This window comes from Sorex araneus, chromosome 1 (assembly GCF_027595985.1).
Source record: "Sorex araneus isolate mSorAra2 chromosome 1, mSorAra2.pri, whole genome shotgun sequence".
NCBI classification, from domain to species: Eukaryota; Metazoa; Chordata; class Mammalia; order Eulipotyphla; family Soricidae; genus Sorex; species Sorex araneus.
This window is the reverse complement of record NC_073302.1, coordinates 219,023,422-219,095,510: the sequence shown is the minus strand read 5'-3', so window position 1 is coordinate 219,095,510 and position 72,089 is coordinate 219,023,422. Positions and strand designations below refer to the sequence as shown.

Sequence of the window (72,089 nt, the reverse complement as noted above, 5' to 3'; positions counted from 1 at the left end):
CTCTCTGATAAAGAATTAAGAGATGAAATGTTGAAGATGTTCAATGAACTCAAAGAATGGTGGAACAGGTATCCAGTAAATTAAAGGAGGACATGAAAGAAACAGCGGAACAGACAGCGGAGAAAATACAGAAGGAAATAAGAGCAGAAATAAGAAAGCTACAGGTATAAGTGTCACTAATAAAGGATTTGGTAAATGAAATAAAAAACTCAGTGGGCGCCCTCAACAGTAGAATGACTACAGACAAAGACATAATTAGTGAGCTTGAAAATGAGTTGCATAAAACACACAGGCAACAACATACAATGGGAAAAAACCTCAAAATAGCTCTAGGGCATGTCAGAGACCTAGGGGATGAAGTCAAGAGAAAAACATAAGAATCATCGGAGTACCAGAAGGACAGGGAGGCCACCCCAATGAAGTAGCAACAGTTAAAGATATCATTGCTGAGAAGTCCCCAGAGCTGGAGAATGCAGGAATCCAAATCAAAGGAGCCCAAAGGGTGCCATCTAAAAGAGACCCTAATAAAATGATTCCAAGACATATCATAATCAGAATGATGGATACCACAGATAGAGACACAATACTGCAAGCAGCAAGGTCAAAGAAGGAAATCACATACAAAGGAGCAACCCTCAGAGGAAACCTTCCAAGCCCAAAGTCAATGCTAGAATACAGTGAAAAAACTCAATGAAATGAATCCTCACCAATATGGCTAAACCCTCACTTAAACTCAAAGGAACAATACACTGTTTCATGGATAAACAACAGCTCAGGAACTTCATAGATTCAAAAATCAACCTTAAAAGAAGGACTAAAGGAGCTATTGTAAGACAAGAAAATTCCCCAGAGGCACAACAAACCTCTACAAAAATATGGCACAAAACCCATGACAATAATGTCTCTTAATGTCAATGGTCTAAATGCACCAATTAAAGAAACAGAGTGGCAAAATGGATTAGAAAACTGAACCCAACATTCTGCTGCCTACAAGAAATACATCTGAACAGTCAAAGTAAACATAGACTGAAAGTCAAAGGATGAAAAACAAATAAATATTGCAAACAAATAACTCCCCCCAAAAAGCTGGGGTGGCCATACTAGTATCCGACAACATAGATTTCAGGCTGAAAAAGATTAGAATGGACAGTTAAGGCCATTTTTTAATAATCAAGGGATATGTACAATCACACTCCTAAACATATAAGCACTTAATGAGGGTCTATCTAAATACTTAAAACAACTGTTCATAAACTTTAAGGAGGAAATTGGTAGCAACACAATAGTAGTTGGAGACTTCAACACTGCCTTATCATGTCTGGATAGATCAACAAGATTAAAACTCAGCAAAGAAACACTGGCTTTGAAGGAAGAAATAGAAGAGAGAGGGCTATCGCTTATCGGCCTTTTGGCTAAGATCAAGTGTAGAAGAGAAAGGGCTAATAGATGTATACAGGGCTTTCCATCTCCCAAAAACCAAATACACATTCTTTTCCAGTGCTCACAGAACATTTTCCAAGATAGACCCTGTGCTGGGTTGAAAAAGATACCTCAACTGAATAAAGAAGATAGAAATGGTACCAATTATCTTTTCAGACCACAATGCACTGAAGATAGAATTTAATCATACGCAGGCATGGAGAACCAAATCAAACAACTGGAAATTAAACAACCCAATGTTTAACAATGAGTGAGTCAGGAGGAAAATCAAGGAAGAAATTAAAAGATACCTGTAAACAAATGAGGATGAAGACACGACCTACCAGAACCTGTGGGACGCAGCTAAAGCTGTGTTAAGGAGAAATTTATTTCTCCTGCAAGCATTCCTCAGGAAGGAAGAAAGGGCCCACATAAATAACTTGACTTCACATCTCAATACCTTAGAAAAGGACCAACAAAAGGAGCCCAAACCAGGCAGAAGGAAAGAAATAATAAAACTTAGAGCAGAAATTAATGACATGGAACCCCAAAAATAATCTGAAAAATCAATGAAACCAAAAGCTGGTTCTTTGAGAAAATAAAAAAGATTGTTAGACCACTAGCAATACTCACAGAGAGAAAGAACCCTAATAAACCAAGTCTGCAATGAAAAGAAGAACTTCACAACAGAAACCAAAGAAATTCAAAAGATCATCAGAGATTACTTTGAAAGTCTGTATGCCACGAAACAAGAGAATCTAGAAGAAATAGATAAATTCCTGGATTCCTATAATCTCCCAAGGCTGAAGATTTGTAATAACTGAATAGACCTATTACCATCAAAAAAATTGAAACTGTAATCAAAAGTCTTACCCAAAACAAAAGCCCAGGTCCAGATGGATTCACTAGCAAATTCTTTCAAAGATTTAAAGAGGACCTATTGCCAGTTCTTCTCAAGCTTTCCTAGGAAATTGAAGAAATTTCCTAAGAAATTGAAGAAACAGAAAACATATTAGGGAGATATGTTTCTATGAGGCACATATCTCCCTAATACCAAAATCAAACAGAGATACCACAAAAAATTACAGTCCAATATCCCTGATGAACACGGATGCAAAAATCCTCTACAAAATATTAGCAAATAGAACCCAACAACTCAAGAAGATCATACACCATGACCAAATGGTATTCATCCCAAGGATGCAAGAATTGTTTAACAGTTGCAAGTCACTCAACATAATTCATCATATCAATAAAAGAAAAGAGAACCATATGATCATATCAATAGACACAGAAAGCATTTGACAAGGTATAGCACCCATCTATGATGAAAACTCTCACCAAAATGGGTATTAAAGGAACTTTCCTCAATATAGTCAAAACCATCTACCACAAGCCTCTGGCAAACATCATCCATGATGGAGAAAATCTAAGAGCCTTCCCTCTAAGATTAGGGACAAGACAAGGATGCCTACTATTACTACTACTATTCAATATAGTGCTGGAAGTAGTTGCAATAGCAGTTAGGCAAGAAAGAGATATTAAGTGCATCCAGATAGGAAAGGAAGAAATCAAGCTCTTACTAACTGCAGATGATATAAAAACCCTAAAGCCTCTACCCACAAGCTCCTAAAGACAATAGACTTGTATAATAAAGCCACAGGCTCTAAAATCAGTACCTAAAACCTCCTGGCTTTCCTATATGCAAGTAATGAGAGAGAAGAAAGTGATATAATAAAAGCAATCCTGTTCACAATCATGCCTCAGAAAATTAAGTTACCTCAGAATCAGCTTAACCAAGGAGGTAAAGGACCTGTACAAAGAAAACTACAAAACGATACTTCAATAAATAAGAGGGCATGAAAAAATGGAAACATATGGATGTCTCCCAAGCTCATGGATTGGGAGAATTAACATTGCTAAAATGGCAATACTCCCCAAAGCATTATACAGATTCAACACGATCCCTATAAGGATAACCATGACATTCTTCAAGGAAGTGGACCAAACACTCCTGAAATTAATATGGAACAACAGGCCCCCAAGAATCACTAAAGCAATTCTTGGGGGAAAAAATGTTAGGAGGCATCACCTTCCCCAACTTCAAACTCTACTACAAAGTGGTAGTAATTGAAACAGCATGGTATTGGAACAAAGGCAGATCTACAGATCAATGGAGGAGGGTTGAATATCCTTACACACACCCTCAAATACTCAAATATATGATAATACAATATTTGATAAGGGTGCAAGAAATGTGAAGTGAAGCAAGGAAAGCCTCTTTAACAAATGGTGCTGACAAAACTGGACAACCACATGCAAAACAAATGGGCTCAGACCACTACCTAACACCATGCACAAAAATCAGATAAAAGTGGATTAAAGATATCAACATCACTTCAGAATCCATAAGGTACATTGAAGAAAAAGTCGGCAAAACCCCCCTTGATATCGAAGCTAAAGGTATCTTCAAAGTTGACACTCCACTGACCAAGCAAGTGGAAACAGAGATAAACAAATGGGACTATTTTAAACTAAAAAGCTTTTGTACCAGAGTACAAAGACAGTCTACAAAATAGGAAAGGATGAATATCCATACCCAATACCCATCTAATAAGGGTTAATATCAAGGATATACAAGGTTAATAAACAAGGATATACAGTCTACAAAATAGGAAGGCATGAATATCCATGCCCAATACCCATCTAATAAGGGTTAATATCAAGGGTATACAAGATATACAAGACACTGGTTGAACTCTACAAGAAGAAAACATCCAATCCCATCAGAAAATGGGGTGATAAAATGAGCAAAGGGCACATAAAAAATGCTCTTCATCACTAATCATCAGGGAGACGCAGATCAAGACAACAATGAGATATCATCTCAAACCACAGAGACTGACTCACATGCAAAAGAACCAAAGCAACTGAGGTTGGCAGGGATGTGTGAAGAAGGGGACTCTCCTATACTGTTGGTGGGAATGCCAACTGGTCCAGTCTTTTTGGAAAACAATATGGACATTTCTCAAAAAAAGAGAAATTGAGCTTCCATTTGACCCAGCAATATCACTTTTGGGAATGTATTCTGGAGATACAAAAAAAGTACAGTAGGAATGATACCTGCTCTTGTATGTTCATTGCAGCACTGTTTACAATAGCCAGAATCTGGAAAAAAAAAACCCGAGTGCCCGAGAACAGATGATGGTTAAAGAAACTTTGGTACATCTACAGAATGGAATACTACGCAGCTGTTAGAAAAGATGAAGTCATTGAAAAAAATTTTGCATATAAGTGAATAGACATTGAGAGTATCATGCTAACTGAAATGCGTTAGAAAGAGAGAGAGAGATAGAATGACTGCACTCATTTGTAGAGTGTAAAGTAACATAATGGGAGACTTACACCCAAGGATAGTAGAGATAAGGGCCAGAAGGATTGCTCCACGACTTGGAAGCCAGTTTCATATGCTGGGGAAAAGGCTGCTGAGATAGAGAAGGGAGCTCCAAATAAAGGATGCTTGGAGGGCTCGCTCGGGATGGGAGAGGCATGCCGAAAGTAGACTATAGGCTGAACATGATGGCCACTTACTACCTGCATTGCAAACCATAACACTCAAAAGGAGAGAGAGTAAAAGGGAATGTGCCTGCCACAGTGGCAGAGGGGGAGGGGGTGGGGGTGGGAGGGATACTGGGAACATTGGTGGTGGAGAATGGGCACTGATGGAAGGATGAATACTTGATCTTTGTATGACTGAAACATAAGCAAGAAAGTTTGTAAGTCTGTATCTGTACCTCACAGTGATTCATTAAAATTTTTAAAAAATTTTTATAAATCATTACACTGCCCTCACTCGTTTTTTTTAGTGACTTGAAACTTCTACTTTAGTTGAAACTCTTTGCACACATTTGCTCCACTCATGCTGTTTCTGAATGTGACTGAAGAAAAGAGAATCGTACAGATTGATCTCATAAAAATGTGGTACAAATTTTAGTTTTTAACTTTTGTTAGCAATTTCTTAGTAGTCCAGTCAATTTGTTTTCCAACTTGACTGAACATTATTTTATGATTTTTTCTTCAAATCTCCAAGATTCCTTTTCTATTCTTCTCTCAAGTTAAAACCTTTACTTAACAAAATTCAGATATATTTTTGACATGCCATTGTTCTAAATTCCTAGTTTAACAAAGATAACCAAAAAGGGCATATGCTTTCTTCCTAAACCTTGCATCTTAGAAAATATGATAAATTATGTAGTACCTTAGGGCAAAATATATTAATCTAATCCCATTATTTTAAATAGCATCTTTATATTATGGGAACATAAGGTTCTAATATATTGACATAGGGTCTGGAGCAATAGCACAATGCGTAGCACATTTGCCTTGCACGTGGTCAACCTGGGTTTGATTCCCAGAATCCCATATTCTCTCCTCAGCACAGCCAGGAGTAATTACTGAGTGCATGAGACAGACATATATTCATACCAATATTACCACTTAGATATTCAAATGATGTCTCAAATTTAACTTATATGAAAGGTTTTTGTTTTTTTGGTGTTTTTTTTTTTTTTTTTTTTTTTGCTCATAAGATACTTTAACACAGGATTCAGAGTATAGCACAGGCACTGGGGCTGTGGTTCCATCCTTGGTAACTCATGGCTCCCAGAACTTCTGCATATGATTCGGGGAGTGCCAGAACACTGCCTGGGAATCACTGCATCTTCAGGCTATTGGGAGATAACCCTTTTCTCCAAAATAGATGTTTGCAACATAACCAATGCTGCATAACTTTATACATTTAGAAAAAAATGTTAACACAAAACTTATGCTTCACATTAGGTTCAGGTAATAGAAGATCATCAACAAACAGGTCTACTTTGAAGGGCTTTGTTGTTGGCACATCTGTGATCCTCCACAGTCTCTTGGTTTGATGCTTATCAAGAACCTCAACTTCTTATGATCCTTCACCCCCACTGTCGAAGATCCACTCTGTGTGGGGCCACATGAGGTAGTCACTCCCAGAGCCCCTGGCTACACTTGTCTCCTGTGAGTTGGATGAAATGTTGTATTGTTTTAAGATCTGGAGTCTGAGAAACTAGTGATGTAAACTAGGATTGGCAGAGAGGAAGGGCCAGGAAGACAAATTCTTTGTCCTTCTTCTTGCATGGTTCCTTTTAAGACAGTTTTTGTAGAACTGCCCCATGTAATTGAGCCATTCGTTAAGAACTAAGGAAAGGCTAATATTCTGCTGGGTAAGTACTGTTTCTTTCTAAATCCCTCTGACGAACAGACCAAGAAAGAAACATCACTTTCTATAGTGTCTTGCCTTCTCCACCCTTTTCTCTTCATCCCCTTTCCCTTTGGGATTGAAAACCTTCAAAATAAAGTTTCTGAAATATTGAATGCCCTTTTTACTCAGTATTAAAATACTACATAGTTAAAATAACTGAACCATGTTTTAGAGATGAAATACCTGCTCCTCAAATGAGAAAAACCACAATCTAGAGAAACAGTGATTCAACCAAAGTCAGAGTTTAGTTCTTGGCAAATACCAGCTTTATTTCCTGCTCCTGTAGAAAAAGTAATTTCACTGTAGTATGGATTTGAGAGCACTAAAGTCACAGAAACATCAGCAGTTTGCTTAGTTTGTGTGGGATGGTTTGGTTACTACATTTTTCTATTGACACAGTCTAAGAATTTCTTTGGCTATGCTAAGGCCAACTCCTCATCAGACAATAAGATCTTTACATGTTCAGACATTGTGGTTGTGAAACTGATTCAATAAAAAATAATTTCTTTCAGTAGTTGTCGATGCCTCCGTTCCTCTCGGAGAGCCCAGCAAGCTATATATGCTAACTACTGCCCTGTAGCACTGTCGTTGTCCTGAGCGACAGTGCAGTAGTTAGTATAACTATGTACACATTAATTCAACTGTTAATATAAAGGGTGGCTTTCAAAATGTTTATGCAATTTATTTTCTCCAAATCTTAAGTGGTGGTTAAAAAAGAATAAATGCTGTTGTCCTCTATATCATATTTAATAAAGAATATCATTTATAGGATGATTAAGAATAGTTTATTATCTGGACTTTCCCATCTTAAAGTAAAATATGTCTATAAACAGCATCCTTGCAATCTAAATGACTCTGTTTTACCTGGACCATACATATACTAAGTCAGAAGATAATAAAAATAGCCATAACTGATGATAATATCATTCTAGAGTATGATAAAGGAAGAAGGAAGAATCAAAGACACTGTCTTCTAAATTTATGGCCTTGTCGTAAATAAGAAATATAGAAGTTTTATTAAAAATACAAATATGATAGCAAGTTACTTACCTAGATCTATTGTACACACCTCTACTGCATAATCTCTCTTTTCTCAGCCTTCTGCTAAGCCATATGCACAGAGATGTAAATATCCTCAGGCCAAAATGACATGTGCAAAGTTTTAATTAGGGGCGTAATTTTGTGAGTATTGATCTTTGCAAAGTAGGAAAAGGATTTAAAATTTGAAGATTTTTTTTGAGAAAAAAATGAGAATTTTTAGTTCTTTAAAGAGAACATTAAGTTTGAGAAACACTTTAGTAATCTGCTTTATAACAATGTCCAAAAGTAAGTCGGGAAACTTCATATAACTGAGAGCTTTCTTCACATATCTGCAAAGCTGATTCCAAATTTCAAAATCAACTAATGTATTAGTTGATTTATTAACGAATATAAATATTAGTTATATCATCATATCAATGGGATAAAGAAGAAAAATCAAGTGATTGTTACAAAAATTTAGGCACCTTTATTTACAAGCAAGGTTTAGTTTACACGGCACCTTTGTTAATAAGGTCACATACACAATCCAAAACAATCCAACCCACCCCCACCCCAGGATTTACTTCCTTCCATCATTATATCAGTGTCTAACAACCCATCCTAAGCTTCTTGCCATAATCGAAGACATGTTCTCAGTTTCTGTTGACTTTGGGCATTTGTTAAAGGTCACACTATGCCTTTTTAAAAGTCGTTGGCACATTTATTTTTGCTATTGAATAATAATCCATTGTCAGAATGCAATAGTGTTTATTGACTCACCTACTGAAGGACATCTTAGTTTCTTCCAAGTCTTAGCAACTATGAATAAAGATACTATGGACACCTATAATCAGGTTTTTATGTGAAAATAAGTTTACCAATTCTTTCGATATATGCCAAGGATTGTTATTGCTATAATATATGGTAAAATTCTGTCCAATTTATTTCTATGACTTTTGGTTTTGTTTTGTTTTTCGGCCACATCTGGAGATACTTAGGGCAATATTCCTGGCTCTACACTCAGAAATTACTCCTGGCAATGCTCAGGGGGCCATATGGGATGCTGGGGATTTAAACCTGTGTGGGCCACATGTAAGGCAAGCATCCTACCTGCTGCACTGTCTTTCCAGGTCCAAATTCCTTTTAATTTCTAAGAAACTCAAAATGATTTCCAAAGTGGAAATCACTCCCATTTTTCAATATATGACAGTAGAATTTTTTTATATTAAGCCATATCCTGCTACATTCACTTATTAGTTCTGGGAGATTTTTTGGCTGATTGTTTCTAATTTTCTATGTGGATGATCATGACACTAAGACCAAAAAGAATTTTAATTCTTCCTTTCCAATCTGTATACATTAATGATTACTCAATATTTTTAATATGATAAAGTAAAGGGATGGCAAAGGAAGACATCATCTTTTGCTGGTTTCAGTAAGTAAGAAGGATTTTGGCTTCTCATCATTAGGTATGATTTAGTCCTAGAGTTTTCTTAAATATTTTATTTGTTTAAGAAAATTCACTTCTACACTTAATTTACTGAAAATTTTATAGTGAATGAATGTTTTTTTTTTTTCAGATGTTGCCCCTACTTTGACTCTGTTGGAAGATAATTTGAATGCTGACTGGTACAGCCTTTGAAGAAACAATATGGACAATTCTCAAAAAGCTAGGAATTGAGCTTCCAATATGACCCAGCAATTTCACTTCTTAACATTTATTCTCCCAAACCCCAAAACTCTGTTTAGAAAAGATAGTCGTATGCCTTTGTTCATTGTGTTATTCACAATAGCCCAAATGTGTAAAGGACCTAAGTGTCTGTGTACAGATGCATGGATTAAGAAACCATAGTAAATTAACACAATGGGATAATACTCAGCTGAAAAGATGAAATCATGCAACCTATGCAGATGAATCTGGAGAATATCAAGTGAGTGAAGTTTAGAAAGAGAGCAAAAGATACAGAATGATCTTTCTCGTATGTGAAAATTAAGGAAACACAGCAAGGGTATCATGCACAAAAAAATAATTCTAAATATAAAAGTCAAGAATGCAATAAAATTACAAAAAAACAGAAAAAAGAAAATAAAATTGGTAAGTTAAAGGTAATAAAGAGGCTTAATACTTAATAAAGAGGTTTAAATATTTGCTCCTTAAAAATTAGCTCCTTACAAAAGAGACCTCTTAATACTTAGACTTAATATCTCTAAAGAAAATGAAAAAGTACATTATAAGTTATAAAAAGAACCCATGCAATTTATATTCACACAAAGGAGGTATAATCAGAAGATCTAAAAAAGCCATTTAAATAGCTCGTTGGGAGCCCCAATAGTGCTCTGGGACCTGAGGGGGTCAGTTGTTTAAGCCTAATGGCTCCGACCCAGACCAGTAACTGGGTTCTGATTCTCACTGGACTCAGCAGTGCTAAAGGTCGTCAAGGCCACACTCAGCGTGTTTGTGGGCATCATAAACTCGGGGGGTAGAATTCAGGTCCTGTGTATTCAAGGCACATTCTAGTCCCTCAAATTTTCTCATCAGTCCTTCATTTAAATAACTTTCAGATATCAGTAATATGGAAAAAAGTTACCTAAGAGAAATTTTACCTAATAAACTAGATACCAAATATCTAATAGATGCTTCATAACATAATTTACAAATAACCAAAATGTGCACAGGGGTTATTAAATGATATAAGGGAAAGGTCAACTATAATCATAAAAGTGTATTACTAACCAACTATAATTCTAAAATAAAAAGGACTTAGGCTACTAAGAGGTGGTGAGAACTTGCTGACTGAAATAAAATGATGTCACTTCTTTGAAAAAATAATTTGAGTTTCTTAAATCTGCAATGTATACTGACACAATATTATTTGACTACTTCACATATAGGGTAAATACAACAGATAAGAACACACATATATATATGCAAAATTTGCATATAAATGTCATGTTTGTAATTAGCAAAACTAGGGGACAATGTTTATCAATTGATAAATGCATAAAACAATAACTTATCTAATAAATTATCTATAGTGGAGACTATGAAGCAATAAAAAGCAACACACCACTTATTCATGCAACAGTCTATTACATTGAATGGAAAATATGAGACAAAAAGTGAAGTATTCTATAGCTCCATTTTAAAAAATATGAAACTCTAAAAAATAAAACTAGAGTGGTAGAACATAGATAACAGTAATCTCAAATTAAGAGTGGAAGGAAAAATGAGTCAGAAAGAATCATAGGAAACTTTGCAATGTGATGTAAATCTTTTATATCTTGATTGTGATATATTTAGAGATGTGGAACATATTTCAAGATTCATCACATAGTATATTCCATGTCTAGCTTATTGTATATAATTTTTATTGAATCAAGTTATAAGTGAAAGGAATACTATTTTATGAGAAACCAAGATACAGAGGGTGAAAAAATGGATTCAACATTATGAATACATTAGTATAATCCAGGCAATGCTGTATTTGAAGGTAATTTTTTTTTTTTTTTTTTTTTTTTTTTTTTTTGCTTTTTGGGTCACACCTGGCAATGCAAAGGGTTACTCCTGGCTTTGCACTCAGGAATTACCCCTGGTCGTGCTCAGGGGACCATATGGGATACTGGGATTCGAACCCGGGTCGGCCGCGTGCAAGGCAAACGCCCTACCCGCTGTGCTATCTCTCCAGCCCCCAGAAGGTAATTATTTTTATATTCTAGAAAGTTATATAGTACAATGTTGAAATTCAATTTTAAACACTCATCAGGTAAAGGAATCGATGTATAACTAATATTTTGACATTACTATAAGCCTGTTCATACACACAGATAGACACATGAGAGAAGGTGGGAGAATGATTAGATGCAGGGATATAGAAGTAGTACCTGGAGAACTCATAAGGTCATCAACATATCAAAAAATAAAAAGCAGAAATATCCTCATTAAGATGTAGAAAAAAAAATCTTCTCTTACTACAATTTCTCCTGCAAATATTAGCCAACCAAAAGAAAAAGAAGAAAGTATAAATACCACAGAAGAAATGAAATTCTCTCTATTTGAATAGATGTGGTAGAATTGATATTTATAAAATGCAACAACTAAAATCCTATTGATATGCAACTATTTTTTTTTACCAAAAACAAGTACTGAACCAAGTACTCTTTAAAACAAAGAAACTCCAAAGAACCTTTTGCTGAAAGATACATATTTACATATTATATCTGTTTTGTAAAAAATGAATTCACTTGTATCACTTGTAGACCTGAGTGGGTCCCAGTAACATCTCCATTTGTCCCTGTCACGAGCTAGTGCAGCCCAATGATATCTGCTCGCTCCAGGAACAGGAAGAGCCTCAAATCATTCATTCAGAGATTTGATGAAGAAATCTGACCATCTAGTTGGTGGGCGGCCACGAAGTCTTCTGACATCCCGTGGAATCCAGTCGGTAACAGCTTTAGTCCAGCAGTCGTCTCTGAATCACATTACATGACCAGCCCATCTGATTTTTGATGCCTTGGCAAACAAGACAGCATCCCTGATTTTTGACAGTCGACGGAGATCAGAACTCCGGATTCCTTCTCTCACTTGAGTGAGACATGATACTCCTAGCATAGCTCTTTCGATTCCTCTTTGGGATATCCTAATAGGATTCTCATCCTGTTTGCATAGGGCCCAGGTCTCTGAGGCATATGTTAGTGCAGGAAGAATGGTGGAATCGAAAAGATGTGCCCAGAGTCAGAGGTTCTTCGTTCTCTTAACCACCTCTTCGACGCTATTGAATGCATTCCATGCTGCTCTCTTCCTCCTGCGCAGTTCTGGCACCAAGTCGTTCCTCATGTTGATTTCTCAACCCAGGTACACAAAGCGGCTGCATTCGAAGATGTTCATTCCATTGAGAGCAAATGGAGCTTCAGGGACCAGTTCGTTTTTCGTGAACATCATCGTGTTGAGATTCAGCTGCAATCCGACCTTTCCACACTCATGATTGAAGTCGGCCAGCATTTGTGCCACTTGGCTAATGTTTGGTGTTATGAGAACGATGTCAACAGCAAAGCAGAGGTGGTGTAATTACCAGCCATCTATCTTCACTCCCATTGCTTCCCATTCCAGTTGTCGCATGATGTTCTCAAGGGCGGCACAGAAGAGTTTTGGTGAAATAGTATCACCTTGCCGCACTCTCTCTTTACATCAATGATCACTTCCTTGTAGAATGGTGAGATCCTGGTGGTGAATACACAATAAAGCTCATGGAGGATTTTGATATACTGAGTTTAAATGCTCTATTTGGCTAGGGCTTCCATGACCGCTTCAGTCTCAACAGAATCAAAGGCCTTCTTTAAGTCGATGAATGTTAGACAGAGCGGCATCTTGAACTCTTGAAACTTCAATGAGTTTGGTCACTGTGCGGATATGGTCTATCGTGCTGAATCTCCTTCAGAACCCGGCTTGCTCGCATGGTTGTCCTTCATCTAGTGTTCTGCCTATTCTATTCAGGATGACACAAGTGAACAACTTGTAGATGACAGACAGCAGGCAGATTGGGTGATAGTTGCTGATGTCATGGATGTCTCCCTTCTTGTACAACAGAACGGTCCTACTGGTTTTCCACTGGGATGGAATCTTGCATTCAGACAGGTAGCGTGTGAAGAGTCAGGCCAGTGTATTGATGAGTACTGGCAGCAGATTCTTCAGGTGTTTGGGTCTGACCTTGTCCGGACCAGGTGCTGTTCGAGTCTTTACCAGCGAAATGGCGTGTCGGATTTCAGAAGGGAGAATGTTGGGAATGACATATCCATCCTGCGGAATTTGAAAAATGAATTAACTATCAAAATTATGAAGTGTAACAGATTCCTGCATATTATCTGAGCACATGATTTACACACTGACTTAGTAGCTCTCGTATATAAAAACTAATGATTCAGAAAAGTAGGTCAGAATTAAAAAAAAATCAAACATTCTACAAGATATATTAGATGAAAAAACAAGTGTGCAGAACACTACCAGATGTTACTCTTTATGCTTAACATTTAATAGATTTTTTCATGGTAATTGATCTCTGAAAAAACATGCAGCAACTATTTATTTTATTTGTTTACATCAGACCTGGAGATGCGCTGGTTACTCCTGACTCTGTGCTCAGGATTCACTCTTGGTGAGCTCAGAGGACTGAACAGGATACCAGGAATTGAACCCGGACAGCCACGTGCAATGCAAACACCCTACGCACTGTACTGTAATTCAAGTTCTGTAGGAACTATTTAAAAGAAGTTATATATTATAGACTTGTAATGTGTTATCCTGAGAAAGTTCTTGGAGCTTTTGATCCCCTAAGTCTTGTTCCCTGTGATACTAGTCCCACCTGCAGAAACGAAGACTCTGAAGTATCCCCAGACATATGAAGTGAGAGTTTCCATCTTAATTAGTACTTCCTCACTGATATGAACATCAAATCTTGTGAAGCAGTGCTTAGAATAATCAGTTCATATGTGCTTGGTTGATGGTGAAGAAGAATTTATCTATTAATTTTTTTCTTTTGAGAAAGCAAGAAAGAAAGAAATCCTGTTTGGAATTTAGATTAACTATCAATAGGTCTAGTAGTCTGCTAATGGGAGTAAGCAAACTCTTCCTTTGATTATATATTTCGTTCAATTACTGTATTTTTTGTACAAATCCAGATAGTTCTATTTTTACAGTGTTGTTTTGAAAAGTAACAGGATGTTTTAAAAATAATTGCTTTATCAGTTTGTTTGAAAAGACATTTATTGAGAGCATTTTGCATCCAAATAATTGAACTCACATAAAACAAATATATAGTTTGTTCTGTTTTCCATAGTTTGGAAATATCCAGAATGATTAATTTTAATGATCTCTTACATACTAAAGGACAAATTATTATTTTCAGCTGTATAAGCAATCTTTGTATCTATTTAGCACTGTAGCACTGTCATTCCGTTGCTCATTGATTTGTTTGAGCGGGAAGCAGTAATGTTTCCATTGTGTGACTTGTTACTGTTTTTGGCATATTCAATATGCTACAGGTAGCTTGCCAGGCTCTCTGAGAGGGATGGAAAAATTGAACCCAGGTCGACCTCGTGCAAGACAAATGCCTTACCTGCTGTTCTATCACTCCAGTCCCTGTATGTAATTAAAGATAAATATAGTTATATTAGTAGAAAAATAGTCATTTTGATTATACCAGTCAGATGTCCTAGATTTCCCCACTTTTAAGCTATATTTTCATTTCCTCTAGGAATAATTTTAGAACCAACAGATCGAGTTTTTAAAAATTTGACAGTTTTCATAGTAAGCCAATATGGGAAATATAATGTCCGATCTTTTTTAGGATATAAAACTAGATTTGGCAAATCACTGGTGAGTTAAATATAAGCTATAGAAAAATAATATGTCATAAAATATGACATGGAGTATCTGTGAGGAGAACTTGTATACTTAAAACCACAGAATGCCTGGGAGACATATTTTCTATTTGATAAAGCTAGAGTTTATTGGGGAGTAATAAGGTATAAGAAAGATTTAGTATAAGTATAAGGCATAGAGTAGCACTGTAGCACTATAGCACTGTTGTCCTGCTGTTCATGGATTTGCTCGAGCGGGCACCAGTAACGTCTCCATTGTGAGACTTGTTACTGTTTTTGGCATATTGAATACGCCATGGGAAGCTTACCAGGCTCTGCCGTGCGGGTGGGGTACTCTCGGTAGCTTGCTGGACTCTCCGAGAGGGATGAAGGAATAGAACCCAGTTCGGCCGCGTGCAAGGCAAATGTCCCACCCGCTGTGCTATCACTCCAGTCCAAGGCATAGATTAGATGCCACAGATCAATCTTGCCCCCCCCAGAAACTGATGTAAACCCCAGCAGGATTATCTCACTGCTTTCCATCAATGTCCAGTATTAAACTGGGCACCCTGCTCAGAGGAAACTACTAATGGCCTGGAGAGATGGAACAGCAGGCAGGGTGCTTGCCCTGTGCATAGCAACCTGAGTTCAATCCTTTGTGCTTCACCAGGAGTGATCACTGAGCACAGATCAAGGAGTAACACTGAGTGTGATCCACCAAAGAACAAAAACAAAGAGAAAAAACACAACGTAATCTTATGAATTTTTCAATTTAAGATATAAGTAAAATTTCTGAATAGACATTTGTCCGAAGAAACTATATAAATGAAGAATTAGCATGGGGGAAAAAGACCCGACATAGTTATGATTAAGGAAACAACATTAATAAAACAGTACTAATGATGACAATCATGCTGAGGAGCTGGAGGTCTAGGACAGGAGTTACAGCACTTGTCTGGCATGGGAAGAGCCCAGTTTGATGCTCAGTACCACTTGGACCCCTGAGCACCACTGACAGTGATCCTTAGCATTGTCGGGTGAGGCCCCAAAGTCTATCAGCTCCAAAAAAGTTTACAATGACATAAAACTTCACACTCACTAGGGTCTATATAGACATAAAGTCAGCCAATAACAATTATTCTTTGTGGAGGATTATTTCCGGAAATGTCTTGACAAAAAGCCCTGAAATGTTGGGATAGTCCCTTGGGTTAAACAAGTTTAATTTAGTGTAGACATAAGGGCTGCAAATATGTGCCCAGGCAAGAATAGAAAAGAAAATCATGAGGACTTTAATACCATATTTTAGAGGTGCTTTCTGATTGTGTGTAACCATATGGCCACAGCTTTGTAAATATCTCCACCATTGCTTTTAGTGTAGCTATTAACCATTCTCAACATATCTATTAATGGAGACAATGGCTCATGCTGCCTAGAGCCAGAGAGCCAGGGAGAGGGAGCAGAAACAGTCTTCAGTAAATGGCTAGAGTATGCCCCTGTTTGTGCTATCAAGGCTAGTTTGCAACTTGAACATCCCAAGCATCTGTTTCAGTGACTCATCCTGCTGGACGGACTGGGTCAAAGGTGCCAATTCAATTGTTCTTTATTATGGTTAATTATTACACTCCATGATGATATAGACATATGAGAAATGATACTTTGTTGGTGGAAATGTAGAATAGTTCTGTCACTTTGGAAAATTTACAGAAGTTTATTTTAAAAATTTATCAAAAAGAAAAAAGAGAATGTACAGATGTGAAGGTACTTGACTTGCAAAGGGCTGAAACCCACTTAATCCCTGGCACCGCATGTGGTCCCCAATTATCACTAGGAGTGATCCCTGTGTGCCAGAAGTAAGCCCTGAGCACCACCAGGTGTGTTCCAACTCTCCCACCCTTCTCAAAGTCAAATATAAATTTATTTTAAGTTCTAATAATTCTACTCCCAGGTAATATGCACAAAATAAATGGAAACATAACACACAAAATTTAAAAGAATAGCATCACAATTTTCATAATAGCTATAACATCAAAACAAGCCAACCTACTGGTGCACAGATCAATATAATGTATCTACACAGTAGGATATCATTCAATAACAAAAATGAAGACTTTGTACATGCAAGAGCACCAATGAAAAAGAGCACTAATGAATCAAAAATATATTAGACTAAATGAAAAAAGCTAATCACAAAAAACCAGACATTGTATCGCCCCACTCAAATGAAATGTCCAGAATAGGCAAATACATAGAAAGATACAGCAAATCAATTATTTCTGGGGTCATTGATAAAAAACAGTGAATAACTATTAAAGGGTCCTGGGGTTCCTGTTTGAGGTAATGAAAATTGACAGGTGGTAATATGATTGTAGAAATCTGTTAATAAACTAGAGATCACTAATTTTTACACTTCAAATGGGTAAATTGCATGGCATGCGAGTGAATCACGTTTTAATAAAACTACTTACAACCAGTTTCTACTTCACAGAGCATAGAGAAAGGCCTGCAAAATTTAAGTCTAAGAAGGCAACTCCCAGAATGACCAACTGGGAGCTCTTTGGCACTATTGCAGCAACGTGGGTAGATGCCGTCCTTGAGAACATCAATGAGGAATACGATCGACTGGTTCAGCACCTCCATGAATGTGCAAAGAATGCCGAGAGTGAGAAAGCCACAAACAGATGCCTGTCTTCGGAAACTCTTGAGCTCATTCGTCAATGTGGTTTGGCACGAGCCTCAGGCAACCACAAGCTAACGACCGAGTTCACAAAGCTGTGCAGAGATGAGATAAAGGGAGACCTCAAAGAGAGAAGAGCAGCAGTGTTGGCCCATGCAGCAGAAGCCAAAAAAAGTATTCGAAACACTCTCCTGTTCTTTGCCGACTACAAGACCAAGATGACTGGCCTCCGACGTCCTGATGGATCTATCACATCTTCCAGAAAGGCAATGGAGAGGATTATTCACAATTTCTACTCGGATCTCTTTGACAGCCATGTCCACCTGCCCTCATACCAAATTCCGCAGGATGAATACGTCGTTCCTAACGTCTTCCCTTCCAAAATCCGGCATCCCATTTCGTTGGTAAAGACAAGTACAGCACCTGGTCTGGACAAGGTCAGACCTGAACACCTGAAGAATCTGCCATCAGTATTCATCAATACACTGGCTCGCCTCTTTACACGCTACCTGTCTGAATGCAAAGTTCCATCTCAGTGGAAAACCAGTAGGACCGTTCTGTTGTACAAGAAGGGAGACACCAACAACATCAGCAACTATCGCCGAATCTGCCTGCTGTCTGTCGTCTACAAGTTGTTCACTCGTGTCATCCCAAATAGAATAAGCAGAACACTAGACGAAGGACAACTATGCGAGCAAGCCGGGTTCTGAAGGGGATTCAGCACGATAGACCATATTCATACAGTAACCAAACTCATTGAAGTTTCGAGAGTTCAAGATGCCGCTCTGTCTAATGTTCATTGACTTAAAGAAGGCCTTTGATTCTGTTGAGACCGAAGCAGTCATCAAAGCCCTAGACAAACAGGGCGTTCAAACTCAGTATATCAAAATCCTGCATGAGCTTTATTGTGTATTCACCACCAGGATCTCACCATTCTACAAGGAAATGATCATTGACATAAAGAGAGGGGTGTGGCGGGGCGATACCATTTCACCAAAACTCTTCAGTGCCACCCTTGAGAACAACATGTGACAACTGGAATGGGAAGGAATGGGAGTGAAGATAGATGGTCGGCAATTCCACCACCTCCACTTCGCTGTTGACATCATTCTCATAACGCCAAACATTAGCCAAGTGTCACAAATGCTGGCTGACTTCAACTGCAAGTGTGGAAAGGTCGAATTGCAGGTGAATCTCAATAAGAGAATGAAAAACAAAGTAGTTCCACATGTTCCATTTACTCTCAATGGTACTAACACCTCCGAATGCAGCAGCTATGTGTATCTGGGTCGAGAAATCAACATGAAGAATGACTTAGCACCAGAACTGCACAGGAGGAAGAGCGCAGCATGGAATGTCTTTAAGATCATCAAAGAAGTGGTTAAGAGGACGAAGAACCTCTGACTCCGGGCACATCTTTACGATTCTACCGTTCTTCCTGCACTAACATATGCCTCAGAGACCTGGGCCCTATGCAAACAGGATGAGAATCCTATTAGGATATCCCAAAGAGGAATTGAAAGAGCTATGCTAGGAGTATCATGTCTCACTTAAGTGAGAGAAGGAATTTGGAGTTCTTACCTCCGTCAATGGTCAAGATTCAGGGATGCTGTCTTGTTTGCCAAGGCATCAAAAATCAGATCAGCCGGTCATGTAATGTGATTCAGAGACGACCACTGGACTAGAGCTGTTACCGACTGGATTCCACGGGATATCAGAAGACTGCATGGCTGCCCACCAACTTGATAGTCAGATTTCTTCATCAAATCCCTGAATGAATGGCTTGAGGCTCTTTCTGTTCCTGGAGCAAGCAGATATCATTGGGCTGCACTGGTACGCGACATGGACAAATGGCGACGTTACTGGCCCCACCTTGAGCAAATTGAAGATCAACAGGACCACAAGTGATACAACCAGTTTAGAAAGTTTCTGGTAAGTCTTTCCTGCTTGTATTATGTGAAATTTAAGGGAAAAAGAATATTTAAAAAATCAAAGAATAAATTTCCCCGAATTTAAAGCTGTCAAGAATTTTAAATATATGCTACAGGTATAAAGGCTGGAGCGATCATATGGTTTTTATCTTTAGTTTTGTTGATATGCTGGATTATGTTGATTGATTTCCGAATGTTAAACCATCCTTGCATCCCTGGGATGAATCCCACTTGGTCGTGATGTATGATCTTTTTGATGAGTTGTTGGATCCTATTTGCTAGTATTTTGTTGAGGATCTTCGCATCGGTGTTCATCAGGGAAATTGGTCTGTAATTTTCTTTCTTAGTGGTGTCTTTGTTTGCTTTTGGTATTAGGGAGATATGTGCTTCATAGAAACTGTTTGGGAGAGTTCCTGTTTCTTCAATTTCCTGGAAAAGTTTGAGGAAAACAGGCAATAGGTCTTCTTTAAATGTTTGGAAGAATTCGCCAGTGAAACCATCTGGGCCTGGGCTTTTGTTTTTGGGGAGGTTTTTGATTACCGTTTCAATTTCCTTAACATTGATGGGTCTATTCAGGTATTCCAGGTCTTCTTTCTTCAGTCTTGGGAGATTGTAGGAATCAAGGAATCCATCCATTTCTTTTAGGTTCTCCTTTTTTGTGGCGTAAAGACTTTCAAAGTAGTCTCTAATCATCAGAGAGATGCAGATCAAAACAACCATGAGATACCACCTCACACCACAGAGACCAGCACACATCCAAAAGAACAAAAGCAACCGCTGTTGGAGAGGATGTGGGGAGAAAGGGACCCTTCTTCACTGCTGGTGGGAATGCCGACTGGTTCAGCCCTTCTGGAAAACAATTTGGACGACTCTCAAAAAATTAGATATTGAATTCCCATTTGACCCAGCAATACCACTGCTGGGAATATATCCCAGAGAGGCAAAAAAGTACAATCGAAACAACATCTGCACATGTATGTTCATCGCAGCACTGTTTACAATAGCCAGAATCTGGAAAAAACCCGAATGCCCCAGAACGGATGACTGGTTGAGGAAACTTTGGTACATCTATACAATGGAATACTATGCAGCTGTTAGAAAAAAGGAGGTCAAGAATTTTGTAGTTAAGTGGATGGGCATGAAAAGTTTCATGCTGAGTGAAATGAGTCAGAAAGAGAGAGACAGACATAGAAAGATTGCACTCATCTATGGTATATAGAATAACAGAGTGGGAGACTAACACCCAAGAACCGTAGAAATAAGTACCAGGAGGTTGACTCCATGGCTTCTAGGCTGGCCTCACGTTCCGGGGAAAGGTCAACTCAGAGAAGCGATCACCAACTACATTGTAGTCGAAGGCCATGTGGGGGAAGGGAGTTGCGGGCTGAATGAGGGCTAGAGACTGAGCACAGAGGCCACTCAACACCTTTATTGCAAACCACAACAGCTAATTAGAGAGAGAAAACAGAAGGGAATGCCTTGCCACAGTGGCAGGGTGGGGTGGGGGGGAGATGGGATTGGGGAGGGTGGGAGGGACACTGGGTTTACGGGTGGTGGAGAATGGGCACTGGTGAAGGGATGGGTTCCCAAACTTTGTATGAGGGAAGTATAAGCACAAAAGTGTATAAATCTGTAACTGTACCCTCACGGTGATTCTCTAATTAAAAATAAATAAATTAAAAAAAAAAAAAGGCTGGAGCGATAGCACAGCGGTTGGGCGTTCGCCTTTCACGTGGCCGACCGGAGTTCAATTCCTCCGCCCCTCTTAGAGAGCCCGGCAAGCTACCTAGAGTATCGAGCCTGCGCAGCAGAGCCTGGCAAGCTACCCATGCGTATTGGATATGCCAAAAACAGTAACAATAAGCCTCTCAATGAGAAATGTTACTGGTGCCCGCTCGAACAAATCAATGAGCAACGGGATAACAGTGACAATGACAGATATAAAATATTATCAGTATACTCACTATAACCATAACTTCATATCATGTAATTTAATTTCCGAATATTTCCACATTCTAATTTGCAGGAGCATTGAATAGATATGCAGAAACACATTAAACTCTCTAGAGTTGTTATCATATAAGTCTTTCACAAATACAATTTCAAGTAATTATTACAGGAAAAATAGTCTTCAATAAATTTTTCTGTTATAATAATTTGTAGTAAAATGTAAATTTCCATTCCATTGAGCATATAGTGTTTTTTTTTTGAGCATATAGTGTTGACAAAATTAAAATAGTCAATATATCTGAGAGAGGCTTGGCGGCTCTCCTGAGGCTTAGAGAAGAGTAAGAAAGGGTAATCTATCTTTTTTTTTTTTTTTTTTGCTTTTTGGGTCACACCTGGTGATGCATGGAGGTTACTCCTGGCCCTGCACTCAGGAATCACTCCTGGCTGCTGGCGGTGCTCAGGGGACCATATGGGATGCTGGGAATTGAACCTGGGTTGGCCACGTGCAAGGCAAACGCCCTACCCGCTGTGTTATTGCTCCAGCCCCAAGGTTAATCTATCTTATATTAATGCTTTTAACTAAGTACCAAGTGAAAAACATACTAACGTTTTTAGCTAGATGTATCAGTCATTAGTGTCATGTCAAAATGAAAACTTTGAAATTGAGAAAAATTTATATCTTTGAGAGGTTTAGTTAAAATTGCAATATTTACTGTGAATAATCACACTGTAAAGTCAAATAACTAGCCGTATTGGCATGGTCAATGCCAGATCCTGGGAGTCAGGCACTAGTGCACAAGGTTGTCAGATTATTTCTGTTCATAATCTCATTCAGAATGTCAGAGCTGTCAGAGAGAGTATGATGGAGAAAGACCACTGTGGCTTCAGCTCATCGCTGGGAATCTGTGCATGTATAATTATTCAAGGAAACATGTGAGCACCTTATACTCAATAGTATGAAGCAGACTGGCAACATAAAGAAAAGACATAGACAGCCATGACAAAGAGCAATTAGATTATTTCAAGGAGAACTAGAGGAATACAGAGCCAATTCAGGTGGGTCTTGATAGGCTCCTGGAAGGATTTACTTGCAGAAAAAGAACTGGTGTAGTTGAAAAAGTGACATCTGTTTTTCATGAGCAAAAGATAATTCTGGCAACTCAATTAAGAATCCCAGGTAGGGAAGCAGAGAGAGAGCATGGATCATTAGAACTATCAACAAAAGTGTCATTTGTTGACCAAAAAATACTACAGGCAGTAAGAAGTGGGCAGACTGCCAAGTTGCAGATTTCTGCATTCCAGATCATTTATACATCCAGAGTCTGATTTATGTAGCTACTAAATATGAAAAAAGTTATAGAGGACAGAAAAGGTCACTCCATACAATAGAGGACCAAGGAATCACTCCCGTGGACCAACTACACAGGACTTGGTGGCAGGAAGTGAAGCAACTAACACACATAGAAAGCACAACAGTGAGTACTTTGAGAATACAAATAACAAGTTCCCCACGTGCATAGGTCCTAAGGACATACAGGGAAGTGAGGCATACGATGGCTAAGAAACAACTGGTGCTCTTGACATCTAGTTTTCATGGGTACACTGAGTCAAGAACTCGTCAGTCTGGAAAAATAACTGTTTGTGGATCATAAGGAATGAGAGGAGCTGATAACACGTCTCAAAATAATGTTTAACTAACCACACTGTATTCTCTCCAAGAGCCACAGGGAATTTGATAGAGATTAAGTTTTCAAGGAATCTGCAAGGGGCTTATTTACAGTATAAGAAGTTTGTTGTTTTTCTTCTTCTTAACTATTCCTTGGACTATTGTGTTCTTAAATTAGGTCCACAAAAAACTTAATTTTGTGATCACATCCCTAGGTACGCAACAGACTAGTGAATCAAATTATGTTTTCTAGTTATTTATACAGTCAGCATTTATGGGCACATAGTATATGCTTGGCATTGTGATGTCTATAAAAAAATGAAAAAATAATTATAAAAAAGACTCACTGCCTTAAGACTCAGAGGTAAACCATGAAAGGACATTAGATGGTATTCTTCAATATGGAAAGCAAATATTCCAGTATATGTCTGCTAAATTTTTTATCTATTTTGGGTATTTTGTATATATATATATTTGTATACACATATATATGTATGTATGGGCTGGAGCAAATGCACAGCAGGTAGGTGTCTGTCTTGTATGTGGCTGGCCCAGGTTCGATTCCTCCATCCCTCTTGGAGAGCCTGGCAATCTCCAACCGAGATTATCCTGCCTGCACGGCAGAGCCCAGCAAGCTCCCTGTGGCATATTCGATATGCCAAAATCAGTAACAATAAATTGTCACAATGGAGACATTACTGGTGCCCCCTCGAGCAAATTGATGAACAACGGGATGACAGTGCTACAGTGCATATATGTATGTATGTGTATATACATACGTATATTATATATTATATATTACAGTGGGCTAGAGAGGATGGTTCTACAAATTATTTTAAACAAATTATTTTTATAATAAGTTGATTATGGAAGAAAAATAATCATTGCTTAAGTCAAGAAAAAGCAAGAATTCCATGCCCAATCCTGAGCTTATAAGAAATACTGAATAAATGAAAAAAGGATTTTGAAAAGAATATTAAAAATTGAAAGAAAAAATATTTGACAAGTTTTTGATAAAGATTGTTTAACTTAAGGCCACTCTGGCCACAAAAGACACTGAAGTGAATAACAACGTCCAAAATATTGCAGGAAGTGAAAATATATAATTTATGTCAGCATTTCTCAGCCAAAGGTCTTATGGCTCCCTGTGGACCTCCCATAATTTCAAAGTAGCAACAGGTGAAAATTTTGTAAATGGAGGCCATGGCATGAAATATGAGGGGGAACAGGTAAGACAGGGGTCATCAGGAAGGTAAAAAGGTCAGAATGGGTCATGTTGGGAAAATGGTTGAGAAACCTTGGTTTATAATATGGCTCTGGATAGCAGAAAGGAAACTGATTCCATCAAAGTATCCTAAAATCTGGAACATGTGAATAGACTGTCATGTAGCAAGAGTTAATTAAGTTATGGAAAGAATTAAGACTGCTACTCTGGTAGGGTGTTTGCCTTGCACACAGCCAACCCAGATTTAATCCCCTGCAACCCATATGGTCCTTTGAGCCAACCAGGAGTGATCCTGAGTGCAGAGCCAAAAATAAGCTTTGAGCATTGCCAGGTGTGGCCCAAAAATAACAACAAAAGAATTAAGACTGCTACCTTACCTTGCTGATTTTACCATGGAGAAAACAATCTGAATAATCAGCTGTGCCTATTGAAATCACAAAGGACATTAAAAAATGAAAAAGGAGGCAGAAGAATTTGACAGAGACTGGAGCGATAGCACAGCAGGTAGGGTGCTTGTCTTGCATGTGGCCTATCTGGGTTCAATTCCTCCGTCCCTCTCAGAGAGCCTGGCAAGCTATTGAGAGTATCCCACCTGCACTGCAGAGCCTGGCAAGCCCCCCCCCCCCCCCGTGGCATATTCAATATGCCAAAAACAGTAACAATAAGTCTCACAATGGAGATGTTACTGATGAGCAATGGGATGACCGTGCTGCAGTGCTACTGCCCTGGGAAAAAGACTCAATTCACCATTGTTGACCAGAGAGCAGCAGCCCTAGATGCTGGAAAGAGTGAAAAGCAATTTGCCCCTATAGTTTCCATAAGAACAGAGCCTTGCTTGCACCTTGATTTAAAAGATAATTATGTAGGCACCTGTAAAAAATCTCCCAGGGCGGCTAGGTGGCTCTCCCCATCAGCACCTGGGTTTGGGGTTAGTCCCGGGCCACTGGCCCAGCTGGGGCAGCCCATGCCATGAGGAAGATGGAAGAGGAAATGACGGCCAAGGCACCGTGATTTATAAATCTGACAGTAGCAGAGTTTAAGGCATACATTCTCCCAACTTCAACCCAATTGCCATTGTCAGCCTCTCTCCACCGAAGTCCTAGGTTCCCTCTCACCAACCATTCTGCATCCTTAACAGGCTTAGTTGAATTAATGTCATTTGTGTCCCATGTTCACAGCAGTGTTGACTCTAGTGGAGTAGATAGCTTATATCTTGATTTTGCTCAGTAATAATTGATTTTTAATCTCTCCATAAATAAATAAATAAATAAATACATTTGATTGGCTTAAGCCATTAAATTTACACGGCAGAGCCTGGCAAGCTCTCTGTGACATATTCAATATGCCAAATACAGTAACAATAATAGTCTCATTCGCTTAACCCTGAAAGAGCCTCCAATCATTGGGAAGGACGAGGGAGGAGAGGCTGCTAAAATCTCAGGGCTGGGATGAATGGAGACATTACTGGTGCCCGCTCGAGTTAATCGATGAACAATGGGATGACAGTGATACAGTGAAGCCACTAAATTTGCAGTATTTTTTTATAACAACAGGAAATTCATAGGTAGATATCATATGAAATTGAATGTTTGTATATCCCCTATTTGCACAAGCTTTATCCTATCCTGAAATCATAGTCATTTCTACCAAAACTTATCCCTAGAATTCTATCTTTGGCATCTCTTCTGGTAATATAGCAAGAACTTGGTAAGTACTTTCCAGATCAATAACTTAATGAAAGGTTATTCTAGATTTGTCTTCAGCTGCTCACTACAAGTTTTTTTTTACTGCTTTTTAAAGATTTCATAGTTTAGTATTGGCAGAATAGCAAAAGCAGCTAATTTGGCTTTTATATTGCTAAGCAGGTATTGAAGTAAATTGCTATGGAAATCAATTGGAAGTTCACTTCCCTGAAGACTTGCTTTTCTTATTCTTACATGTATATACAAAGTTCCAGCTCTTTTCCTCTAGTTGTGATTTTAAAAGCCTTTAAGAATGAATAGTCCTGGAATATAAGCCCTGAAAGTGTATTCTAGAACAATTGTCTATGAAAACCTGCCAAAAAGCTTGAATAGAAAGCCCCAGGGGGACCTGATAGAGAGCTGTAAACCTCAAAATTTTCTTTTTTGCTTCACTAAACTCCTTAGCTCCACCTTTATGGCTTTTAGCTACTGCTACTTAAAATATATATCTGTAGGGTCCCTCCTTTCTACAGTTTACATGGAAACATCTTGTCTCATAGGAAGTAGAAGTATGGAAATTGATCTTTTGTACATTACAATTCCTTTTCATCTGAAAATTACTCATGTGTTGAAACAACCTACAGTTTACTAATCACTGTCATGGAATTATTCACAATAAAGAATAATTCTCAACACTTTGAATATTTAGTACCTTATTCAAAGCATTTCACATATTTAAAATATATCTTTATTAGAAAATAGAGAAAAGTCCGAGAATTAAAAAGGTAAGACTCATATGTTCACTACATTATATTAAGTTCTACAAGTAATGACTTTGAAGATTTTGGTACTTTATTGATAGAATAGATACGAGATTGAACACGTAGACAATAAAATAACATGGAGAGTGTGACGATGTAACATTTTACTTAGACATAGGTGTAGAAAGGAGAGAGAGGGTTCATATACGTAAAGAACTATATAGATTAGCTTAATAGCACAGCTGTTAGGCGTTCACCTTTCACGCAACCGATCCGAGTTCGATACCTCTGCCCCTCTCGGAGAGCCCAGCAAGCTACCGAGAATATAGAGCCCGCGCGGCAGAGCCTGGCAAGCTACCCATGCGTATTGGATATGCCAAAAACAGTAACAATAAGTCTCTCAATGAGAGATGTTACTGGTGCCCACTTGAACAAATCGATGAGCAACAGGATGACAGTGACAGTGACATCAAAGAAAACATTAAGAAATTGTTATATTTATTTATTTTTGTTTGGGGGACATACCCAGTGCTGCTCAGGCTTACTCTTGGCTCTGTGCTCAGGGTTCACTCATGGTAGAACTCCAAGGATAATATGGGAATTGAACTTGGGTTGACCAGATGCCAGGAAACTGCCCTACCTGCTATAGTATCTCTCTGGCCCCCAAACTAAAAAAAAAAAAAAAGTTTAAAAATTCAGGTTTTTTTTTTTCCCCTCTTGGCAAACCTTTTCTTCAGTGCCTAGCTGCCTGGATCAGAACAAGTTTGTAAAATCTGCAAAGATCTTTGAAATGCAAGATGCAAATGACAAGACTTTGTTATCTGGGGAAGTTGTTCACAGGGTGCTTTGTTTTCCTTGTCTTTGTCAGAGAATCCTCTGGAATTAATGCACAAAGCCTCTTTGCTGATAGCTATAACCTTTAAGACTTGAAGATTACCCTAACTCTTAGCTTTTATTTTTCCTTCCCATTTCAATCTCTTAGTCATCATTAATGTGTGCTTTGATTTTGGTATGTCCTTTTAAAATGATTGCATTTAGTTAAATATTGAAAGCACTGGAAGGATATAAGTCAATGTCCAGACAGTAAAAGTTAGATTAATTTTGAAAAAGACCAAGTAGTTGTCCTTGGCAGCTTGGCATGCTCATTACGCCACAGTGCCCAAAGGAGCTGGCATGGCGCGCACGCGCACACACACACACACACACACACACACACACACACACACACACACTCACACAGTACCCAGCTGGGCATCTGGATCTTCTTGTTAAACCATTTCCAGAACAACAGGATCGAAGAAGGACACACTGGGACCATGATGATGAGTCAAGACAAAATAAGAGCAAATAAGACAAAGATGAAAAGAAAATTCTAAACCATAATAATAGTTCAACATTCCTCCTTATTGATTGACAGAATGACTTGTGTTGTTGTTGTTGTTGTTTTGAGGGGAGTATACCTGGATGATATCTGGTCAGTTCCTAGTGTCTAAAGAAAGAAGTGAGCTAGACACATGAGATAAAAAGTCGAACATTGCAAGGGATAATTCAAAAGAGAGAGGCGCAACCTGTAAAGCAGAGCAGGGGAGCAGGGTGGCTGGAGGTCCCCAGGACATTCTAATTTTGGTTGCTTAGTTTTTGGATTTGGGGACACACCTGACTTTTCTTAGGGGTTACTCCTGGCTCCGCACTCAGCGATCACTCCTGGTAGGCTCTGGATCATACAGGGTGCAGGAGATGGAACCTGGGTCTGCCACTTGTAAGACAAGCACCTCACCTACTGTACTATCTCTTCAGTCCCCTGAGGACACTGCTTTTGTGATGACCTGAAGCAGGTGTTCGGGGTTATGGCATACTGGATGGGTTGAGGCTTTTGGTTGGCTGCCTGCAGAGCCTGGGTCAGGTTGTGGGGTAGTTGGTTATCTCAGTTTCTATACATTCTGGACTTTGTATGGGATACTTGAGAGGGGTATTTCTACCCCAGATAAATCTGGCTGAAAAGTCCAGTGAAAAGTCCAGTGCTTCCATAAGCAATTCATTACTCTTGTTCCCTATATAACCTGCCCACATCATCCACTTCACTCTAATCTCCCTTGTTACAAGGCTTGTTGAGATGCCCAATTATGAAATTGTTTCCTGACAGATACCCAGTTTGGAGCAAAGTCATGCTTTCCTAAATTCCTATGAAGTCACCTAAGCAAAGCGCAGAACTTGCACCAATTTTTCCTGAAACATCTCACTGAGATATTCCTTGTTTCACCCTGTTGTATATTCTCTGCCATTGTCATATGCAGTTAATCCAACTCATGTAGCTATAGGTGTGTATCTGTGTTGGTCTTTGATAAAAATGATTGGCATTATAGAGAACATCATAAACAGCATTATTGACATTATTGACTATAAACATGTTCATATTTTATATGCTATTATACATTTATAAGGGTTGGAGCAATAGTACAGCAGGTAGGGCATTTGCCTTGCACTTGGACATCCCAGGTTCGATTCCTCCACCCCTCTCAAAGACCCTGGCAAGCTACTGAGAGTATCTCACCCGCACATGGATAGCCTGACAAGCTACCCATGGCGTATTCAATATGCCCAAAACAGTAACAACAAGTCTCACAATGGAGACATTACTGGTGCCTGCTCGAGCAAATTGATAAGCAACGGGATGACAGTGATACATTTATATGAAAATTAGTGAAAACAACTTTTTACACTTCCTGTATCAAGCTTAATTCTGAATGGTACTTCTGAAGTGAATATGAGAAAAGTCTAGTTTCTAGTTTTGTTTGCTTGCTTTGTTTTGAGACAGGTTCTTAAGGTCTTTATATTGCATTTGACATTCATGCTTTAAAGAGATTAAATGTTTTCTAAAAATATGGAGAAAAATCCAACTGATGTAACCAGTTGTTTCTTCAGGATACAATTGCATATAATTTTCTTTGTATGCCTCCATCATTAGACCTTCTTAACAAAGAAATATATAGTAGAAGGAAATTGTCCTAGCACCTGCATTTTATAAAGAGAAATTACAAGGTAGTTGTATATTAATGGGTACATATGTTCTATATATGGTAATGTGATGTGTTAATCCATAGCACCTTATTGCTTTAGACTGTTCAGAAAGATATTTTTTTGTAAGCATCCGCTAACCACTTAAGCATCAAAATGTTTGGAATTCTGTCATTTTAACTATCCAAGCTCTGTAGCCTATTAGATATGAATTGATTATTTTTAATGTTCTCTGTTCACAAATGTTATAATTTTCATCATCAGTTCTGTCAAGTTGTAAGAAAGTACAAATTGTACTTCTCAGTGATATGAACTAGATCCACACAACTTCAGAAACAGTAAGACTTAGCTGCAAGTCTCCTGAATGTTCAATGTTAGCCATGCAATCTTCTCCTACAGTTGTTTTCCACTGAACAGTGATATTGATATATTTCTCTCTATACTTTTATCTAAAGAATAAACATTTTATTATAAAATTTGAAGCATTAAGGACTGTTTTAGAGGGATCTTTAACCAAAACTAGTGTAAAGTTATACCTAATATTTCCCAACCCTCTATGCTACCCCTTCCTACTTAGTCAAATAAAGTACTTTCTTGCAGGAGCTTAAGTGTACTGTGTTGCATAGCCCTTGAGTTTATGACTAGAAGGCGAACCAGAAGCCATCATTGCATGTCCTGAAGGCAAGGGTTTGTTTAGAGATAGCGTATGATATACCTGAGTACCTCTGACATTCTTAATGCCTTTGAGTAACACAGTAAGCTGTCTAGAACATAACATTCTATTTTCATTCATGATTTATCATTCCTGGATTTGGCCAGAATGCTCTATATCTTGCTAATACTGCATAACTCAGTATTGTGAAATTGTCAGCAATAAAAGCTATGACAAAAAGGCAGTTGGGACTGTCTTCCCCTTAAACACAAGGAAAACAGGTTTAATTTGGCGATGGACAGATATAAATACACTTGTCACTCGGTCTTGCCGGGGCTTGGGATTGGCGGAGGCCTGGTGTGGTGCAGAGGCCTCCCAACATCCAGTCCCTAGAGGGACTGGTCACTGTCTGCAGGTTTGTGGGACCCAGACAGGTCACAGAGTGAAACCTGGCCCACACAGCTGTGGAGGAGGGAAACTGGGGCCTGTCTGTCAAGGTCAGACTGAGTTCTCAGATAGCCCCCCAAGTCCCCTCCCCCAGAGGGCAGGGCGACCCCCTCTCTGGCCCAAGGAGGGGCAGCCTTTCTGACCTCTCGCCCGGCTCTCCCAGCCCTCTGGAAACTGGGAGTGGGGGAGGGGCTCAGCCCTTACAGGATGGAGTCCCCATGCCCTCACAGTCTTCCTCAGGGAGGCCCAGTCGAGACCCCCCAGAGGGGCCGCTCCCACAGAGAGGGTCTGGGGCATCCCCTCGCCCCACAGGAGATTCCTCCAGGTATATCAGAGTCCTGCTCCAAGCCACCCCCCCAGGTCGGGTTCCCACACAGGCCAGGGGACAATGGAGGGGGACTGACAGTTGGGAGGCCGGGAGACCCAACAAGCCCTGTGAGCTGATGGTGGCCACCGCAGGCCTGGGCTGGAGCCCACCGACCCCTGTGGCCCCCCACACCTCGCCCCGCTGCCTGTGCTGCTCAGCCCACATAGTGTGGCAGAGCCTAGACCAAAACTAGCCACTTGCTCTGGACAGGGTAGCGGGAGGTCAGGGGGCCAGGAGGTGGGGGACACTGGCCATGCCTGCGATTGCTTCTACCTGGTCCTCAGGCCATGACCCTCACGGGAGCAGATTCTTGGGTCCTGAAACCCACGCGCATCCGTTTCACCAGGCCCTGGGGCAAGCAGTCACCACCCCAACTTCTCAGCGACACACTTTTAGGGTGGGCAGCATGGCAGACTGCCAACGCAAGTCACTGCAGCCAGCAGCCAGGGTCATGGGCAGCCTCCACGGTAGGAGACGCAGTGTGGCCCCTGTACTGCTCCTGTCTGGTTGGCTAAGCTTAAGGCCCGTTGGTCAGGGCTGTCGGGAGAGCGCGGTGGCCTGGACCGTGGCTGCCCCCCGCGACCTTGGAGCGCTTGTGCAGGCCCACCACGTCCCTGCTGCTGGGCTCACCATCCGCACCCGGCCGGCCCAGGAGGCTGCGCACCGTTGCCTGGAAGCCGCTGGTGACGAAGCAGTAGACGATGAGGTCCAGGCAACGTTTGAGGCTGCTGAGGGCCACAGCCACATGGTAGGCCACGAGACTCGGGGGCGGAGGCACGTCGGGCCACAGCGCCACGGCCACCTGGAGGGCTTGGAAAGGTGTGAAGCACAGGAGGAAGATGACCAGCATGGTGAGCAGCAGCTGCATGGCGTGCACGCGGCGCTGCCGTCCCTGGGGCAGGAGGCCAGGCCGGGACAGCGCGCACACCATGCGGCCCGTGAAGGCGCTGAGCACCAGCAGTGGCAGTAGGAACTCCAGCACGGTCAGCGCCACCACACTGCAGCACAGCCGGTTCCTTCATGCAAATTTCCTGTGTGAAGAGTGTTCCTTTCATCCATCAGTTTTGGTGAACTATTGGTCAGTGATTCACCAACTCCTAGAGCAATTTGTTCTATTACTCACCAGTCATACCTCCAGCTAATAATTCACTCATACTGGAATATATTGGTCAGGAATTTAGAGAGTAAAATTGCCAAATGGATGCATTTCTGAACACTTTTTGCTTTTTTTTTATTTATAATCCATTAATTTTGTCAATCCATCAACATTATGCCTTATAATTACACTGAATGCAAAGGAAAGTCTTTTTGTTTGGAAGGTGAAGTCTATCAAACAAAATAAACTGCAGGTGTGCAACCACTCACTCGTCACTTACAAACAGCTCCTCTGGTCTAGCTCAGAACAAAACAGGGTTTTCAATTCATTTCCACTTTAAAATTCTATTTAGAATATTGGGCACTTCGAGGTAATGTGGTATTAGTCTTCATTTATCAATGATAAAACAGTGAACAAATTAATTGCTATCATAAAAGAGCTATAATCTCTCATAATTACACCGAGTTTTAGAGCCGGTGTGGGTGGACTGTTATTAAGTATTGGCACAATTTGTTCCTGTGTAGGTGGCAGTGCTGTGCCCCATATGTCAGGAAACAAGACTAAATCAAGAAGCATTTTCTTTATCAAAATCTATTTACAATTTTGGGAGAATATGTTGCATTGTCAGACTTGATTTTAGGAGTTTTCCTCTAACACACAGAAATAAGATCTTTTATGCTCTTGTTTGTATACCTTCCATCTCAGTCTTCATTGCTTCTCAATTTTAGCACATTTATCACCATTCCTGCTTCAATATTTCCAGTCTTCATACTTAAACATCTTTATTTAAATGATGGCAACCTGTTCTGATACTAATGCTGCTGCCTCTCTCAGCCTCTTAGACGTACATGTCCTGCCTTTTTTTTCTAGATTCAAAACCCATATCATACATTCTAAGAATGCTTTTAGAATCCCTTAGAGTGTTCTGCTCTATTCCCAAGGTATACAGTGTAGATGATCATTTTGATCATTACCAAATTGTTTTGAGTATTTATTTCTTTGTCCACTCCCTAATTATACTGCAAGAACCTCAAGTGCAAGAACATGATCTCATTTATATTTGCATTTCTTCTCTCAAGAAAATTTCAATGAATGATCTAGCTGAGGAATCTAAATGAATGACTGAATATATATGATAAATTATTAAATTTATTAATCTAATTTAACAAAAATATACTTTATAAAATAATATTCCTTAATTTTAAGAAATGTAAACATGCATGTTTATATATATATTTAGTATTATTCCCAGAGGCCAAGAAGTGGAATTAACCTGTATCAACAAGTAATTAATTAAACTTAATGTAGTATTTACCTACAATGGACTATAATTTAACTTTTGAAAGGAATGAAATTCTGATAAAACTTATAAACAGTATGTTCGTGAAGTAAGTGAGACATAAAAGGTCAAATATATAATCCTACTTATATCTGAAGTGGTCAAATTCATAGAGTTAAAACCAAAACAGGATAACTCATAGGGACATAAAAGTAGAATAGTAATTGCTAGGGGTGGGAAGGAAGAGAAAATGGAGTAATTACTACTAAGTAGGCACAAAGTTTTGCATTGGGATGATCGTACTTTGAGGGAGGAGAGTGATATTCATTGCATGTCAATATGACTGAAATTTAGACACTAAAGTTATTATATACTTAGCATAACTAAAATGCTAAATTTTATATTATGGATAATTGACCACAATGAAAAGTATCCCCTGTTATAGACACTCATGCAGAGTCTGGATATTTATACACATTAGAATATTTTTGTCTGCTCCAAAGTTGGAATATAGGTCAAAGATTACAACCAATTGGAGACCCTCTGCTCATTTTAGAAAAACCTGCCTTATATTTTTAATGAAACAAAAGACTTGGGATACTCCTTAATGTACATGGGACTCAAGAATGCATGAGAAAAAATTTGTTTCTAGCCTGTAACTTAGAAAAGACTTGTTTCTAGCCTGTAACTTAGATACATTTTTTTTTAAGTAAAGCCAAAATTAGTCAGTGCTACTTAGCAGAAATTTAAAAATTTGGCACAATTGGTCAGACTGAAAACAGACCTAACACCGACAGGAGTGATATTGGCAAGAGCAGGTAGAATGCAATATGAACTTGGCCACCTTTTTTCTTCCTTTTCCAAAGTATTTGTGTGGCCTGAGATGCACAGGATTAGGAATAAAGAAAAATAAATAAATAAATAAATAATCATAAAAGGTCAATATTGTTTTTATAGAATCGACATAAAGGAACTGGTCATGAAAAGTGATAGGAGCTCAACTACTGAAAGGAAGCGATGAACAGGAGAGGTCATTTGTCTCTTGGGCCGAGGTATGTCAATAGTGGGGTCATGGCCAGATGGTTTACGTGTTGATAGGAATCCAAGTAGCAAAATATAGGACCCAAATTAACACAACCTAATGTAATCAACAATGCCAAGAACTATGTATTTCATAATAAAATGAATTGAAGAGTTGCTCATCACAGCTCAGATTATCTTTTTTTTTTTCTTTTTGGGTCACACCCAGCAAAAACCTCAAGTTCAAGGGGATTACTCCTGGCTTTTCACTCAGGAATTACTCCTGGCAGTGCTCAGGGGACCATATGGGATGCTGGGAATCAAACCCGAGTCAGCTGCATGCAAGGCAAATGCCCTAGCTGCTGTGCTATTGCTCCAGCCCCAGCTCAGATTATCTTTAAGAAACAATAAAAGCTTAGCCATCTTCCAATAAATTGTAGTAATTCTGAGTGCTGAGCATAGAGGACTACTATTGTGATGTGAGCTAGTTGAACTCATCAGACAGTAAAGGATAACTACTGAGTATTGTTTGGCATTATTTGAAATATTAAGGTTAAGATCAGCCTCTATAATTATGACTTCACATAAATACTGTATTTTTTATTTATTCACCAATTAATACTTCAGACAGTGCCCTCTCTCACCTACTTTCAACTTCAAAGCCTAAATCTTAAAAAAAATTTTTATCTAAGAAAAATTATAAAAACTATATCTCCTATTCTTCCTTATGACATTTGATACATTTAGTTGAATTATTATCATTTTAAATGAGTAAATCTAATTTTACTTTGGAGAAAATGGGTATGCAGGCATATTTATCCACAGTAAAGAGTGAGAATTAGAAAACGTCTCCTCTGTCTCACAACAGGCGCAGGTAGAGCACTTTCACCTGAATGCATTCTATTTAACCCAGAAGTTAAACATATATATAGTGGAAACAGGAGATTTCTGAAATAAAAAAATTCCTCATGTTATCATTTCCAGATATATTCCCTTATAAACAATATACAAGGGAGAAAATAATGCTTTTTTCACAAAACAAAAAGGTAAACATTTTGCTCAGGATAAGGGTATTGAATCAGCAGAATACACTATGTATGAGTTGTTCAAAGGTAGAAAGAGAAAAGCTACAAAAATAGTCCTAGAAGACGAATTAAAAAAATCAAAGTTGAAAATATATTTAGGTAGAATAGACACTTCTCAAAAAGGCTGGTCAACTATTCCTTATATAGTTGTGTTTTCTGATGAATCAATCCAGGGACAGACAACTTTTCCAAAGAAGGTCAAGCAGATGTCTTCTTTCCAAACCAGAGTTTGGAGGCTATTAATAACTGAAGTTCAGTATAATGAATGATCATAATCACTGTATCACTGTCACTGTCATCCCGTTGCTCATCAATTTGCTCAAGCGGGCACCAGTAACATCTCCATTGTGAATTTTGTTGTTACTATCTTTGGCATATTGAATACACCATGGGTAGCTTGCCAGGCTCTGTCGGAGGGCGAGATACTCTTGATAGCTTGCCAGGATCTCCGAGAGGAGTGGAGGAATCAAACCCGGGTCGGCCATGTGCAAGGCAAACGCCCTACCCGCTGTGAGCTGGAGCCATAAAACAGCAGGTATAGCATTTGCCTTACATGCAGACATCCTAGGTTTGATTCCCAACATCCCGTATGTTCTCCTGAGCACCCCCAAAAGTAATTGTTGAGTGCATGCGCCAGGAGTAACCCCTGTGCATCACTGGGTGTGACCCAAAATGGAAAAAAAAAACAACGTTGGCATATGAAGCAGAATGATCATAATATAGAGACAAAGTGCTATTTATGCTTTAAATCCCTAGAGCAGACTTGAGTCTTTTTCTCCCAAGTTGAATATTTCACATTTTCTTTGATTGAAACATGTCAACTTCATTACAATAAATTATTTTCTCCCTCCTGCTTCTCCTGCTACATCTCCTTTTCTTTCTCGTCCTCAACTTAAGAATGTTTTACACACCCTTTGTTCATGGATCATAAGGATTAATAATGCCCAAATCACCTTCCTTCCCAAAGCACTATACAGATTTAACATAGTCCCTATAAAAATACTCAGGACATTTTTCAGAGACATGGACCAAATGTTAAAACAGACATGAAACAATAAAACCCCAGGATAGAAAGAACAATACTAGGACAATCCTAGGGGAAAAGAGGATCAAAGTATAAAGTAATAAAAATCAAGACAGTGCAAGTTGGAGAGAAGACAGGGGTTAAAGCACTTACCTTGCATGCAGCTCATCACGGTTTGATCGAAGTCCCAAAATAGACTTCTAATCATTATTTTAATTGAGTTTTCAATAATAGGAAGTTCTTAGGAAATATCAGTCATTTCAGTCTCAGGACAAATTCAGGCTTCATATTTAGTTCATTGCATTTCTACAATATGGGGATCATTTTAAAAGATCCATATGCTGTCATCATGGGTTCTCAACTTGGCAACTTTCCCGAAGTCTTAAAGTAGTAAAATAATAATCTCATTACTTAAAAATTGATTTTTTGGTTGTTAAAATCGGTGATATGTACTGAAATCAGTTTTATGCAATTAGGAAAAAAAATGCCACAGAAAGGACACTTTTTTCAAGTCAGCATTGGGTTTTCATATGAATAGCACATCAATTACTAAGTCATTTTCACTTAAGCATGTTTAAAACAGCTTCTCTGCTTGGTTGTTAACTTTAGAAACATTTTGTGTTTCAGTGCAGTAACTTTGTTTGTGAAAACCATAAAATTTAACATTATTGAAATTGTGTAATGTCAATTACAATGTCACTGTCACTGTAATCCTGTTGTTCCTCGATTTATTCGAGTGGGCACCAGTAACGTCTCTATTACACTCAGCCCCGAGATTTTAGCAGCCTCTCCTTACTCGTCTTTCCCAACAATTGGAGGCTCTTTCAGGGTCAGGGGAATGAGACCTATCATTACTGTTTTTGGCAAAACGAATATGCCACGGGTATCTTGCCAGACTCTGCAGTGTGGGCAGGATACTATCAGTAGCTTGCTGGGCTCTCCGAGAGGTATCTACATATCTTTTACTATATTTGGGGTATGAATATGCCATGGGGAGCTTGCAAGGCTCTCCTGAGTGGGCAATAGACTCTTGGTAGCTTGTCAGGTTCTCCAAGAGGGAGAACAAGGCTATTAGATATTGCACGGCCGCGCGCTTCCGGGAGCTTGGTTTTAGAGTCTCTGGATGTTGGCTGTTGGTGGGATTATATGGCGCCGGAGGCAGTTTATGAGTGTGGCTGCTAAGCTATTGGAAAGTAAGGGGTCTGAGTGGAAAAGGCCCAGTCTTAATCCGAGCAGGCTTGGATTGTCAATTGTCAATTACAATAAAATTTTAATTTGTATTTTACAGTTTAAATGGGCTGGAGCAATAGTGCAGCAGATAGGGCTTTTGCCTTGCATGTGGCCGACCCAGGTTCAATTCCCAGCATCCCATATGGTCCCCTGAGCAACTAAAGGGGTAATTCCTGAGTGCAGAGCCAGGAGTAACCCCTGAGCATCTCCAGTTGTGACCCAAAAAGCAAAAAAAAAAAAAAAAAGTGCAACATTTTGATAAAATACATTAGGACATGTGTTGTTTGCAATTCATTTTAAAAAAGATCTACAATAAATTAATTATCCATCCCAATGCCAGGTCATTTAGTAAAAGTGTTTTCTTAATGTCAATCCTGGCAACTAGTGCAAGATTCAGTTACCTAACGGCTTCAGAGTGATAACTGGTTAGTCATACTAATAAACTTGAAAGTCTACCTTTTTGCTAATTATAGATATTTAACATTAACTCTGAGAAAAAAAGAGAACTTCTTTCCTAGATTCATTCTTGTGCTAATTAAGCATTTTGAATTTCTATGTAAGTAGAACTATATTACTACTGCCTCCTTAAGCTGAATTTTTGTTAACAATCTATTTATTCAAACCATTGATATTAGTATATTAAACTGAATATTCACTTTAAAAACAGTCTGCTTTTTTAAAAACTTGATATTAATATGCTAACTGAATATTCACTGTACAATCTCTTTAGGAAATGAGGGAGACAGAGAGAGAATGAGAGAGAGGGAGAGAGAGAGAGAGAGAGAGAGAGAGAGAGAGAGAGGGAGAGAGAGAGGGAGAGAGAGAGGGAGAGAGAGGGGGGAGAGAGAAACCACAGCATCCAGAAGAGCATCCTTTCTTTCATTTTTTAAAAATAATTTTTGTTTGTTTGTTTGTTTAGGGGTCACTCCGCAATGCTCAGGGCTTATTCCCTGTTGTGCACTCAGGCCATACTCCTGGGGATGCCCGGGGGACCATATGGGATGCCAGGGATGAACCCGGGTTGGCCAAGTGCAAGGCAAACTCCTCACCTGCTGTACTATGGCTCTGCTCCCCAGAGCAGCATCATTAGATAGGATTCCCAAACTTATTTGTCCTGCTGCTCCTTTATCAGAAAAAAAAAATCAGTTGGCCTCATCTCACCCCCGCAGAACTCTATCTTCCTTTTTTGTTTTGTGTTGGCGTTGCTCAGGGCGTTGCTCGGGGCTTACTCCTTACTGTGTACTCAGGTGTCATTCTTGGTGGTGGCTCCATTTGTGATGTGATGTCAGGGATTGAATTCAGGTCAGCTGCATGCAAGGCCCAGGCTTTACCCACTTGACTATCACTCGGGTCCTAAAAGCACCCTCCAGTTTTAAAAGCAAACACGCAGAAAGCACACCTTAACTACCCCCTTGATTGTTCCAGCAAACCCTGAGGGTGTCGGTTTGGTGTCGGTGACACCAAACAGCCTTAGATTTAGCCAGTATGAAGAGTTAGTGAAAATGATTTTGGACATATTTCTATACAAAAGACATGAGGTGGTATAATATATGTGCTAATTTAAATTAACTTAATTTTATTGGAATTAAATAGAAGCGATCTACTGAAGTGAAACTGGTGCCTTTCATATTGGCCTAGTGTATGAGCTGACATTATTTATGACACCAGGGAAACATTTAAGAGTATGATTTTTAGCCCAGAGAACGCCACAAAAGCAAAAATCAGTTCCATTCCAAGAAAGGCTCCCTCATTTCAGCTTTTGTCGCCTCTGAGGGCCAGTTTGTTCCATGTACTTAAAATTTTACAGGATTTCTACAAGTGCCACCGTGTGGGATAAACCCTCTGACTGTGTTTTTGCATTTTTAGAGAATTGCTCAGTCTTCTCCAAGCTGCTGACACTCAGGGTGGAATGAGCCCAGGGAGGCAACCCGGGCAGCGGTCCGGTCCTGAGGCCTCCAGAGCCCCGGGGCTGTCAATAGCAGTCTCCTCCGGTGTGATGATTCGCCACAGAGGAAGCCAGCAGCTAAGGCTGTCCTGTGCCTCCTTCCCTCGTCCTGTCAGAGCAGGGCATCACCCCTCCCTGGGAGTGGGCAGCTCTTATCCATTCCTTGGCCTCTAAAGAAAGGTTCCACTGCTCTTCCTTCCCTTCTGTTCCTTGCATAATGTGTGCTCAGTGAAAGAACCAAACTCTAAGGGAGCTTCAAGTAAGAATTTCACATAAATCTACGGATAAAGTGCTGTCAACATGAACCCACTCTCCAGAACTGCAAACCGCTGGAGACAGCCCCCCTCCCATTAGAAACAGGCACAGAAATAGGGGACAGAAAAAACTCAGAGGATCTTCAGAGAAATGTTTCGTAATAAATTCTATAAATAAAATGCATAGATGCAAAGTTAGAAGAAATCAAAGTTACAAGCAAGGAACAAGGTTTTCAAGAGCTATGTTTGATGAAGGAAGATTTGAGGGAGCTGAGGGTGGCTGCCCCCGACCCTGCTCTGGCTCCCCGCGCCCCAGTGCTGCGAGGGGCGGCAGGGGCGTGAGGGGCTTCAGCCTCCGGACCACAGGGCCTCCAGCTGGCCTGACCCTGTGCCCCAGGCTGCCGCTGCGAACAGGCCCCCGGCCCGGGGGGTGGGGGGCGAGGCTGCCCAAGAGAGGTGCCGCAGCCTGGACGTCTGTCCTGCCCTCTGGACGGGCCCCTGGCAGCTCCGAAAGCGCCTGCCGCCGAAGCCAGCGGTGGGTGGGCTGGACCCCGGCCGAGTCCGGAGCTGATCTGGGTGGTCCTCCTGGCGCAGATGCGCTGTCGGGGTTTGCATGCCTGGTGGGCCCCGCTAGCCTCCCGCCCTGCAGCTGCCGACCCTCGGGACCACTCTCGGCCCCGCGGTCTTCTGGGGCACAGGGTTTCCCAGCCCGGGGCTCGTCTGGGAAGTGCTCCCGGCCCGCTCCTTTCCCCTCCCTCGCTCGGCCTGGCTTGCTGGAGATTTCACTTGGCCACGCTGGTGACACTCAGGTGCTCTCCCCGCCCCGTGGTCAGGGCTGGCTCCTGGTGGCGTTGTGGGGTCCCCGGCTCGCCTCCTGCGACGGCCAGGCACGACTCCAGGAAGGGTCCAGGACCCTCATCCCGGCACCCGCCCTGCCAGTGGACTAAGCCCCGCCCCAAAAGTGCTTTCTATTGTTTTTTTTTCCGTTTTTTTTTTCTTTATGGGTCACACCCTATGATGCATAGGGGTTACTCCTGGCTCTGCACTCAGGAATAACTCCTAGTGGTGCTCAGGGGACCATATGGGATGCTGGGAATCAAACCCAGGTCAGCCGCGTGCAAGGCAAACGTCCTACCCGCTGTGCTATCACCCCAGCCCCTCTATTTTAATTTTAAAAATATTTCCATACAATGTTGTTTGTGACAATTCCCAAATTATTTTTGTTTGTACTTATATATATATTTCTTATTTAAAACTTTTTTGCCTTATAATTCATAATGGTTTTGATGTAGGCAGGTAGATAGGGAAAGGTCCTTGGCAATGAAAACTGAGATTTAACAGAGTCTCTGGGAAGGAGACTCTTAAGACTTGCAGATTCAAGAAAACAAAAGACCCAGAGGAAACCATCAGCAGACCCTGAGGATAATGGACCCCTCCCCAGGAGGTTCCCCAAAAAAGGCCATCACCACTCCCAACCTCCTGGTAACCTTAGCAACAAACTTTTACCTGGAAAGAAACCCCATGTGGGTGGGGGCAGGTTGAAGAAACCCTATAAAAGACACCTTGAACAAAGGAAGGGCGCACATATGCTGCCTGAGCCCATGTGCTGCTTGTGCCATGTGGCTGAGCACATGTGTCGCCCGCATCTCCCCCCTTGAGATGTGTACTTTCATGCTTTCGTGTCCAGTGCTAGGATGTGTGTAGAGCTTCCTCCACCCTTGGAGAAGCCCGCGTTCTTTCTTGAGCATGTTACTCCTACTGTTTTTTCTTTTCCACTTATCCCTTCCTCCTTCCTTCAGAAACCTCTAAATAAAATCTATTTACTTCACTGCTTGTCTACTCCTGAAATTCTTTTCTGCAAGCGAGACAAGAACCCAGTAACCCTGGGTCCCGGGTGGTAGAGGCGGCTGGGGAGAAAGTGACCTTCTTTCTCCTCCCCTCTTCACATAAGTCACCCGTAGGGCCCACCTGATGTAGGCAGGTAGATAGGAAAAGGCCCTTGGCAATGAAAATTGAGATTTAACAGAGTCTCTGGGAAGGAGACTCTTAAGATGTGCAGATTCAAGAAAACAAAAGGCCCAGACCCAGAAGAAACCATCAGCAGACCCTGAGGATAATGGACCCCTCCCCAGGAGGTTCCCCAAAGAAGGCCATCACCACTCCCAACCTCCCTGGTAACCTTAGCAACAAACTTTTACCTGGAAAGAAACCCCATGTGGGTGGGGGCAGGTTGAAGAAACCCTATAAAAGACACCTTGAACAAAGGAAGGGCGCACATATGCTGCCTGAGCCCATGTGCTGCTTGTGCCATGTGGCTGAGCACATGTGTCGCCTGCATCTCCCCCCTTGAGATGTGTACTTTCATGCTTTCGTGTCCAGTGCTAGGATGTGTGTAGAGCTCTCTCCACCCTTGGAGAAGCCCGAGGTCTCTCTTGAGCGCGAATATTCTTACTATTCTCTCTCCCACTTATCCCTTCCTCCCTCCCTCAGAAACTTCTGAATAAAATCTATTTACTTCACTGCTTGTCTACTCCTGAAATTCTTTTCCGAGAGCGAGACAAGAACCCAGTAACTCTGGGTCCCGGGTGGTAGAGGCGGTTGGGGAGAAAGTGACTGTCTTTCTCCTCCCCACTTAACATAAATCACCCGTGGGGCCCACCGACATCACACCGACATCAGTTTCTGGCGATTGTTATTCCCTCACCACCCCATCTGTTACCAGTGTGTCCCCCCAGCGGGGTGTCAGTCCCCGTTCTGTTACCTTGGGCCTCTGCTGCTCCCTCACTGGAAATCTGCAAGTCCCACAAATGAGGGATTCGATTTTTTTTATTTTTTAATTTTTTTGCTTTTTGGGTTACACCCAGAGATGCACAGGGGTTACTCCTGGCTCTGCACTCAGGAATTACTCCTGGCAGTGCTCAGGGGACCATATGGGATGCTGGGAATCGAATCTGGATGGGCTGCATGCAAGGAAAAAGCCCTACCCGCTGTGCTATCACTCCAGCCACAGGGATTCAATTTTTAAATTAATGATCTCATCAGTGAGAAAAATGACTTGGGTGTGCAGGAGAGTGATTAGGACAAAAAGGAATGTGGCTGATGGCTGCGGGTCAGCAGGAGAGTGGCCGGGTCAGCAGGAGAGCGGCTGGCCGTCCCTGAGGCCCCAGGTTGGGTGCCGACCGACTGGAATATAAAAGGCACTTTCCCTTCCGGCTCATTGGTCTCCTCCTCTCGCCCTCAGTGCAAAAGCGTTACTGGGCTCATTTGTTCAGGTTTTAGAGGGAGAGAAAAAAGCAGGAGCCGCCCTTCTGTGACTGTGAGAGGTGATGGGCTGGAGCCAGCAGTTTCCCTTGAGACAAGTTAGTCTAATTCAGGGGTAATTTAGCCTGGGAGATCTCGGCCCTGGGTTCCACACACCTGGGTTCCTCTGCAGGTTTCTTCATGCCTGAGGCTGGTTCAAGCATGTGGAGAGGGGCCTTGAGCATGGCTGAGGCTGGGTTCGGGGAGGTCTTCAGCTGCTGGGGCTCTGCTCTGGGTAGGGAGGGAGACTCACCCCACCCCCTTGCAGCAGCATTTTAACACACCCCCTTCACCCCCGATGAAGACAGCCAGGCACTGGGGCAAGAGACTGCTGAGACCTCCAAGGCTGCTCGGATTGGGATTGGGCCTCTTCCACCCAGATCCCCGATTTTCCAGTAGCTAGGCAGTCACACCCCCAAACTGGCCCCCCACCCTCTAATTCCATCAACGGCCAACATCCAGAGACTATAAAACCAAGCTTCTAGAAGCCTTTTGCGACTGCTCGACATCTTATAGCCTAGTTCTTCCTCTCTGAGAACCTGGCAAGCTTCCTGCCCCCATGGGAGAGACTGGCAAGCTCCCCGTGGCATGTTTATATGCCAAATACAGTAACAATGATGAGTCTCATTCTCCTGACCCTGAAAGAGCCTCTAATGTGGCACCATCAGGAAGGACAAGTAAAGAGAGGCTGCTAAAATCTCAGGGATAGACGGATGGAGACATTATTGGGCCCACTCGAGCAAATCGATGATCAACGGGATGATAGTGATTGTGATAGTGATATTTGATGAAGTAAACTATTACATTAAAAATAAGATTATAGTAAATGACATTTAATTTTATTAAATGGGTTCAAAAGCAGAATGAATACAGATAAACTGAAAGAGGTGAATAAATGATCAGAGATTGGAAATACTAAAAGTATAAAGTATTGGAAAATAATGCAAAATTTTATAATAGTAGAATCACAGATAAAGAGGATGCAAACAATAAAGTAAAACTAACATCTGAAGAGTTAAAATCTGACAGGCAAACAGAACTGTAAAAGAAATGAACATGTTTAGTAAGAACAGCAAGTGCAAAACAAGACAAATAAAAATAATCAACCACTTGATGCCGAATAGCAAACTTACAGAACATCAGCGGATTATAAAAATAGTCAGAAAAGACAGATAAGCTATTAAAGATACACTAATATTAAATTTTTCCAACAGCAACACTTAGAAGCTATGCAATTGGATAATAATTTTAAATAGAAAAGAAATAGTTTTATTGATTAAACAAAAGTAGCTGCTATAGAAGTTGAAATCAGTACCAATGCTATCATAACAGAATATTTCTCTTGTTCATATAAAGATTAAGTAAATATTTAATCCCAACTTCCTTTCTCTTCAGACTACAAAATTTCCTTTAACCTGCAATTGCATGATACAATTTAGCTTGACCACTAAAAGACCAATAGCTTATTACATACTCATTATAACAAAATTAATTTTGTGGTTTCACTTCATCTCAACCTCTCAAACTTCCAAAACCATTCTAAAATTACCTGAAAAGGGAAGAAAATGGGTATAGTCTAATAGGGGGGTTATTTCTACAACAAATTTCCCCAAATTAAGAATATTCTACCTCAGGGGCCTGAGGGAGAGTATGGGGGGGGGGGCTGGACACTTGCCTCACATGTATATGTTCCTGATTCGATCTCCAGCACCTCATATATATATATAGTTATATATATGCATGTATACACATACATATATATATAAATACATGTGTGTATGTGTTCTTTCATATAATCTTCTCTCTCTTTATATATATCCCTTAATATATATGGAAAGTAGAGGTAGGGTTGAGGAATATTAGGTAACTGTCCTTGTGATTTCTACCATCCAATATTTGAAGTCATTCTTCCTAAATATGATTATTCTAATAATTTAGCAGCATTTTAACACATCCAAACCTGCTTCCTAGATAATGATAAAGGATATGATTCTCAGATTTTAACTTTAGGTAGAAAAGTGAAGATATTATCAATTGTGTTTCATTTTTAGTTTGCACTTACTATGTGGCATAGAAATAATAGTATGGTTATAGTTCCTTATCAAATTACCACATGTTCAAATATCCCAATAGAGAGTACTTAAAAAAAATCCAAAACGTTTCAAGTAATAATGGAAATTTGTTTTATTAATATGTATATACTTTGTGCTTGATTCTATTAATAAATTTTTTTCTAAACATAGTAAGACAGTTAGCAATGATTATTTGATTTTGCTCTTCAAAAATAAAATATAAAGCAAATAATCTATGAAATTCTTAATTTATATTTAGAGACTTTCAAAAATACCATAGAAATATGGTAGTTATTACTCATTTTATTTATTTTTTTTCTTTTTGGGTCACACCCGGCGATGCACAGGGGTTACTCCTGGCTCTGCAATCAGGAATCACCCCAGAGGTGCTCAGGGGACCATATGGGATGCTTGGAATGGAACCCAGGTCAGTGGCATGCAAAGCAAATGCCCTACCGATTGTGCCATTGCTCCAGCCCCAGGTATTACTCATTTTAAAAGAGTAGTTTAAAATTTTACTAATCACGTTACCAGTGTTTTTACCAAAAACAAAAAAACAAAATACAAAACCCCAGAACTTGTAATGAGGGTGGTCACTACTTCCTCACCCAGAAAATTGTTTTTATATGTATACTGGACTAGACTAAGTAAGTATCTTATCACCATCAAAGAAGTGACTTGCCCATTTTGCAGTTAGGGAAAATCAAAATATCTTCTAGATGGAAGGGAGTGCCCGCCCACCTAGCCCTCCCCTTCTATACAGGTATGTCTGTGTGCCCTGTACCCCTGCCCTGCCCCGCCCCACCCTGCCCCTCGCCTCCCATCACCTACCACTTGGACAGAACCCTGAGGGCACCTGCCCGGAGCTCTGTACTGGTCCAAGCTGGGATCTAGCATCCGGACCTGCTGGGGGTGTGGCCTCCACTGTAGGAGTTGTGGCCTCCTCCACAGAAGTGGGCGTGGCCTTCTTTTTGGCCAGCGGCCATTTAGAAATAATACCAGTGGCAGGTATATTCCCCCTTCCCGCACTCTCAATTCACACCCCAACCTTGATCACCTAATTCTGTGGAAAAACGTCATGGTCACCTCAAACACAATCCAGTAACAGTCCACTGGTCTATTCCAACTTCACCAAAATACCAGTGTACACAAGAAGCTGTACAAGATCAATATGAAAGAACACATTCTCCCAAAGCTTCACTAGATGTCTATCATAAGTCACAGAAAAGTGCCTGAGAGGAAGGACATATTCTAGAAGGGGAGAAGGGTGATCACCATTGACGGAGCTCATCCAGAATCCCTTCCTGCAATGAGGAGACAGTGCTAGTGAACTGGAAAGTATTACTTCTATACATCCATAGCAACATGAAGAAACAGCGCAAATCCCCACTACCAGGAGAAGGTGAAGAAGAGCCCAGAATCCTCAACAGGGGTTACCCACAAATACAATCTCTCCAATAAAGAATTCTGAGATGAAATGCTATGGATGTTCAAGGAACTCAAAGAAACAATGGAGCAGACATCCAGAAAATTAAAGGAGGAAATGAAAGAAACAGTAGAACAGATAACCAGCAAAATACAGGAAGAAATGAGAGCAGAATAAAAAAGCTACAATCAGAAGTGTCACTAATAAAAGTTTCGGTAGATGAAATAAAATACTCAGTAGTTACCCTCAACAGTAGAATGGCTACAGCTGAAGACAGAATTAGTGAACTTGAATGAGCACAAAAAATAGTACAGGCAACAACAAACAATGGGAAAAGACCTCAAAATAGCTCTAAGGCAAATCAGAGACCTAGGAGATGACTCCAAGAGGAACAACATTGGAATCATCAGAGTACCAGCAAGACAGGGAGGCAACCCCAATGAAAAAGCCACAGTTAAAGAAATCATTGCTCAAAAGTTCCCAGAGTTAGAGAATGCAGGCATCCAGACCCAAGGAGCCAGAGGGTGCCAGCTAAAAAAGACCCTAACAAAAACACTCCAAGGCATATCATAGTCAGAATGATGGATGCCATGGATATAGACACAATACTGAAAGCAGCAAGGTCAAAAGAAATCACATACAAAGGAGCAACCCTTAGATTCACTGCAGACCTACAGAGGAAACTCTCCAAGCCAGAAAACAATGATGGGATATAGTAAAAAAAAACTCAATGAAATTAATGTCTCACCAAGAATACTTTATCTGGCTAAACTCTCACTCAAACTCAAAGAAACGATACACCATTTTGTAAACAACAACTCAGGAACTTCATAAGTTCAAAACCAAACCTAAGAGAAGGACTAAAGGGCCTTCTGTAAGAAGAAAAACATCTAAAAGCACAACAAAACCCTACAGAAAGATGCAACAAAACCCCATGACAATAATCTCTCTCTATGTAAATGGTCTAAATATACCAATTAAGAGACACAGAGTCTCAAAATGGATCCAGAAACTGAAACCAACATTCTGCTGCCTACAAGTAACACATCTGAGCAGTTAGAGCAAACACAGATTTAAAGTCAAGGGATGGAAAACAATCCTGCAAGCAAACAACTCCCTCAGAAAAGCTTGGGTGGCCATACTAGTATCCAACAACATAGATATCAGGTTGAAAAAAATTAGAAGGGACAACAAAGACCATTTTCTATTTATCAAGGGATATGTACAACAGGAGGATATCACACTCTTAAGCATATATGCAACTAATGAGGGACGAGCCAAATACTTAAAACAATTGCTAACAGATTTTAAGGAGGACATTGCTAGCAACACAATAATAGTTGGATAATAGTGTTCCTTTCTCTCTCTGAGCTGTGTTTTTCCCAGCATGTGAGGCTGGCTTCCAAGCTGTAGAGCAAACCTACTGGTACTTATCTCCACTATTCTTGGGTGTTCATACAGAATGACATTGCTAGAAATGTTATAAGTAGATTTACTACAACTATTTAAGTGGATTACTAGCTCAGGAAAGAAGAAATTGACACCCTGGATAGGATCCCGCCCTTATGCGGATCTCCTAGTAATCTCATGCATACAGGCATGTACTTATCACTAAATAACATCCCTGACCTTGATAAACTTTCTTATCATGAACATAACAGAACTTAAAGATGTACTGAATGACATTCTTGGCAGTAGGAGCCATCTCTAAGATAATGAGACAGAATATTCTTTTGCACTAGGAAAACTGTTTTCCAAAGACTGATCCTCTCTAACATCATGTATTATCAAACACATTTATTGAGCTTTAGCCTAGACAAACAAACAAACAAACAAACAAACAAATAAATAAATAAATATAGTTCTCAGTTTGTAAATAACTAGCAGGGGGAAAATACTGTTCTTAGATACTACACAAAAGAATATCATCTATTGGATCATAGTTACAGGTACAAGACTGTCAATGGAATTATCAGTCTTTTTAAAAAAAATTTATTAGTGAATCACCATGAGGTATAGTAGTTACAAACCTATGAACTTTCATGTTTACATTTTAGTCATACAATGATCATCTTATAGCCACACTTCTTTTAGATTTTAAAATGTTACCTAGCTCAGATGGAAAGATAATACAGTTGGTAGGGCACTTACCTTGCATATGATGACCTGATCTTGATCCTCTATACCCCAGATGGTCCTCCAAGCCCCACCATGGGTGATGCCTGATCACAAAACCATGAGTAAGCCTTGAAAACTGTTAGGTGTGTCCCCCCAAATTTGTCATCTGGATTGTTCCCACACCAGATGAAGTTCCCATTTAATTCAGGTGATGCAGTAAATACCCTTATACGAGCATGAATGAATTCTTGTGCTGACTACTCTTGCCAGAAAAGTAAGTCAGAATAGTAGACCACCTGCCTGCCAGGAAACCAATAAACTACCTCTTTAAAGGGTTTCTAGACCAGGAGCTATGGAGAATAGAGAGACTGTGTCTCGTAGTATCAACTCAATGTTCATGGGCGCAAACATTGACTCATGATTAAATGTAGGGACAATCTTAGCAAGTTGCACTACTTACTATTCCTTAATTTTTTTTTTTTGTAGACCATAGATAAACATAATATCCACTGTACTATAAATACTTTTTTTGCTTTTTGGGTCACACCTGGCAATGCACAGGGATTACTCCTGGCTCTACACTCAGGAATTACCCCTGGCAGTGCTCAAGGGACCATAAGGGATGCTGGGAACCAAACTCGGGTCGGCTGCATGCAAGGCAAATGCCCTACCTGCTGTGCTATCGCTCCAGCCCCCTCAACACAATTTTTAAGATTGCAAATGATTGAAACTGCAAACTGGGCTGGGGAGATATCTCCAGGGCAAGAGCACATTCTGGCATGTGCTAGGTTTATTCCCTGGCATTGCACTTCACCCTTGCCACCTAAACAATTACATGTGGCCTTGGTGGGCCACTGGTACCACTGGGCTGAGTAAGTTGACATTGCAAGGCTGACACTGAGCTGTTAGATGCACCTTGGGGCTGAACAGCATCAGAGGTGGGTCTGGCTCTCTCACTACCTTTGGTGCTGGCTCCTAATAAAAACGTAAATCATACCACATTACACCCCAGTGAAATTCTTTCAGTAGTTTTCCATCCATTAAACTAGAAAAAAAATAGGAAATCCCTCCATGATCTTAATATTACTCTGACCTCATTTCCTCCTGTTGTCATTTCCTGACCTCTACTTCAGTTGCACAGATCATTTTGTAGTTCCGCAAGCATGCCAATTTTATGTCTGCCTCATGGATATGGGCTTACTTGTTATTACACATAGAATGCTTCTCTTTCCAGCACAACCATGACCTTTCCTTGAATTTCTCCTCTCACGTTAGACCTCTGCAAGAGAAGCATCTCTGACCACCGCAACCTCAGGCTTCCAAGTGCCTATCATTCATTTACCCCACTGCACTGTTTGATCTTAGCACTTACTACTTTCTAAGCAGGCAATTTGTTTGTTACTCTTTCCAGACCATCTGGTTCTTTGACCTGAGGTGTTTCCTGACAGTGTTTGGAGGACCACATGTGGTGCAGAGGATCAAATCATCTGAGTGCAACTCAAGACCCTTTGCCCTTGTACTAGGTCTTTGGACCCAACAGTGATAGAAAACATTTATGCAATATCTTATTTTATTTAACTTAATGTATGCAATATCTTATTTTATTTAACTTTTTCCTCAGTATGGAGCCTTTTGCCACCCCCTCATGCAATATTTTAAAGAATTTATATGAACCTGACTTAATTTATAATAAGGCTATGATTTGGTCAAAGACTGATGAATATAAAAATAAATCTATTCCATGGATGCATGGATGTTAAATATTTTCAAATCAATCAATGTGATATGTCACACTTCATTCTCAGCAATGGAAACAAAGTATCAAATGCTTCCTTTCCAGCAGGTCTGACTTGGGGGGGGAAACTTCAAACAATAATAGTGAGTTTTTTGTTGAAATATTGAATGTAATCAAAGTAAAGAGAAAGTAAAGCGAAATTTATCAGCTACATAGGCGGGATCGGGGGCTGGGGAGGTGGGGGGGTGGGGGGGAGGTTTACTGTGGTTCTTGGTGGTGGAATATGTGCACTGGTGAAGGGATGGGTGTTTGAGCATTGTGTAACTGAGACTTAAGCCTGAAAGCTTTGTAACTTTCCACATGGTGATTCAATAAAAAATTTAAAAAAAAGAAAAAAATCAATGTGATATGTCATACTAATCATATTAATTATAGAAATCATATGATCATCTCAATGAATGTAGAGAAAATTTGATAGTTTAAAATTCATGAATGATAGCAATACTCAACAAGGGGCTGGAGTACAGTAAGTTGTTTGTCTTACATGTGGCCAGGTTTAGTCCCTTGTATCCCATATAGTCCCCCAAGCATGGCCAAGAGTGATTCCTGAGCACAGAGTCAGGAGCACTGCTTGATTTAGCCTCCAAACAGAAATCAACAAAAACCTCCACAAATTGTGTGTAGACAGAATGCAACTGAGCAAAGGGCATATGTAACAGTCCATAGCTAACACTGTACTCCCAGGGAAACCTGAGAGCTTTCCAGTAAGATCAGGAGAAGGCAAGGATGCTCACACTTACTGCCTGTATTCTTTTTTTTTTTTTGATATTCACACATTCTTTTATTTTATTTTTTTTTAATTTTTATTAAATCACCATGTGGAAAGTTACAAAGTTCTCAGGTTTATATGTCAGTTATACAATATTCAAACACCCATCCCTTCACCAGTGCCCATATTCCACCACCAGAAACCCCAGTATACCCCCCGCCCCCACCCCCTACCCCCTACTGTTTAACTAATGAATTTCACTTCATTTTTTCTTTACCTTGATTACATTCCATAATTCAACACAAAACTCACTATAGTTGACATAACTCTCTCTCTCTCTTTTTTTTTCTCTTTTTCCTTTTCCCTTTTTTTTTTTTTCTTTTTCCCCCTCATCCCCCTTCCTGCGCCTCATAGTATGGTGTACGCCACGCCACGTCGGCCAGCGTGGGGCTTTTGCTTAGTTCACAGTCTAGAGGTGGCTGCTACATTAAAAACCTTCAATATTTTCAACAAAAACTTACTGTTATTATTTGGAGTTTCCCCCCCAAGTCAGACCTGTTCAAATGGAACCGATTCACATTGCTGAACAATTATAAATGTTAAGTCGCGCGGACGCTGCCGCGTCCGCGCGGTTTTGGATTTCTGTATAAAGTCCAGGGAGAATTCTGCCAGAAATTACATAGCCCAGCTCACAGTCCCAGTGCATTGCTGTAAGAAGTCTCTGAATTCAAAGTCTTTAGGCGAGAGGGTCCGATTCGCGCTCAGCGGCTCCGGGTTTATCTGGGCCGAGGTCGTGCCGGTTACGCCCCCTTCCCCTGAGTTCCTGGGAGCCCCCAAAGTAAAATCCGAATACCTGTGGGTCTGGAATCAGAAGATGGCGCCTGCCACATGGTGCCGCCAGCCCGCCGCTTTCCATGCAGGAAGACAGGGTGGGGAGGAAAAAAAAAATCCACCCCCAGCAGCACCGAGTTGTAGCCCAGTTTGGTGTCCCAATGCATTGCTCTCGGGTGCTGCGCTGGATGCCCGAATGTGTTACATCTTTGGAGTCAAAGTCTTTAAGCGCCGCAGAGGGTCCGATTCGCGCTCAGCGGCTCCAGGTTTATCTCACTTACTGCCTGTATTCTGTACAGCATAGGAAGTGCTCCACCAAGTGAAGGAATAAGAAGTAAAAAAGTAACCAAACAAACAAGCAAAAAAAAAAAAAGAAGAGAAAATGACCTCAACTTGAAGATGACATGTTATATATAGAAAATCCAGTTTAGAATTAATAGATGGCTTCCGGTGATTTGCGGGAAAGTTGTCATTTGCATATTATAACATCTATATTAACATCAGTTTTATTTCTAGATACTAATAATGAACTATCACAAAGAAAAATTTTAAAAAATCTCCAGGGATAAGAAGATAGCTCTGAGGGCTAGAGCACATGTCTGGCATGCATGAGCTCCTGAGTGCAATCCCTGGCACCACATGCCTCTCCCAGCAATACCTGGCGTGACCCGGCTGGACTCTGAGCACTCTGTGTGGGGCCCTGCTGACCCCCAGAGCTCCAGGGCTCCTTGGTGGCCCTTAGCATAACTGGGGTGAAGCAACTTGACAACAGCTGGGTCCAAGCATCAGAACCATCTGCCACTCACCACCAGGAATGGCCATTGGAATCCTGAGGCACTGCTGGGGAGGTCTGCCACAAAAGGAGAATTATTCTATTTTAAGTTGCATCCAGAAAGGTTAAAGTATCCAAACACATTTTGAAAAAAGACACAAATATGTCTAGAACAAATTTAAGATAGCAAAAACCCTTAGTTGATTCAATATTTGCAAGCAACTAAATCATTAGGAACTGTGAAAAAGACAGAAGAAAAGGAAAAACAATTGACATTTTCCTCCTGAGTAAATATTTAGAGGCAATATATGAAACATTTAAGATTCCCAAATTTTCATATATATTCTCAACAATCATTATTCCTTTGGGATTGAATATTTAATAAAAGTTGAAAGAAAAAGGTTAAAAAATATATGTCAAGAGAACACATTCTTTTTATAGAAAATTTGAAGAAAGTGAAAATTAAAATTATATAACCACTGTTAAAAAATTAAACATTTGTATAATATTTAGTGTATGCAATCTTATATCTGATTTTACTATCATAGCATAAATATTTTCAAGAGGCATTAATTTATATAATACAAACACAAATTTTTATACTGAAAATTTAGGTTATTTCCTTATTTTGTGGTTTCTTGCCTTTGCTATTTTATAAATAATTGCTATCAGAGGGTTAAATAGATAAATATATTATAAGTATATTTGCACAGAAATATTGTGTACATTGCTGATTATTTCTATTGATCATTTTTAAGTATAAAGATATAGGCTATTTTTAGTATCTGTATTGCAAACCATAATACCCAAAAGTAGAGAGAGTATGGGGGAAATTGTCTGCCATGGAGGCAGGGGGAGGGACGGGATGGGGGGATACTAGGGACGTTGGTGGTAGAAAATGTGCACTGGTGGAGGGCTGGGTGTTTGATCATTGTATGACTGAAACTCAAACATGAAAGCTTTGTAACTGTATCTCATGGTGATTCAATAAAAAAAAAATACAGGCTATATTATTAGTGCCCCTACAGAAAATAATGTGATCATTTTAAGTTACATAATAGGACTATTTATTGCTTATTTGCTTAACTGTGGATCTAATCTCTTAATTTTAATCTTTTGCATTTTGGTGAATAAAATAACAGCCCATTGTATTTTGCATCTCTGATTTATGGTGAGCTTAAAAATATTTAGCTGTAAGCCACTTGAATTCCATTTTTATGAATTTATCAACAACTGCTTTTAGATTCCGTTTATATCTCAAAGACCTTCCTATTGCACCTTAACATCGTATCTACCGTGTATATTTTTAGAAATCCTTTTCTTCTGAGGAGTTTTTGCCTACTTATAATACATTTCCGGGATTGCAGACTACAATGTGAAGAGATGACAGCTCCAAGTCAACAACCAGAGTCAGTTCTGATTGGATCATGAACAATCCAGCAAATCCTGTTATCTTTCTGTATCCCTAACACTATACGGGACAGAGTGAAAACAAAACAAAACAAACACTCCTGCCACATAGTACACAGAGGGGTATGGATGCATAAACAGTTCACGGGAGGGCGGGGTGGGTAGGCATTCAGGAAGGCTTGAAACACTGGTGGACTGTGTGGATTCCCTGGGGAAACAAGGGAGCCTGTGCTGTTTCTGAATTCCCTTCCATTCCTGCCTTGCTCTGATTATAGACACACACACACACACACACACACACACACACACACACGGCTGATACCAAACACACATACAGAGCACACACATATGCACATACTTCCCCCCCCATAAATATCTTTCACAGATGCCTTTCTCCTGCTGCTCACAGATAAGGCAGCCTGGCAGGTGAGGATGGAAACAGGAGGACAGAGAGTGTTCAATCCTGTTTCCCTCTTGCAGCCCCTTTGAAATTCATGTTCTAAAGATATTCATGCAAATACAACACTTGGCTTCCCAGTTCTTTCTGGCCCCCTGCCTTGCTCACCACGGGGGATACACACCCAGCTCAGCTGATCACTAATCAGTCCACATTCCACTGATTTCTAGGAGGGTTCTCAGGATGAGAAACAAGAGCATAGCTTGGCTAGTTTTTGGATAAAATAACAGTAATAATTATGACAAAGAATTTTGTTCAAGGCAAAAGGATCACATGGAGGTTATCCTTTTGTCTTTTTTGTCTATTGGAAAATATCCATTTAATGTTAAAAAACACATGCAAGATATATCCCTGAAGAAGGAAAGGACATTACTTTCTTCTGAACTTTTGTGAAATTTTTGAAAGTTGCCTTTTTGTACAGCCAATGGAATATACTTGTAGAGACATGGGTAATCAAAAGCAACATGGGAACTGACTCCATATAGTAAGAAACTAGTGTAAGCCCTGACTCAGAAGGGGATGTTGCCTACCTTTTAGGATATTTGAAATGTAGTCTTGATTTGACTTCAACTCACCCAAAATAAGGAAAGATCATTTGGGGTAAATTAGATGGATGCTGAAAGAAGAAAGTGTAAGGTGGGGTGCGACTTGGGAAGGACATTCCACCAAGGCCTGGCAGAGAATGGCATGCTACTTCAGGCAAGGATGTCCTCCACGTCTCAATGTCCTGGTCATCATCTTCAGGTACCTCATGCTCTACACTACCAGCCCACTGACAGTTGCCACTGTTGCTAACCTTACTCGGAATCATTTACACAGAGGCTGAGGTCAGTATTGTAAAACTTTCACCAGTTCTGGTCACCCTTTGCTGAACACCTACTACTCCCTATAAGATGAAGTTTGAGCTGATCGACATGATTCCTCTGCAAAGTGTCTGCCTACTTTCCAGCCTTGTTACTCATTGTCCTGTGCCTTGCACCTGAGGCTCTAGGATTCCTTTGGCTTATTTTTCTAGGAGGCCCCTATTATCTCATTTATCTCATCTTCAGGTTCCTGTATATTACTGCATTAACATAATGAGATAAATTATCTCAATTATCTCATCTTCGGGTTACCATATAGTAATGCATTAACATAATGAACACACTATTAATATGTTCTTTAAAAATAGTCATACGATACTGTGTTTAATTGGGACTCAGAACATGTCTGTTAGGCAAGCTCATTGAATTGGTGATTAAAAACATCAGACTCTGGAATCAGATATTTTGATATGAATTGGTATGGTATAAATTGCAGCCATGATGTTTCTTAACTATTTGCCTTTGTCACTCAGCCTCTCTGTTCTTCAGCTTTTAAGAATAATAAAGCAGGAGCCAGAGTGATAGTACAGCATCAAGGGTGCTTGCCTTGAATGCTGCTCACCTGGATTCAATCTCTGGCATTCCATATGGTCCCCTGAGCATTATCAGGAGTGATTCCTGAATACAGAGCCAGAGTAATGCCTGAGCATTGTCAGGTGTGGCCTCAAAATCAAAACATTAAAAAAGGAATAATGAAACATCAGGATATTATTGAGGCACAAATAAGCTAATATATAGATAAAGCTCTAATACAGTGGCTGGAAAATATATGAGTTATGTATTACTCTATAGAGATTGTGCCAAAAGAAACATAAAAGTGGTACTTACCTCAAAAAGGGTACAGCTGCTAGAAAGACAGAATATATGTAGACAGCAAAGGAAACCACTATTGTGACAGCCACAAATGCTGTGCTCTCCTCCATCAACTCCTAAGAGCACAGTACTATGCCTGGCTAAGGATCTTGCAAATGAAAAGTCACCACGGTCACTCCAGTGAAACCGAGGGATGACCCAAGGGATGGAGATCAGAATGCCCATGCAAGGCTATGGTCACTGAGGAGAAGTGGGGCTAGCCGAGATGTATTCTAAGAGCCACAGGGACCAGAATGTGAAGCACCTCGAACACAGATTAGGAAGTGAGACTGCCCTGCTCTGTGGATTCTCTATACTTCAGTCGGTGGAACTGAGTGGAAGTAACAGAATCCTGAATTTGATTTCTAACTCTACCGTTTATTTGGTGTATGCAATTTTGTTCATCCTCCATAAAATAAATAAGTGGATCAGTGGGGAAAAGCAGGAGGGAGATGCTTTAGCTAAAGTACTCAGTCATGCATCTGGAACAAATGCCCCCTCACCCTACATGTGAGGTTGCTTCCCAAAGCTCTTACTCCAGGTCAATAACTTGTATTTGAATACCTTTCCACTTCATTTTATTTTTAACTCTAAACACACCTAATTATCAAGTTTAGAGATGGGGGAAGAATAAATTTTGCTCAGAGCCTCTGGAACAAATTATAGTCTTAAGGCTCAATGGAGTTTGCCTCTGGAGTGCGCTGCCTGAGAGCAGTTTATTTCAAACGCTGAACAAAACCTCACAGAGAGGCAATTTTCCTGTGCCTTGAATCTGGTAAGAGGAAGAAAACAATTACTTTGCCAGGCAGGATGGATTTCTTTTTAACTTACTTATGATGAATTTCTATCATAATTCTTTTTTAATTTTACCAAAAGGAAAGGCCTTACAGGCAGATTTAAAAACAAAAATCAAAAACTATTTTAAGGTCTTTCCAGGAAGCAGAAATATATATACCTATAGCTGGCTGTGCTGCTTCATTTCCCATCTAAGTTGGTCTCTTGGACTGCTTATCCCTGCCAGCGGCTTATTTTAAAGGCTACTTGAGGCTTTTACAATTTTACCCCCGTTTTTGCATCAAATGTAGTTCAATGGCTTTTGCAAGGAATGTTGGTATAGAAAGTAGTTTGGGGTCCTGAGAGGTACTACAGTAGTTATGGCACTAGCCTTGAATGTGGCAGACCTGGTTGGATCCCTTGCTCTGCATGTGGTCCCTGAGCACTGCCAGGAATGATCCTTGAGCACAGATTTCTAGGAGTAAGCTCCGAGCACCACATGGCATGGCCCAAACTACACGCTCTCTCCGCCTCCCCCCCCCCGCCCCCGCAAAACAAAACAATCTGACTACTTAGAAGTTAAACAGGAAACAAATTTTCTTTTGTTTGGTATGATATATATGTATGGTAAAAGGTCCAAGATTGAGAAGTTTGAACAACACAACCTTTCAACAACTGTTATTAATTCAAGCTGATGATTGTTGACTAATTATTAGGGTATTTTACTTATGTGGTATATGTGATCTCATTCATTATCCAGGAAATAAAATAAATAGTCAAATTCTCATTCCTCTCAGCTTCCTAACTTTTGAATCCTGCCCTGATTAGTTTTCTCAGGAGTGAACTAAATGCAAAATGCTGTGTCGCTACTTAACATGCGAGGCAATGGATTGTAGGGGGAGGTCTAAGTGAAATTTGGGGGTTGATAAAGCATTTTAATTACCTTCTATCTATTCTAGTACATTTGATAGAGGTTCTAAAAATTATGAGGACTTACTCAAAAATTTCTGATTAGATTAGTGCAGTGTTCACATATGCAAAGCTCTTTCTAAAAAAATTATAATTCATGTTCTTAACCTATAACCTAATCTGAGAAAAGAAAATGATTATAATAGCACAAGAAGGGGTTGTTGAAACTCAAACTGTGTCTCCCTTATTAAAAGGAAAAGATACACTGGAATTCTAGCCTCTAATTTCTCACAAGGTGTTCTGACTTGGAAATTGAGTCATTGTAGATGTAATTGGTAAAGATCCTAATTCAATATAACTGACTTCAGACTTTCAGGCTCCAGAAGTCAAAGACAAATACATTTCTGTTATGTAAGTCACAGTTTGTGGTATTTTGTTACAGTAGCCTTAGCAAATTAACATACAGGCTTACATTTAAAATTGCAGTAACTTTCTTTATGCGTCGTATTATTTCACTGGTTAACTTTATCATCCCTTTCTCACAAGAACAATCTTAACTGAAAAAGTACATTAAATACACCATTATTATATGTATAGTTTTTTCACAGTGACGTTTCTAAAATGCACACTTGTTTTTGCCTGCGTATTAACTGGCACATCTATTTAAGCATCTTCCCGATATGGTTTTTTAGCTCACACAAGACCGAAATGCATTGAATATTTAGACACTGAACAGATCATTAACTTCACATTTCCTTCTACTTCTTGACTGGGACAGTAGTTGTGTCAAATTACATTTTTGATTTGTGAACACCTAACACTAATTTACTCACCTCATGCCACCCTCTCTTGACATATGTACCCCTAAATACCTACCACATCTCGACCTTTTTATAATACATTTGTTTGCTGGCTATCTTCTGTTTTAGAATTTTTATTTTAATCCTAATTCCTGAATCTTAAGCATCCTAAACTCTACCATTAATGTTTCTGTCATTTGGTCTATTTTCTAGTTTTGTTCTGTTTGGCTTTACTTATGGTTTCTCAATATATCTCCGGATTTGTTGGCCTTGGCTTTAGGGCTCCTCTGTTCTTTACAAGAGACCACTTACATTATCCAAGGCAGGCTAAAAGTTTTTAAGCAGGAAGTGGTGATGTTCAGGGGTTATTGTGGGCTTTAAATAGTGAAAAAACAAACAAACATCCAATAAGACTTCCAACCGTGGCGCCCAAGAGAGAGTACAGAAGAAGTGCTCCTCTCTTGCATTCAGCCAACCTGGGTCGCATCCCTGGTACCATCCCCAGCATCTCATATGTCCTTTGAGCCATGTAAGGAGTGATCTCTGGGTGCAGAACCATGAGCAATCCCTTGACATCACTGGGCGTACTCCCCCAAACAAACAAAAAAAATACATACAACAACGGTGGTTAAGATCATGGCCATCCCACCGGGCTCGCCAAGATGCAGAATCCTGGATTTTGAACTCTAAAGAGTAGTGAACAAGTTTCATTCACTTAACAGCACCATCAAATCTATATCCGAATAAAGAAATGGAAGAATTAAAAAAAATAGAGATTGAGGGGTCAGAGACACAGTACAGAAGGTTGCCTTGCACATGGTTGGCCTGGGTTTAAATTCTGGCACACAATATAGTCCCCAAGCCCTACCAGGATTGATCCCCTTAGTGCAGAGCCAGGAGTAAATCCCAAGCACCACCAGATTTGGCCCCCATATCAAGATAAAATGAATAGACACTGAAGTAGCATGAAGAAAATGAAAATGGCTGGAAAATTTTCTAATAATGACAACTGACCATCTCACTGGTCTTAGCTGTCTGCAAGGATTGGTTATAAAGTAGGTCAGGGTGGTAGGAGGAAGTGGAAGAAGGAGGAGTTAAATGGGAAGTTCTGGGTTTGAACTAAATTAATTTACCAGAATCCTAATCACAGGGGTTATGTAATGTGTCAGCTGAGGGTGTATATCCTGACTGATGCTTTAGTTATGGTTTGAATTATATTTTTGATGTGCATTACATGAAGATACTCAAATTACATTTCTCCTGAAAGTATCAATTTATAAACTTAATATCAACTCAACTGAAAACATATCATTCATTACCTTATAGAATAGAATGAGGATTAAAGAGAATATAAAACATAGTAAAAGCTCAATATTAGTTGTTGGAGTTAGGAAAATAGTGGCTGGGCAGGCGTCATTCTGTCTAATATGTGATGGCTTCAAGTTTAGTGCTGCATCCCTGCTCTAGCACTTGGCACTCTGAGTGGCCCTGTCCACCTTGGAGCTAAAGGTGTAGCCCCTATTAAAATATATTACTTGCTCACATGAGCTTTTTCAGGAAGAAAAAAGGTGAATGATGATTATTTACTAGATTATGTTTAGATTTAAGATTTAAACTCAAAGTTGATATCTTTCTTATATGTTCAACAAACAAAAAATGACTCAATAATTTGACAGAATTTTAAGGCATCTTATAATATTATGCCCAAACTGAGAATGTTGAGTTAGAGTCCAACAGATAGTACTGACAAATTGTAGAGGTCACAGTGGATGAAGACATTTATAGCACAAATACTCAATTATGTTTCATTCTTCATAATGTGTACAAATAAGAAGAATTAAAAAAACTTTATAATCTATCCATACATTTAACTAGCAAATAAGAGCTTTCATCTCCATTTAGGATGTCAAAATGTTTGTGGCACAGACAGCAAATATCACATGGTTTATTTCTAAAACAGCCCATCAGTTGTAAATTGTGCATTTAAGAATTAATTTATTAAATCCACAGTGTTACTCAGCCAAACAAATATTGACATGATGCATCATCACAATATGCTCTCAATAACAGCTTTTACATTGCTAACAAATTTTGCCAGAAAATAAGAGATTTATGCCAAAAACGAACTCTGGATTTGACTGCCAACCTTGGCCAGTGTTTTACATCCAGTGACTGAATTACCACGGTACTTTCTATATAGCGAAGCAGCAAACAGAATCATAAACCAACTATTATAATTCTTATCATAAATCAAATCAACATATTTGTTGTCACAGAATTGCTCATAATTCTATTTGTTGTTATAAGTGCATATATGTTTAAGTCTTTAAGTGTGCACATGTGGATTACTGTTAAAATTTTCAAGCAAATAGAGATCATGGAAATGTTCAGTAGTAAGCTATGAGCCCCTTCCAGACACATCATTTTGGATTTTAGAAAAATACTTAAAAATAAATGAGTGCATCCATAGTTTTCACATCATGGACTTTTACACAAGATACTTATAATCATCACTGATTCACTGTCATCCCGTTGCTCATCAATTTGCTGGAGCGGGCACCAGTAACATCTCCATTGTGAGACTTGTTGTTACTGTTTTTGGCATATCGAGTACGCCATGGGTAGCTTGCCAGGCTCTGCCATGTGGGTGGGATACTCTTGGTAGCTTGCCAGGCTCTTCAAGAGAGACGGAGGAAGTGAACCCGGGTCGGCCATGTGCAAGGCAAACGCCCTACCTGCTGTACTATCTCTCCAGCCAGAACCAAAACTGCTTAATGTTGGACACAATATATGAAAGCCTGATTTCTTTAGGAGACAAAACAAATGCTGCCATTTTGTGGCACTATTAAGCATTAAAAGAGATAATATATGCAAAGTTCCTAACAGTACTTGGCATTTAATATTATTTATTCAATTTTACTTATTTTTTTTTTTTGCCTTTATGGGTCACACCCAGCAGTGCTCAGGGTTAGTTTTGGCTCTGCACTCAGGAATTACTCCTGACGGCACTCTGGAGGCCACAGGAGATGTCAGGAATCGAACTTAGGTTGGCTGTGTTTAAAGCAAACCCTCTACCCACTGTACTATCGTTCCAGCACCAGTACTTGGTATCTTAAAAATGGGTTGGATACACATTGTTACTATCATATCACTACGTTACTAGTAGGTATTTGCTTTTAAAATGTGTACTTTTAGGAAGCTATGAACTTTATATTCCATCTAGGAAATGGAAAGACAGCACTGGGGTGGAGGCACTTGCCTTCTATGCAGCTGATCCGGGTTCAGCATTACACAGTCCCCTGAGCACACCAGCAGTGATCCTTGAGCAGAGAACCGAGAGGACCCCTGGGAATTGCTGGTGTGGCCCCAAATAAACAAAAATATTCTGTCTCCAGTAGTTAGCAATGCCCATGACACAGCTATTTTATATTTTAAATGGTCTTGCACTCTTGAAAGTGATTAACCCATTATAAATACACAAAAAATTCTCAAAGAAATGGAGATGAATATGAATATATTGGTTAATAAAACTTTCAGGCTATAGAAATTACTAGGTATAATACAAAGAGTTTTAACACTGAAAGTTTTCTTCTATGCAAGTCTTGCAATAATTGTCTGCTATATGCAAAATAATATGAAAACCCAACATCAAACGGGAATCTCATACTCTTAAAATGTAAAGTTGAAATTAGACTAAGGTATTATATTTTTGTATTTCATAATTATTATAATGAATATATGCTGTGGTTGCGAAGTACTTAACTTTGCTTGTGAGAGCCCTGGCTCGTAAGTTTGAATGAGTCAGGTGTTCGATAGACACTTAGAGAAAGGAAAGGCATGGAGTGTAAGAATGTGACAGAGAAATTAAACGAACTGGAGAAAAGAGTGATGGTAACAGATGATTCTGAACCAAGACAAGTTCTTAAATGGTCTCACTGATTTTGAGTAATAGAAATGGTGTTCCCATGTCAAAAAGCTCATTACTACAAAGTGTGGCAAAATAAATGAAAGACTGCAGGTTTTAACAATAGTGTATAAGATGATGAGGGCTTTAAATAGAGGAGGTCAGCATGAGATATATCTTGCAAATAAAATCAATAAAATTGTGATTAGTTTGCTATGGCAAGAAAGAAAATATTTAATGAGTTTCAGATATCTAGCTTTGCCAATTTGGAGGATAATAGACTGGAAGATTGTGCGTTTGAGACTGTTTATTTCAATTTATGGTTTAATTAAATAGTCTGATTTAAGTAAAGCTTTATCCATGCCAGCAACATCAAAGGGCAGTTCCACAATTTGTACATTAGAGGGATTTTTCAGCAACATACCAGTTGAAACAGTAATTCATAAGGGATTACTCTTGTAACTATATAACCCAAGATATATAAATTAAAAGCACTGTATGATGGGGTGATAAATATGTAACCATGGTACTACACTTTCAAGTCGTACCACTACGTAATATTTCAGCTTTAACTTAATGTCCTGTATCATATACACTTCATATACAAATGTAATGCAGTTTACAACCATTATACATATATCCATTACTCTGAAAAATGAATTTAAACTCACGTATATATATATATTTTTTAAATTGGTAATGCAAGAGATCTAAAAATATATTAAAAAAAAACTCTCCCAGGATGATGTAAAGTTTCAAAATCAGTGAATACAATTTTACACACCATTACTATAGTAGTTTTATTAAAGAACTGTGATTTACAAAGTTATTGATAGTTGAGCCTTAGGCATATAATATTTCAACACCAATCCCACCACCATATCAACTTCCCTCCACCAGTGTTCCTATATTCCCTCCCTGCCCCAACCCCCACTCCACTCCTGCCTGTCAACTTACAAAGTCCCAGTGGTGGCAACTTATATCTCATATTTCAAGTTTTGCTGAGTCTGTGTTTTGGATTTCCCCGCTGTCCTATCACCTTCAGCATATAGCTGAAGCCCACGTGCTTGTTACCCATTAGTTCATATTCACTTCTTTCCCGTTTGATTTCTTTCCATCTCTGCCTTCTCTAAATACCAGGGTCAAGGGTAAAATAGGCTACCCTCTTACTGTATTTCCTCATCCAGTGTTCTATTACCACAGATAAGAAATACACTGTTATTTTAACAATACTTTTCTTTTGGGTGATAAAAGAGAATCAAATGATGCCGTATACATGTTAAGCATGTATACTACCAATGGGTTACAGCTCCCTGGCCTCAAAAACATCAAATTCTTTAAACCATCCTTCTATAAAATAGAAGTAATTTGGCATTGTTTTGAATAAATTAACAAATCCATCAACATATTTAACACAAATATTTGACAGTATTTGATCAACAAAAGTTTCTAAAGGAAGTACATATGCAATTCACAGAGTACATGATTTATTTATATATTTAACACCAGGTTCTTGTGATTTGCAGTCTAATAATAGCATTGAGACTATTATCATATACTAAGTTAGCTTCAATTTGCTCTATTAAAGAATTCCAATGTTCCCAAGTCACAAATATTTCAAGCCTCTTGGGCAAAAGAAAGTACCCATTTTTAACCTTAATTTAAGAAGAAAGGTAAAGCAGCATTGCTTTCATCTTACTTTTTCTTAAAGTATTTTGATAAATAAAACATATATCACTATGAGATTATGAGTGTGAAACACTTAAAGGGGTTTCTTCACTACCAGTAAGGCTGTTCAGTAATACACATTTCTGTACTTTCCTAGACTCTAGAACATACTCTTGGGACTGACCACTCATCCTGTTTTGTTCATCTACAAAGTAAACAAGTTGGTTTTATTAATTCTCAAATACAGCTACAAAATGAAATGCTTTTTCTAAACAGAGATCACATACGCTGTTATAGACTTAATGAGACATACTTGAAGGGTGGTTTCTAAAATTATGTGGTTTTTTTTTCTGTAGGTTTTACTGATAATTACCCAGGTTCAGGAAATACTAGTCTGTACAATTGATACAACCTTTATATTTTTGTAATATAAACTGGCATTTGAAATTAGCTCATTTCTATGATCATCCACAATCATTCATCATCTTTGCATTCCCTCTTTTCACTTTTGTACTACATTTGTTGAACATTGACTCAAGTGTGCAAAGAACTCCAATAAAAAAGGAGACATAACAATTATTGTGCAACAAAAATGTATTTTCATACGATGTTAACTATGTGCTCAGTCATGCATTTCAATACTTTAAAATGTTCTGCACAAAGAATTTACAGATTACACTTAAAAACAAAATGTCTGGGTTAAGAAATGTTTTTGAGAAATACAAAACATTTTTCAAACACTGAAAAAAAATTATACAAATTACATGATATTGGACAAAATGACCTTTTTTGAAATGAAACAGGGTTTGTGAGAGCAATAGAATGAGAGAAACCTAAATAAAAATTTCAGGGAATAGGCATTCATTTGGATGAAACTTAATATTGTTAAACACCAGGGATTCAAACATAAAATTGTGTATAAAAATATAATTTCCCCTATATATCAATAGTGTATTTTTCCTATCTCAACCATTATTTTTCCTTTCAAGTTCAGAATCCAGCTGTTTCCTGTCAAACTGAAGTACATCTACTTATTTTTTTTTTGGCTTTTTGCATCACACCATGCGATGCTCCATTGTGAGACTTGTTACTGTTTTTGGCATATTGGCAAGTCTCACAATGGAGATGTTATATGGTGCCTGCTCGAGCAAATTGATGAACAACGGGATGACAGTGCTACCACGCTACCCTGCGATGCTCAGGGGTTACTCCTAGCTCTGCACACAGGAACTACTTCTGGCAGTGCTTGGGGGACCATACTGGAGCCAGGAATTGAACCCGGGTTAACCGTATTTAAATGCCCTATCCATTGTACTATCATTCCAACCCCCTGGTTAATTTTTTAAACATAGCTACCAATGTCACCTTCAGATAATGATTCTCTTTAGTATATTCCCTCTTTAACCCATGTCCCTGCCAATTTTTTATCAGTACTTAGTAATTATGGAAGGGAGGCTATTGCAACACACTTGGGTAAATACTTATTACAAAAGATACCTTATTCACAAATAATCCACACTAGATATTGAAAAGTTATTATTCTTTAGATCTAGAAAGATCGAGACCAACACAGGTCTGCCTAGAGGCATGAAGCAGGGCGTGCACTGGTTCTGGATCACTGTGATATCTTTGTTTGAAATGCCTAAAACTTTGGTTTTCACCAATAATCTTCTGCTCTATATATCTATGTTAAATATTGTATTCCCAAAAGCCCTCTGCAATTTTATGTACTGTATTGGCTTTTACTTTTACTGTGACATTTTGCTGTAACTTTGTTCTTCACTTTTTCATTTCTTTCTTGTTCTCCATCAACCCAGTCCTGTATTTCTAATACAATATTTTAATTATTCCTTTTCTAAAATTTTGTCTTGGGATCACATCCAGCAGTGCTCAGGAGTTACTAATGGCTCTGTGTTCAGGTGACCATATGGGATGCGAGGGATTGAACACAGGTCAACAGCATGCAAAGCAAGTGCCCTATGCACTGTACTATCGCTTCGGTTCTGTAACTATTCTTTAATAATGACTTAAGTGTTGAGTCTTCATTAATTAGACAGTTAATTAGCATTTCCTTAAGCTTTCTTTTGAAATTCAGTGCCCCCCCCAACAGTTGTCTTTACCTGAACACTATTTAGAAACAATATCCTCAAAAAAGACAATTTTTCTTTGAGAATTCCTCTTTTCTGGATTGTGATTAAACAAGATTAACAAAGGGACTCGTAACTCAGCAAAGGATACTTCTGCTTTACTTTCAATTCTCACCATAACATGTACTGGAGTTCATAGTTAACATCTTTTGCTGCGGTTAACAATTTTATAGTGCTAGATCAAAAATGTAATTACTTTTTATACTGAATCAAAAATTGGATGAATGCTGAAATTTGAAGCCTAATGATAAAACTTTAAACAGTCAAGTACCCATTATGTCTGTCTAATAATATTTTTATTAGAAAATGTACATAATTAAGAATTCAACTTCTTATCAACAATCAATACATCAAACTGCCATGTAGGATACATAATTCTTTATATTTTCTAACAAATATTCCAGTCCCTTTACATTTTAAAATGTTCTCCAAAATAATTATCAGAAGCATTCTACAATTATAAAAACAGTGGATAATTCATTTATCCCAAATGAACTACCTGTGTATGTTGTGAGGTAGCAAAGAAAGATTGATCTTCTATGGCAATTGTACCCTCAAGTCAAAAGAACTCACTCTCTCTTCGTGTAAGGAGAGTGAGCAAGAAGAGACAGCCACCTTTCACCATCTCATCAACTACTGCTGTTTCCACAGTATTCAAAGGTCTGGTCTTGATTTTACAACAATATCCATATTTATTCTGAAAGGCAATCGCACATTCCAAGTAGCAGATATTAACAACGTCCAACACGATCTCTAGGAATGATTCTCAGCTCTGAACCATGCTTTAGGAAAACGTTTCCTATGACAAACAAAACATAACGTTAGGTACTTAAAAACCAACTAATTTTAACATTTTGACCTTAATTGCTATCCTAATAATAACTCTACATAATAACAAAGTGCTATAAAGCCAGTCTGAAAAAGCACCAATATCACCCAGAGTGGACTCCGTGCTTTTTGCAGGCTTGCTTCTACTCCTGTCTTATCTTTACAACCTAACAAAAGTCTGAACATTTTAATTTTAATCTAAATAGAAATGCTTATACCCAGCAAATGACAATGTAAATTAGTCTAATCTTAAACACTAGTTTTTAATATACGCTGAAATATCTGAGGATAGAAAAAGAACAACACAAACCTATATTACTTTCAAATTTAGAAACATCCACCTAATTTGGTTCAATTTACAGAGATTTTGTTCGTATTCTAATTACAATTTAACTTTAGAGGATAAGAGAATTGGCAACATGTTTAGGAATTCTTATTAATATAAATGACAACTTCCTCGTGTAAAAATTAAAGCCAAAATACCTTGATACCTAATGTTTAAAGGCATCTACATATGCTAAGTAATTTTCAATGAAAAATCATTCTTATGTGGTAAAACTGAGTGATGCACTTGCCTTGAAAGCAATCAACTGGGGTCCAATGCCCAACACCCAACATGTTCCTGAGTCTGCCAGGAATAATCTCCGAGTGCAGAACCAGGGTAATCCCTGAGCAACGTTGGGTGTGGCCCTCAACTCCCTTCCAAAAAATGTAATTTAAAATGTTTCTTTATTCAAGACCTATGAGGATAGGATAATTTTATTATGATACAGAAGAATGTTAGAATATAATGAGTAGGGGCTGGAGGAATAGTACAGCGGGTAGGGCATTGCATGTGGCCGACCCGAGTTCGATTCCCAGTATCCCATGTGGTCCCCCGAGTACCGCCAGGAGTACATGCTGAGTGCATGAGACAGGAGTAACCCTGGGTGTGACCCCAAAAAGAAAAAAAAAAGAATATAATGACTAAAAGAGATAGATAACTGATTTAGACTGAGGTGACATTATGTTAAAGCTCTCTTTCAAAACACTGTAATCAGATTATAATTTTTAAAGGGTATATTTAAAAATTATAAAATGACATGTTAGAAAGTTTAAAATCAGTTTTACCCTGCTTGTTTGTTAAGATGTCAGTATGTAGTAATGGAGTAAACTCTTTAAAACTGAAATGACCATTTATTTAAAGTAATAACAACATACAATAAGAACAATGAGAAAAATATAGCAACACTATCTGAATACCAAACAAGTACATGACCAAAAAAAAAAAAAAAAGCTACAAATCAATGCCTGATGGACATAGACCTCAAACTTCCAATGAAATACCAGTAACATTTGACAACATACGGAAAGGATCTACACCATAACCAAGTGATGTTTATTCCAGGTGCACAATGATGATTATCCTATGCAAATCAATTAAATACATTGTACCAATGACTAAAGGGGAAAAAATGATGTGATAACATAGAGATGCTGAAAAAGATTTAGCACCCGTTTATAATAAAAGTTCTCAACACAATAGAGGTAGAAGAACAGTATCATAGCATTAAAAAAATCCATAAACTTTAAATCCATACCTACTATACGGAATGATGAAAATCTGATTTTTCATTAAACTTAGAAAAGATAAAGTTGTCCACTGCTGACAATTCTGATTTACTAATAGAGGTCTCAGTCTGTACAGTCAGACAAGGTGATTAAAAGAAAACCAAACCAAAAACCAAAAGTGAACTATCATTACTTGTAGATAATGTATATAAAAAACTCCTAGACACATGGTGAATTAATAAAAGAATTAAAAAAAAAAACTCCTAGAGATCAATAAGTTACTAGAAACAATTGAGTGTATCAAAATGATTATTTACAAAAATCAATACACAAAAATATACTGCTTTTCTCTTACTATTTAATAAACTGGGAAATAGAACAACACCAACAAAAAAGATCTGTAAAAATCACAAAGACCCTAAATTGTTAAAGAAAAAAAGCAAAGTGGAGGCACATGACTTCATTTATTTGCTTATTTTATAATACTGGGGTATGAACTCAGGGGCCTCATCCATAAATGCAAAACATGTATTCCACTACTAAACTACATCTCTAACCCACAACTGACTTAAATTATACTACAGAGGTCCAGTAATTAAAACTGTATGGTAACAGAATAAAAATAGACATAAGGATCAATGGAATAGAACTAACCACTCAGAAACAAACCCACACATTCACTAACATTTATGACAAAATATAGAAGTCCATAAAATGGAGAAAAAAATAACTTCAATAAATGGTGCTGGAAAGCTGGGCAGCCACATACAAAAAGAATGAATAAATAAACTGGGAAATAGAACAACAACAACAACAACAAAGATCTGTAAAAATCACAAAGACCCTAAATTGTTAAAAGCAATTCCAAAAGAAAAAAAGCTTATTGAACTTATTTAATCCAAGATACAAAATAAATCCAAAATAGATTAAAGGTCTTGATATAAGACCCTACATAAAGATAACATAAGCATTACTGCTATGTATGATGTTGGAGACTATACAAACAGCAAGAGGAATGAAGATAAAGATCACTAGGACTACTTTAAATTGAAATTATTTTACACACCAAAGAAAATCCAAAGAGACCAAAAGACATCCTAGTAAACGGAAGAAGATATTTTCATATCAGACATCTGATAAGGCGTTAATATTTATATCACATAAAAATAAACCCATGCTACTTAACAATAAACCAAATTACCCAATTAAAAAAGAACAGAAATTTGAATACTCTTTCAAAATACATATAAATGGCCAGGAGTCATATTTAAAAATGCTCATGATTTGGGCTCGAGAGATAGCATAGGGGTCAAGCTGTTGGCCTTGCACATGACTGCCCTGCTTGACTCTTGCACCACATAAAATCTCCCAAGCTCCATCAGGAGTGATTTCCAAGTCACCAGGAGTTGTCCCCCACAAAAAATTTTTTAAAAAAGGTGCCCATTACGTACCAGTAGAGAGATGCAAATTAAGGCCTCAATGAGAGACTACCTCACATTTATAAGAATCATTTATTTCAAAAACAGCAATTAACAACATGTGTTGGAAGTATGGAGAAACAGGAACTGGGGGTGGGGTGGGGGGTGGGGAGACAAACCTTTAGGAATACTTTATAGAGCTTCCTCAAGAAGCTGAAAACAGATCAATAACGTGATCCCAACAATCCCACTTTGGGGTATCTATTCAAAATATACCAAAAGCATTAACAAAACAATTATATCTATGCCCATGTTAACCAGCAGTGTTAGTTATTTACAATGGCTAAAATAAGAAAGCAACTGAAAGCTTGTGGATGGATGACTGGAAAAAGATGAGGTACATTTTTACAATGATGTCCTGGTCAGCTACCAAAAAAAAAAAAATAGAGGTGGGGGAGTGGTGGGGTGGCTATTTGCAATGAAGAGAACTCAAGGAAATTATGCAAAGTGAAGACAGTAAAAGATAAATGCTGGATAATTTCCATATGAGTATTGTGACTGGATACAAAATTGATGAATACATCAAAAAGAACAAGAACCACCAGCACTGGCACAGATGCAGGGATGTAGGGAGAAAAAGATTCACTGCTGGTGGGAATGCCAGCTGGAAAGAGTTCCTTTCCCTCCACACTTCCAGAACATGTTGCTAGTTGCTGTTTTTGAAATAAATGTTCTTATAATTGTAAGGTGGTTTCTCACTGAGGTCTTAATTTGCATTTACAGCCTTTTTGGAAAGCAATATGGTGATTTCTAAAAAAACTAAAAACTGACCTTCCATATTACCTAGCAATACTACATCTGGGAAAATACCTTGGGACCCCCAAAATGCACAGCGGAAATGCCACCTCTATGTTCACTGTAGCACTGTTCACAATAACCAAAATCTGGAAGCAACCTAAGTGCCTGAGAACAGACTAGATAAAGAAAATGATGGTACATATACACAATGAGATTTTATACAGCCACCATGAAAAACAAAATCATGAATTTATGTAAAATGGATGGACATGGAGAGTTTCATGCTGAATGAAAGGGATCAG

The 72,089-nt window shown here is 39.2% G+C and overlaps 2 protein-coding genes across 2 annotated transcripts in view; both read right to left on the bottom strand.

Annotated features, from left to right (window-relative positions):
* Window positions 1-31,969: 31,969 nt before the first annotated feature.
* Window positions 31,970-37,125, bottom strand: LOC101557835 (G-protein coupled receptor 20-like). Its single transcript, XM_055127140.1, has 3 exons — window positions 37,110-37,125; window positions 35,492-35,516; window positions 31,970-32,468 (listed from the first exon to the last, which is right to left on the bottom strand). Exons 1-3 carry the CDS (start codon window positions 37,123-37,125, stop codon window positions 31,970-31,972), a joined length of 540 nt encoding a protein of 179 aa, XP_054983115.1.
* Window positions 37,126-65,249: 28,124 nt separating this feature from the next.
* Window positions 65,250-72,089, bottom strand: part of UFM1 (ubiquitin fold modifier 1) — a 13,583-nt gene continuing 6,743 nt past the window's right edge. Inside the window, exon 6 of the mRNA XM_055137295.1 lies at window positions 65,250-67,991. Within this exon, the coding sequence (XP_054993270.1) occupies window positions 67,924-67,991 (68 nt within the window). The 3' untranslated portion in view covers window positions 65,250-67,923. The remainder of the gene's footprint in view (window positions 67,992-72,089) is intronic.

Bases quoted from the DNA above. Each gene is read 5' to 3' on its own strand.
- LOC101557835 (XM_055127140.1), bottom strand. The intron at 32,469-35,491 runs GTGAGAGAGGGC...ATTTGCATGAAG, and splicing joins GGCTTTGAAGTTGAAAGTAG to GAACCGGCTGTGCTGCAGTG.